Raw genomic sequence first — 69,533 nt, 5'->3', positions numbered from 1 at the left:
TTCTGAGTACCTAAAGTGTAAAAATTCTACTCTTTTATTTGCTCTTTTAGTCTTACATTGTAATCACATGTGTGAACCTATTGATCACCACACCGATATCCTACATCAAAAACCTCAGTTCCCATGTACTTCTTACTTACACAACAGTCAATATATGAGATCTTGCTAACCATAAATTTTGTTCCCAATTTAATGTTATCCTTTTGGATTTCTCACCATATGTGTTTGGCCGTGTTATTGAATGTTTTTCTATAATTTCACCTTGTATGTTCTCTCCCATCTCAATGTCAATCATTCAAAAACTGAGCAAATATTATACCCGCCAGTCAAAGAATCAATCTACCATATATATCTTACTACCCCTCAAGCTTACTGCCTTATCATCCTTGATTCAGAAACTGTTATTTGTTCCCCACATTCAAATCTTGCTACAAACCGCTAAGAAACATTTCCAGAATATGCACATATCACACACAAGACATTGCGATAACTTTAATTCATGTACTCATTATCACCCATGTTGACTATTGCAATTCCTGCCTTACTGGTCTTTCCTTAGACAGAAATTCACCTCTACAATCAATTTTAAATTCAGCAACTAAACTGATTTCCATTATAAAATGTTCTTCTACTGTTGTTCTTCTCTGTCAGTCCCTACATTGGTTGCTTGTATGTTACCAAATCTAATTTAAAATGCTACTACTAACATACTAGGCCATAAACAAAACTGTACCAACGTGGATTTCTTCAGAGTCTCAAAATCTCAACCAACTCAACTACTCCCATTTTTACAAGATCAGCATCTCTCACCAACACATTATTTGCTCCCATTCCCAGTTACAGGCTGCTCCCACTTTGCCAAGACTTTTCTCTAGCCTCCGAATCTTCGCACTTTCTCCTGAAACCTCTCCTCTTCCAGCAAGCTTATCTAATTTCCAAACTACTTTATTAACTGCCCTAATCTTCTCTACCCGATTACCACCCCTATAGACAGTTTACAAAAAATTTACATGTATTCTCTGTCATTACTCAAACGATCCTCTGACCACCAAACTGGATCACATAGATCCACAAAGCACTTTTTCCCATTGTAATCTGGCTGGAGCAAAATGCAATAAGTGGCACCTCATGCAACACACTCCTATTGTACTATAGACTATAAGCTTGCACGCTGGACCGTCTTACCTCTTTGTTTGTCTGTGAAATCCTGGTCTCATTTTATTACTGTGTTTATTACATTTATACACAATTGTTAAAGTGCTATGGAATATGCTTGCGCTAAATAAATAAATGTTAATAAGCAAATGAACAAATAATTTTGATTGCTAAATTTTAGCTTTCTAGTCAAATCAACGTAATTTAAATTCTGCTTGAAATTGTTTATCATCATCATTGTTTATTTATAAGTTGTCACAAAACTCATCAGCGCCGGACAGTGAGTATCGCAAATCATGCAGAGGAACAGATCAAGGACATACATGGTTAATGGAGACGGTGCAGGGTAGAGAGGGTTCTGCTCATGACAGTTTATAATCTGCAATATAATTTAATAATAACCTCTTCACGTCATTTATATCTGTGATACTAACTTTATCACCTAGTGTAGATCACATACTAATCCTTATTGCTTTAATCCCTTAATGACTGTCAAATGTAGTTTTATGTTCTATTGTCTTTATTATCTCACCCCATGTGTCAATCAAAGACCCTCTGCCCTCCGGTTCCAATTACCTATTGCTTTGTTCCAGGCTATCACTAGCTCTGTTGTCAGTTGTAGAGTTATTTATTTACTGTATGTTATATCATGTGTCTTATTGTTTTCCCTCTGTATGGCTCTGCAGAACATATGTAGTGCCCTATAAATAAATATTAATAATAAAAATAACTTTGTGCTAGGCCTTAATGCCATAGTACATAGATCTACATCCTGGATGCCCAGTCCTACTGCTCTCCTCCTAGAATCAAGCCCAACTGTCACAGACATGCTCTGTATTTAATAATATGTCTGTGTGCACGCACTCAATTAACTCAACACAGCGATTCCCATGGCAGAAGAGGATCATCTGTTCTGGGTTGCAAGAGAAAATGTGCACCATCATCATCATGGCATGACAGCTAGCAATGATGAGGTGCATGGGAGACTCGCATTTAAACCCCTGTTAAAATACAATGGGGTATATTTACTAAATTGCGGGTTTGAAAAAGTGGAGATGTTGCCTCTAGCTGTCATTTTGTAGAAGGTACTAAATAAATGAAAGCTAGAATCTGATTGGTTGCTATAGGCAGCAGCCCCACTTTTTCAAACCCGCAACTTAGTAAATCTAGCCCAATGAATTTAAAAGTGAGTTAAAATAACAAATAAACAAACTAAAATAAACACTCAAAATACAAACTAAAAAACAAAAATACAGTTGAAATGCTTTCAACTCACAGTCAAACACATGAGAATATGTTAATTAATAAATGTTACATTCCCATTCTGAAGTTTTCTCCTCCATATCATCTAGAACTTCTGTTTTCTAATAATCAAGTAGAAATAATTAACAGCACTTATAGTTTGCTTATTGACATTAATTGTTAATCTATCAATGTTAAAATGTATATCTAATAAGCTTTCTTCTACTTCCCTCAAACAACACAGAAAAACAACCAGACTTTGGTCACTGTGTTTATCCTGTTGGGATTTCAGAATACACAAAATATAAGGATTTTACTCTTCATTCTCTTCCTTGTGATTTACTGTCTGACCATATGTGGGAACCTCCTGATCATCACACTTGTGTCCTACAACAAGGACCTCCACTCTCCTATGTACTTCTTCCTCACACAACTCTCTATGAATGACATCATGCTAACCACAGATGTTGTCCCGAACATGCTTTATATTTTACTGAATGAGAAGGGCAAAATTAGTTTTATCGGCTGTATATTTCAATTTTATTTCTTCTGTGCCTCAGAAACATCTGAGTGTCTTCTTCTCACAGTGATGTCTTATGACAGATATTTGGCCATCTGCAATCCCTTGCGTTATGCTTCTATAATGAACAGTGTGTATTGCATGAAATTGGCGATCATCTCTTGGATGTTGAGCTTTTCCATTATATTGATCGACACTATAACAACATCAATGCTACAATTTTGTGGACCAAACATTATAGACCATTTCTTCTGTGATCTTGTTCCGCTGATGGAAATTTCTTGCTCAGATACAAACATTGTTCGATTAGAAGTTGCTGTACTAAGTGCTCCTGTGGTTATCGTTCCATGTACAATAATCATAGTATCTTATATTAATATCCTATTTACAGTCTTAAGGACGCCATCTAATACTGTCAGACAGAAAGCCTTCTCCACCTGTAGCTCCCATCTGACTGTGGTGTCCATATTTTTGGGGACTCTGTTTGGTGTTTATGTTCTACCAACAAAAGGACAATCATTGAATATAAGTAAAATCGTAGCACTCATATACACAGTGGTAACCCCTTTGATAAATCCCATTATATACAGCTTCAGGAATAAGGATATCAAAAAAGCTTTGCATAAAACAATACATAAAATATATATTCTGTGGCAATCTCATTCTACAGAAAACATGTTCTTTGGTTGAATCTATGCAGACTTATTGATAACTGTTGTCATGACTATATCCTAATCAATGAACGAAATGGAAGTGCCAATGTCTCAGAAATCTTTATTATTAAACCACATTATAGGAAATCATAAATATATCAAACAATATAAAAATAAAAAAATAAAAAAATTATTAATATATAACCAAATTGCAATCATCTGTTAATATTACAATATAATTAAAAATCTCAGAATATCAATATATCCCAAAAAACTATGCATACAATTTTTTCCAATATAACACATATCCAGTGCATCAAAAAAACAACACAATATCTTCAGATATGGAGAAAATAAACTCCAATCAAATTGGCGTATAGTTCTATTGCTAGATAGACTAAACCAGCACAATGATTATGTTCAAAAATAAGAATAACTTCCAGTCACTTTAGGATATATTTTGTTGCTAGGTAGAATAGTAATAGTAGGTAGGTAGGTAGAATAGTAAAAATAAATATATTCAATATGCATGTTGTCACAGACTCAAAAGCCTTAATTAATCACTCGTTTAGGAATTCCTTAGCAGTTAGATTTTATTCAGTCCCTTTTGATGGAAAGTGTTATCAACAGGTCCTGAATTGACGCCATAGGCGTATTTAGATGTTTTGTTTCAGTCTCCTGTATTCAGGATACGCCCCACTATTGAAGTCTTTACCACTCAATTCTAAAAGTGGATAACATAAAAGAATCTAAATGAACTAAATATATATGCCAATATCTAGTTTAACTTACTCATATTAGTAATGAGTTCCACTGTTAGCATAATTCTCAAATCAGTATCGGTATTGAGACTATAAATAGGAGCAGAATGCTCGTACTTTTGGTGTGTTTTTCTGCTCCATCCACTGCTGAGCAGTTTAGCAGTTGTAAAACATTGCTGTGAAGGTTTCTAACACTGAAATGTGCACATATAGTGTGAAAATGTTACTTATCTTTTATCTTTTAATTTTCTTTTTTTTCTTTTTTCTTTTTTCTTTTTTTTCTATATTTTATCTTATCTTTTATTTTACATATCTATACATATCTTTGCATCAAAGACTGAAAATAAGTAAAATTTTCACACCAAAAGTACGAGCATTCTGCTCCTATTTATAGTCTCAATACCGAGACTGATTTGAGAATTATGCTAACAGTGGAACTCATTACTAATATGAGTAAGTGAAACTAGATATTAGCATATATATTTAGTCCATTTAGATTCTTTTATGTTATCCACTTTTACAATAGAGTGGTAAAGACTTCAATAGTGGGGCGTATCCTGAATACAGGAGACTGAAACAAAACATCTGAATACGCCTATGGAGTCAATTCAGGACTTGTTGATAGCACTTTCCATCAAAAGGGACTGATTAAAATCTAACTATTAAGGAATTCCTAATCGAGTGATGATTAAGGCTTTTGAGTCTGTGACAACATGCATATTGAATATATATTTTTTTGCTCATTACTTTTCTACTTTTCTACCTAGCAACAAAATATATACTAATGTGACTGGAAGTTATTCTTATTTTTGAACATAATCATTGTGCTGGTTATTCTATGTAGCAATAGATCTATATGCATCTTTTTGATGCACTGGATATGTGTTATATTGTAAAAAGATTTATGCATAGTTTTTTGGGATATGTTGATATTCTGAGATTTTTAATTATATTGCAATATTAACAGGTGGTTTCAATTTGGTTATATATTAATACATTTTTCATTTTTTTATTTTTAGATTATTTATGATTTTCTATAATGTGGTTTAATAATAAAGATTTCTGACACATTGCCACTTCCATTTCTTTCATTGTTCTTCCTATATGAGACATATCAGTAGAATGTCTATTGGAAGTTGCTAATAGAGTCAGAATATTATATTAAATACGATTTTATAATATTGTTTGGATTAGTACCATATAGTGCCCCTATATTTTTGTTTATACATGTCCTAATCAAAATACCTCGCTACCTCTTGTCTCCTGATCTCCCCCCCCCCACCCCCTGCACTCTTGGTATCTGACTGCCTTTCTGCCATCTCCTCTAGGATGTCCTCATGTTTTCTCAAAATTAACATAGCCAAAACTGAACTCATTGTCTTCACTTCTTTTAGTCCTTCTTCGGCTTTCTGTCACTTTACTTTGATTATTTACTCAAAGATGTCATTGTCTCAGAAGAGCATTTATCCTGGTTTTTAATCCACATAGGAGTTCAGAGAGTCCTAAAAAGATTGGCTGAACGCCTAAGACCAGAAAAAATGTTTAGGTGGAATCCAAGTTCAGTATATAATCATTTTTGTAAACAGTAATAATTAAAGCAATACATGTTGGGGCAGCACAGTGGCTCAGTGGTTAGCACTTTGGCCTCACAGCACTGGGGTCATAAGTTCAATTCCCAACCATGGTCTTATATGTGTGGAGTTTGTATGTTCTCCCAATGTTTGCGTGGGATTCCTGCCATACTCCAAAAGACATACCAGTAGGTTAATTGACTGCTTTTAAATTGACCTTGATCTCTTTGTGTGTGTGTGTATATATTAGGGAATTTCGATTGTAAGCTGCAATGGTGCAGGGACTGATGTGAGTGAGTTCTCTTTACAGCGCTGCAGAATTAGTGGTGCTATATAAATAAATGATGATGGTTATGAAGATGTCTGTAACAAATGCCATTTATCAATTATATATATGTCCCCTAAGGAACCTTTGAGGATGAGATATGTTTCCTGGAATGTTCATGTGCAGAAAATCATACCATGTTTGGTAGAATAAAGTCATATCTTTGCATTGTTCCAGTACAGAGATAGATATATTTTTGGACACAGTAATAGAACTATTTGCAAGGGGGCAATAAAGTGATTGAAAAACCTTTTACTGTACCAACACAGCTGTTTCAGTGATGTCACAGAGGAGTGAGGTTTGTGGGTAATAAAAGTTCAACAACACTCTACAGTAGGTTGGAAATGTTTATTTTTCAGGGGTCATTCTGTTACTGAGAAATTATATAAATCTCCTAGCCTTCCAGCAGATATCAGATCATGAGAAATAACTCATGAGTGTAGAATTTGTTTCTCTGTTTTTGTTTCCTCTTAAATTTGAATCAAGTTTGCATTTATATGTCTGTATGTCAATTTGTATTTAATAAACAACTTTTTGTTGCCATAATACACCCTTGAGGTGGCTGAAATTGCATTCTGTTTAAGGTTCAATAATATTGAAACATTATAAATTTCAGAATTGAGACAGGAGAGATAAAGGAACAATGGAAATGACAGACCAGGTTCGGTCTAAGCTTGTATTCTACTCATTATGTCATGTTGTCATGTACCTTGGAAGAAATAAAGTCTCCAAAAAAACAGATACATTTGTGTTGTTCGGTCTACATTACATTGCTACCAAGGAGGTGAAAAATAAGGTCCAGTTTTCCAACACAGGTGGGTCTTGTCATGACAACTGTAATAATATACAATTAGGAAAAGGAATATCATCAAACCTCCTCCAATTGCGTAAATCTTTCTTTCACCTATATAGTATTAATAACAAGTTAGGAGGGGTGCACCCAGGGCCATCTTTTCCATTGGGTACGATGGGCAGCTGCCCGGGGGCCCCACGGGCAAGGGGGCCCCATAGGCACGGCTCTTAATGAGAATAAATAATCCTGCAAAAGAAAAAAACCTGCAAAAAAAACCTACAAGGGTCACTGAGCAAGTACATCTATCTATCTCTATCTCTATATATCTATATCTATATCTATATCTGTACCTGTATACATCTATATATCTATATCTATATCTAAGGGCCCCAGTGCACTGCTTTGACCGGGGGCCCATAATGTTGTTAAGATGGCACTGGGTGCACCCAGTCATAGAGTTTAAGTAACCTTTATTATCATTAAGAAGAAAAAAGAAATGACCAAATGGGGCACTCATTAATCGATGTACATATTATATAATCATAATATTGATAGGTAATAACGGCATCTGAATAATTTAGGGGCAAATCAGAACTTTATATGCCCTATATAGATTTAATCCTGAGGATCAATTATCATATAGCATAAAGGCAATCCTATCTCACTCCTTTGGTATCTTTATCTATGGCATCATTAAAGAGAGTTGTGCTATGATAGGATACATTCATGTGTGGATAGCTATTTAATACCTATACTACTGAGAATTTATTTCTATAATCCCACAATCAGATTATTATAAGGCTGCTGCAATCTTTGCCATCCTTAATATGCTTGAGGGCTAATTGGAATCTATAGAATCTACTGCTGGATCTTATCCATGAGATCACACTGCAAAGGGGTCATTTCATTCTAATAACAGAGGCATTACAATATGTAAAGAATAGGGTCTGGAGTTTAGAATTATCAAATAAGGTGGATCTATTATAGAGTGTATCCAAACATATTTCAAGATATAAGAGTAGCCCCGCGGCTAGACAACTTATTGTTGTCCATTTTAACAGTAATTTTGTTTACATCAATGTACGTTTCAATCATCATCTTTTAATATTTCGCTATTAGACAATTGTTTTAACTTGACATTAATAAAGATTTATTGTATTTACACCTTACCTATCAATATAATGATTATATAATATGTACATCCATTAATGAGTGCCCCATTTGGTCATTTCTTTTTTTCTTCTTGATGATAATAACTGTAATAATATATCAGAAGTTGCAAATTGTGTTTTAATCCTACTATGAGCTAATTTTAGACAATCAGGTGGCCCCTACTCCTCTAAGGCGTAGACACCAATTATGAAGCCAAGTATGTGATGCTGTAAATGCAGTGGAGCCTTTAAATAGCTCTGTGCCTCACTGTAGTAATCGCTTTTCTCATACAAAGAGGCTTTTGAAATAGAACATGGCAGAAGAGAGGAGGGCGGCAGTAGGCACAGGTGGTGGCCCACCGGTTTGTGTGGAGTTCACATCACATGAGGAAGAACTGCGTCAATTCCTCCATAAACTATAATAATCTGTTTATTTTCGACAACAACAGGAACATAAAGTGAAAAACAAATGGCATTAGATATTTGACTTCTAAATACAAATGACATTATTGCATATAATTTTTATAGCTAGAAAATAGAATACATGTGCTACTAAATATATTCAAAGAGTAGGGAGCAAGTTCCAAAATAACTTTTTACAATAGTGAAATACAGTAAACTGGCATCTGACAGGTAATGCCTGGATCTGAATCTAATCCTGGAATCCAGGCTGGGAAAAGTAAAATGTTGTTGGATTTTTCTGTATAAATGTAGGAAAGGGGAAGGGACCAGGGAAGGGAATGGGGGTGGTAAGGGAAGACAATATATATGTCCATCTAGGGTGGAGTGATCTACACCGCTACCACCCCAAAGGGTAAAAGAGACAATATTTTGCGAGAAAGAAGAAAAGAGAAAAATATGTCAAGAAGTGAGGAAGTGGCTCATCTAGTACCAGGTAATGGAGTGTGATAAAATGTGTACCATGAATCCCATGTCTTGTGAAAGTTTAAAACCTTGTCCTTTTAAAGGCTTGTGATGTACTCCATCGACACTTTATACAATACCCGAGAGATTACCGCCTGGATGCATGGAGGGGATGAGGATTTCCAATCTGCAAGCGGGTAGCTGCACAGAAGTGTTGTACAAGTTTGTCCCTATGTTTATCAATAGTTTTCACCAGAGAGCAAAGCAGCATGACCTGGGGGTCAAGGATTATGTCACTGTCCAGGATCTGAGTAAGTAGCGCAGTCACCTGTTGCCACAAAGTTGAGATGTGAGGACATTGCCACCAAATATGGTAAAAACTCCTCACTCCTCCGCATTTTCTGACTTAGAGTTATTGATTTTATAATTTGAGACTGAGCCATATTCCGCCAGCTTTTTAAGCAAGTTGGGAAGTGAGATTATGGGGTTGGAGAGCGTTAACAAGACATCATCCGCAAATAAGGACAGTTTAAAAAGGCGAGGTCCTATTTGAATCCCCAGAATATCTGGATTCCGGCGAATTGCAGCCACTAGTGGTTCTACACAAAGGACGTAGATTAGAGGCGATAGAGGGCATCCCTGTCTTCTACCGTTTCTTAAGGGAAAGACAGTAACCCATTGATTAGTACAGATGAAGAGGGGCGATGCTAGAGAGTTTGAATAGCAGTGAGGAAGGCTCCTTGGAAGCCATAGTGACTAAGTGTAGGAAACATGAAGGACCACGAAAGCCTGTCAAAGGCCTTCTCTGCATCTAGAGCTAGGACGACCGAGGAATTTTTTTTTTGTTAATGTTTGCGATGATGGCTTTAGTTCTCCTTGTGTTGTCCAGGGCTTGTCTGTTGGGAACAAAGCCTACCTGTTTGGGAAATATTAAAGATGTTAGGTGGGAGTTTAGATGAGTAGCTAATACCTTGGCAAATTTTATATCCGCATTGAGAAGTGAGATTGGACGATAATTGATGCAACACGTCGGGTCCTTGTTTGGTTTTGGAATTACAACTATAGCAGAATTTGTGGTTTCGTTATGGAATGTCCCTCCCTGCATTATCTTGGCTGCTCAGCTTACAGAGAACAGTGGTCGGGTGTATTTAATGGAGCAAATGTATATCTTTAATTTTCAGACAATTTTATTTCTTAATGCAACAGTGGAGACAAGGCAAATAATACATCAACATTTTTGTTTTTAATGAAGTTACTGCTGAAGCAACTGTTGTCTTAGCTGAAGCAACTGCAGGCAGCAGGCAGTTTGTATGACTGCAGGAGATAGGGGTCGCCCCACAGTACAAATAAAAGTGCCGCTGGCATCGTAGAGTGGCAAATGGTGCTGACCTGCTCGATGCGGATCCCCTGGGGCATCAACTCACGCACATAGATCTCCCTCATCACCTCGCTCAAGATGACCGCCCCCGTGCTGGAAGACCCTTCCACCGGAGAAGCTCAGCCAGCCTCTCTAATAGGTAACAGTTTGAGGGGTTTGTTTTCTTCACCAGAAACTGTCCGAGGGGTGAAAATTGCTGCAGGTGAGGTGTTTTATGTAGTGGGTATATCAGTATTTTCATCAACGAACATAAGGGAGAAGTCCGTGGATATAGCTGTGAATTTCTGCTCGATGAGGATAAGCATAAGAGCTCTAGCAATTCACAGCAATGATGTGAAGTGCCGTGTGTAATTAGGGGAAGGGGGAACCCCAAATATTCATATAAAAAAAAACAGGTTTCTCTGTGGAGCTCCACACAAATAAGTCCACAACGAAAGGCATCCAAGCCACGCCCCCTGTACTTGATTTTTTAAGCAAACATTTGAAAACTTGACTGTATACATGAAGAAAGTTTTCTTCACTGTAGACACAGAGTTTTTTTTTTTTATGTTTGCCTTTAACAGTCATCACAAAGAAGAATTCCCCCCCTTCAATCAGGGATGCTGCCCCAGAAGAGCAAGCTGGTAAATATAACCTGTTGGTAGAAAATGTCATGGTTATAATGTGTATAAGTAGTCTGATTTTTAAATTTGTTTTTTTTAAAAAAGCTGCATTTCCACATACAAAAACCACACATAATGGTTCAATATTTCACACCACTCCACCTTCTTTCAGTTATGTTTTGTAACTGAAAAACAATAATACAATTGCTGGTGGTATTTGTCAATGTGTGACATCCTAGAGCTATTGGATTCTTGGTTTTACTCATTTATTGCTCTGTACTGTTTTCCACTATACGGTCAACTGTTTGTATTTGTTTGTATACTGCAAGGCACTGCAGAAACCTTATGGTGCCTTATAAATAAAGTATATTAATAACATGCTTCCCAGCTCAGGGGTTTGTCTCCTTCAGTTGTCTTTCAGATTGTGGTGACTCTGAAACTAATTTTGTTCACAAGTTTAACAGACTAGAGGATTCAGATCTGGATGGTTGGGCACTCCTTTGTGTTCTGGGCATCCCGACACAATATGGCAAGTAATTGTTCCACCTTTTTCAGCCCCGTGGAGGTTCACTGGTTCGGTAAGAGTGGTCTATGCTGGCGGGGTAGTATTTCTTCCCCCATTATGAGTTAAGCAGCTGAATCGTTGTTCAGGCCATGTGTTCCAGTGTCTTTGAGTGTTTAGTGATCAACCACTCTCTAATTATGATGGTGCATTTCTTTACAGGGGATGGATTCCACCTCACTGAGAAGGGTTAATGGATTTTCATGGATCAGAGTTATTGGAGGGTTGGGGGATTAAGTTTTTTTGGTGGTGGACTGCTTGTCCGTTAAGTGAATGGTGCAGGAACCCTAATGTAGCTGGTGAGAGACAAGACTCTACACCAAGCTCAAGAAGGTTCTTTTAATGGGTCCAAATTTTCCATGGTGGAAATCCCTCCCTACAGGGCTAGTTCTAATGAGCTTGGTTCAGGATTGACCAGGGTGAAAACATGGGTTGATGATGGGCAGGAATTAGGATTATCCCCATGTGTGGCTCTTCCCTGGTGAACTTGTGCTTCTAAGTCTTTTAGGGCTAGATTTACTAAGCTGCGGGTTTGAAAAAGTGGGGATGTTGCCTATAGCAACAAATCAGATTCTAGCTATCATTTTGTAGAAGGTACTAAATAAATGAAAACTAGAATCTGATTGGTTGCTATAGGCAACATCCCCACTTTTTCAAACCCGCAGCTTAGTAAATCTAGCCCTTAGAGTCCCGGGGATAACATTAATAACTTCTTGCCTGATAAGACTAGCTGCAAATAGTTTCACTATATTTCTGGACTGCTGTGGCGGCTGAGTTCAATATATATGATATATACATATATATGTAATATATATACATACATATACATGTATATATGTATATATATATATATATATATATATATATATATATATATATTAATATATGTATATATATATATATATATATATATATATATATATATATATATATTTATATATATACATATATATATATGTATCCAATGGCTCATAAATTGTTTGGTCAGAGAATGTCCTTACACATAATCAGATAGTGGTCACCCTTTGATTGCATTCTCCACCAGACCAGATCACCATCTGATAGATTCCATTTGGATATTGACCAAGATTGGTGATCCTTTGTGTGTCACTACTTGCGGTGATAACTCAAAACTGATCTGATTCATCATCTGAATCTCAAAACACTCCAAATGTTAACACACTTAATATGTTGACACACTTCCACCTGTTAAAAAATCAGTTAATTGATGTAAAGAATGTTTTTAACCATACATTCTTTCATTAGTGAATAGTGCATTTTGCATTGAATAGTGTTGGAGGGTCTATTTAGGAAGAAGATAAGATTAAATTTTATTCTTAAATGCAGATTCCATTAGATTATTATATACAGTCCACAAACAACCTTTCACAATAGATTTTTCCTAAATTTAATTTCTTGGCTGCTCAGCTTACAGAGGACAGTGGTTGGGTGTACATAATGGAGCAAATGTATATCTTTAATTTTCAGACATTTTTATTTCTTAATGCAATAGTGGAGACAAGGTAAATACTACATTAACATTTTTGTTTTTAATGAAGATACTGGTTCTCCTGATATTGGCTAATAATTTCTCATACTCTCAATGGACTAATTTTTTCACACACTGGGACAAAAATCAAAGAACTCTCCAAAGATCTAATTGTTTTTCATTAATCTATGTAATGTGGTATATATGAAGGTGGTCACTTCAATGCTTCATAATATACCATAATATAAGTGCATAAAAATAAATGTGAAATTAGAATTTATCTTTGAACCCTGTTACCCATGTACTTCTTTGTGTTCACCTAACAGCAAGAAAGAGAGCAATACCAAGGTTCCAAGAGAGTAGAAATGAGCGACGATTTTCATCACCAGATAGTTCCTGATGTAAGTACTATTTAACTAATTTCCAATCAATAACATAAAATGCAATCTCTGGAATTAATCTTTGTGGCAATATAGAGTATCCTGATAGTGATTTGCTGTGATGAGGAAACATTATAATTCATGAGATCAAAGTAAAATCTTTGAAGGAAACGAGCCATGTGACTAGGGGAAACACTGTTTTGATGCAGCATAAACATTATTGTATACTTTGATTTTTACTTTTCTTTTTTGGTTAGTTGTTTTTTTACAACCACCTATTTCTCCCAGTAACAGTTTTTTTAGAAGGGAGGTGTTAGAGGATACATTTTTAATTTGGAGATCACAGTCATATCTCTAATTTCCCAGTTCACATCTCCTTTTCAACTCAACTTTTTGAAAACATAGTTTTGTACATTGTTTACTTAGGGGCATTCAAAATATCTAGTGCTGGGTGAATATAAGAAATGATCGAAGGTGTAGCCAAAATTCGAGAGACTTGGAAAAATCATTTCGCTGAGGTACAATGTTCTAGAGATACAATTCTTGAGTTATTCTTTTGTTTCTCCATTCTCCGAAGCAACATTCTGCTCTGAAATTGTAAATGTGGAAAATTTATAGTATGGAAGAGAATTCATTCTGCTCTGTGTTGTGAATGGGGAACAATAAGTCAGAAGACCAGGCAGAATAAAAATGATGTGGGAATTTCGGGTGCACCAAAGATGATGTGGGGAATTTTACACTGAACGTGAGAAATGTGTAAAATGTCCGCAGTCAATGCACAATAAGGTGAATATTTTGCAGAGCAATTTTGAAAATGTTGCTCATGTCTAATGAATATATGTTTAGACTATTTTAGAAAGATAAACTTTTTTAACTAAATAAAAGATATCATCTTAGCAATGATGATCAAGATCCCCACTGCTCCCATGGCCAACCAAATCTAGTTATTCAAATACAAAATGTTGGCAATTTCCATAGGATTTCATATCTATTTAAGAAAATAATATTAATCTGCATTAATCTAAATTAATCTTCCTTTCTTCGCTGACGGGGAATGGAGTGGTTCAATATCGACAGCAATAATATAGAAAAAACATCACGATACTAAATGAATGATATATATGCTTATTATACTTTATTAAGTGTTCTGTATTAATCTTTCTCTGCCTAACTGACTTCTACCTAAAGTTTGAGTTTTTATGAGGAAGGAAATGGGCATCAGAAAGGGAAGGTGGCAAGAATAGTCCTGGCCAAAACACTGGTACTGAAACATGTATATGTAACATTCTCTGAGTATATCAAAGAAGCATCCAACCTTCTTTTAGGTACATAAATGGACCTTCTACCCTCATTACTAAGGGAAATTAGCAGATGTCATGACAGGAGTATAGGGAAAATACAATTGCTCTTGTAGTCTAATTTAGTCATGCATTGTATGATACAAGATGGACAAGGAAACTTCTGGTCATCACCTTGCTTTGGTAACTCAACTGTAACCAAATTGAAGTACCAGACAGTCTATCCAAAAGCAAGTGCCTCTGGCTCCTGCATTGAAAGTGCGTTGTGAGTCAAAGAGGAGACAATGTAGAAATCAGGTGTCAGCATCAGATACCTATGTGTTGAAAGTGCAATTTTTTAAGTCTGCAAAAGTACAGGAAAAGCTTCAGTATAACAGTAACTTTTTAAAAATATTTTATATATTTTTTTATTCATTTTGAGGACATTTTGTAGAAATGGTGAATAATGATGTCATTCATTTCTAAAAATGTAACAATCAAAAATGTATTATGAACATGTGTGTATTACAGATTATATATATATTCTGATATATAATTTATTACAGGTCATAAAGATATTTCAAGTCATCTCAGAGTTTCGTGCCCAGTCTAAAACATTTTCTCACTTTTTATGGACTTCTACCATATTGCTCTGAGTGGTTAAATTTGAAATTAGCTTCTGCTGTTAGAGTTTGTGCATCTCCAGATGCTCAGTTACATCTCTGTTACTGTCTTACTTGCTGTTATTAGCATATAACTTGATATTAATTGACTTTTAGTTAAATGTATTTAACTTTCCTCAGTAAGAACAGTGAAATAACCTTACTATGATCACTGAGTTTAACTTCAATTGATTTCTGAGTACTCAAACTGTAAGAATTCTACTCTTTTCTTTGCTCTTTCAGTCTTAAATTGTAATCAACAGGTGTGAACCTATTGATCACCACACTGGTGTCCTACATGAAGATCCTCAATACCCCCATGTACTTCTTTCTCACTCAACAGTCTATGTATAAGATCTTGTTAACCATAGGTTTGGTTCCCAATTTAATGTTATTCTCTTGGATCTCTCACTATTTGTGTTTCTCCATGTTATTTAATGTCTTTCTATTATTTTATCTTGGACGTTCTCTCGATATCTCAATCTTAACCACTAAACACACAAGCAAATATTATCCCCACCAGCCAAAGAATCTATCTGCCTGATATATCTTACTACCCCTCAAGCTTACTGCCTTCTCATCCTTGATTCAGAACTGTCGTATGTTCCTTACCTTCAAATCCTGTTACAAACAGTTAAGAAACATTACCAGAATATGCACATATCTCACACAAGACATTACCATAACTTTAATTCATGTACTCATTATCACCCATATTGACTATTATTGGCAATTCCTGCCTTAGTGGTCTTTCATTGAACAGAAATTCACCTCTACAATCAATAAATTCAGCAGCTAAACTAATTTTCATTGTAAAATGTTCTTCTACTGTTGTTCTTCTCTACCAGTCCCTACATTGATTGCTTGTAATTTACCAAATCCAATATAAAATGCTTCTACTAACATACTAGACCACAAACAAAACTGTACCAACATGGAACTCTTCAGAGTTTAAAAATCTCTACCAACTTGACTCCTCCCATCTTCACAAGATCAGCATCTCTCACCAACACATTATTTGCTCCCATTTCCAGTTACAGGCTGCTCCCACTTTGCCAAGACTTGTCTCTAGCCTCTGAATCTTCACACTTTCACCTGAAAACTCTCCTCTTCCAGCAAGCTTATCTAATTTCCAAACTACTCCATTAACTGCCATAGTCTTCTCTATCCGATTACCACCCCTTTACACAGTTCACCAAAAATTTACATGTATTCTCTATTGTTACTCAAACAATTCTCTGACCATAAAACTGGATCACATAGATCCACAAAGCACTTTTCCCATTGTAATATGGCTGGACCAAAATACAATAACTTCATGCATCAAACTCCTATTGTAGTATAGACTATAAGCTTGCACGCTGGACCATCTTGCCTCTTTGTTTGTCTGTTAAATCCTGGTCTCCTTTTATTATTGTGTTTATTACATTTATACACAATTGTTAAAGTGCTATGGAATATGCCTGTGCTAAATAAATAATTGATAATAAGCAAATGAACAAATAATTTTGATTCATAAATTTTAGCTTTCTAGTCAAATCAATGTAATATAAATTCTGCAGGAAATTGTTTATCATCATCATTGTTTATTTCTAAGTTGACACAAAACTCATCAGCGCCGGACAGTGGGTGTTGTAAATCATGCAGAGGAACAGAACAAGGACATACAAGGTTTATGGAGACGGTGCAGGGTAGAGAGGGTTCTGCTCATGAGAGCTTATAATGTGCAACATAATTTAATAATAACCACTTCATATCACTTATATCTTCGATAATACCCTTATCACCTAGTGTAATTCATATTCTAATCCCTATTGCTTTAATCCCTTAATGACTGCCAAATGTAGATTTATGTTCTATTGTCTTTATTATCTCACCCCATGTGTCAATCATTTGCTCCTTTCACTTTAGATTGTAAGCTCTAGTGAGCAAGATGCTCTGCCCTCCGGTTCCCGTTACCTATAACTTTGTTGCAGGCTATCAGTAGCTCTGTTGTGAGTTGTAGAGTTATTTGTTTACTGTATTGTACTGTTATACTGTTATATCATGTGTCTTGTTGTTTTCCCTCTGTATGGTACTGCAGAACATATGTGGTGCCCTATAAAGAAATATTACTAATAATAATAATAATAATAATAACTTTGTGCTAGGCCTTAATGCCACAGTACATAGATCTACATTCTGGATGCCCAGTCCTACTGCTCTCCTCCTAGACTCAAGCCCAACTGTCACAGACATCCTCTGCATTTAATAACATTCCTTTAAGTACCCACTCAATTAACTGGACACAATGATTCCCATGGCAGAAGAGGAATATCCACACTACGTTGCAAGAGAATATGTGCACCATCATCATCATGGCATGGCAGCTGGCAATGCTAAGGTGCATGGGAGACTTGCATCTAAAACCCTGTTAAAATACAAAGAATCTAAAAGTGAGTTAAATTAACAAAGAAACAAATTAAAATAAATAATCAAAATATCATCATCATCATCATCATCAACATCTATTTATATAGCACCAGCAAATTCTGTAGCGCTTTACAATTGGGAACAAACATTGATAAGACAATACTGGGTAATACATACAGACAGAGAGGTAAGAGAACCCTGCTCGCAAGCTTACAATCTATAGGACAATGGGAGTTTGAAACACATGGGCATGTGCTACATCATATTGCAGAATGGACCAGCTAGAATGCAAAGGTAAAAGTAATGAGTGGGCTGTGTTTATGGCAATCATGGTCAGAGGGTTGTTGTCTTGAGTAAGCTGTGTAGAGGGTGGTAATAGGGTGATCTAGAGAGATTGAGATTGTGGTTGAGGAATATCATAAGCTTGTCTGAAGAGGTGGGTTTTCAGAGAACGCTTAAAGGTTTGAAGACTAGAGGAAAGTCTTAATGTGCGAGGGAGGGAATTCCACAAAGTGGGTGCAGCCCGGAAAAAGTCCTGTAACTGAGAATGGGAGGATGTGATGAGAGTGGAAGAGAGACGTAAATCTTGTGCACAACGGAGGTGTCGAGTTGGGAGATATTTTGAGACAAGTGAGGAAATGTATGTCGGTGCAATTTTGTTGACGGCCCTATATATTAGTAGAAGAATTTTATATTGGATTCGTTGAAATACAGGCAGAGAAAGTAGAGACTGACAGAGTGGCTCAGCAGAGGAAGAACGGTTTGCAAGGAAAATCAATATAGCCGTTGCGTGCAAAAAAGATTGTATGGGTTCAAGTCTGACTTTGGGAAGACCAGTAAGGAGGGAATTGCAATAGTCGATGCTGGAGATGAAAAGTGCATGAATTAATGTTTTTGCAGTGTCTTGTGTAAGATATGTGTGTATTCTGGAAATGTTCTTCAGGTGTATGTAACATGATTTAGATAAAGAGTTGATGTGGGGAATAAATTTGTATAAGGAGAGAGTGGTCAACAGTGTCAAATGCTGCAGAGAGATCCAGGAGAAATAGAAGAGAGTAATGGTTATTACTTTTTGCTGTGACCAAATCATTGACAACCATGGTCAGCGCAGTCTCTGTGAAGTGTTGAGAGTGAAAGCCTGACTGAATAGGATCCAATAGGTTGTTTGTTGTGAAAAAGTGTGTGAGGCGAGTGTAGAAAATTCTCTCGAGAAGCTTGGAGGGGCATGGGAGCTAAGAGATGGGGCAGTAATTTGTGAGAAAGTTAGGGTCAGAATTTTGTTTTTTTAAAATGGGAGTAGATTTTAGTTAGAGGGGGAATGAGCACAGGAGACAGGGACCTACCAATTTGTGAGGGAATGGGATCAAGAGGACAGGAGGTAGAGTAGGAAGATGAAAAGAGAGTAGAAACATCCTCTTCATTTGTGTGATCAAATGAAGAGAGACTGTCAGAGGGTGCTACAAAGGAATTGAGCTGATTGCTTGTCGAGGGAGATGATACAATTTGAAGTCTGATCTTATCTATTTTGTCCATGAAATAGGAACCAAGATCTTGGGCACTGATGGTAGTTGGAGGATTTGGAGCTGGAGGATTCAAAAGAGATTTAAATGTGTTAAAGAGGCATTTGGGGTTAGAAGCTTGAGCATAGATGAGAGGTTTGTTTAGCAATGTCCAGAGCATTTCTATAGGAGTGGTAGATATCAGTATATGTGATAAAATCATTAGAGGTACAAGATTTACACAGTAACGTTCGCTTTGCGAGAAAGTTCTTGTAGAGTTCGTGTTGCTTCAGTGTGCCACAGTTGGCAAAAAAGTCTACGCGAAGTATGTAGTGTCACTGGAGCCACTTGATCCAGAGCAGTTGCTAGGGTTTGGTGAAAATGGGGTACTGCCTAATCAGGAGAGGAGAACGTAGAAATTGGGGAGAGAAGGTGTTGGAGAGAAGTGGAAAACTGTTGAAGATCAATAGAGTTGATATTCCTGCGGTTGTGAGGATGCTTGGAAGAGTTTGACATTAGGGAGGGTAAAGAACTGGGGGTGAGCGAGTAACTAATAAGGTGATGATTCGAGAGGGGGAAAGGAGTGTTAAGGAAATCAGAAACTGAGCATAGTCTAGAAAAAACAAGATCAAGACAGTGGCCATCCTGATAAGTAGCGGATTCAATCCACTGGGAGAGGTCAAGTGAGGATGTTAGAGAGAATATCTTGGAAGCAGCATTGGAACGTGGATTAGAAATAGGGATGATGAAATCACCCATGATGATGGTGGGGATGTCAGTAGATAAGAAGGGAGGGAGCCATGCAGAGAAGTGTTCAAAAATTGTTGGTGTGGACCAGGGGGGCGATAGATGACAGCAACACGCATAGAGAACGGGTTAAAAATTCTAACAGCATGTACTTCAAAATATGTGGACGTGAGTGATGGGACATTTGGTAGAACTGTGAATGTGCACTGTGGGGAGAGAAGTAGTCCAACCCCCCCTCCTTGTCTGCCTCCTGGTCTGGGGGTATGGGTGAAATGGAGACCACCATGTGAAAGGGCTGCAGGTGAGGCAGTGTCTGATTGCATGAGCCATGTTTCTCTTATTGCTAGAATGCTGAGGTTGGTTGAGAGGAAGAGATCATGTACGTAGGTAAGTTTGTTAAAAACAGAGCGTGCATTCCAAAGGGCACATTTAAAGGACTTTGGGAGAGAGGGGAGACATTTGATGCATTTAAGGTTTGCTGGATTTCTGTAGTGTTTGTTACGAGCCACGGCGATGCCCAGCCGCCGCGACTCTCCTACCTCCGTCCCGGCCGTCGCTATAACGACCGGGACGTCACTTCCGGGGGCTCGCCGGCTGCTGCCATAGCAATGGCCAGATGCTCGTCTATCCAGCGCCGCGTCCCGGCATTACAGGGCAGCCGGGCACGTGCGCAACAACAGGGCAAGTCTGCAAGCTGATTAATTCCATCAGGAACAGCCTGTGGGCAATTTTGAGTACTGGGTTCTCATTGGTCTGGTTCAGTATTTAAGGCAGGGAGGGCTTAGCCTCCCTGCCGGTTATAGCTTCCAGTTCCTGTGTTGCTGCCTGCTGTTGTACTCCTGTACCTTTGGTGATAACCTTTTGGATTGATTTCTGCCGTGTATGACCTCTGCCTGTTTCCTGGATTTGCCTGTTTGCCTGTGCCTTTGACCTACTGGCCTGTACCACCGTTTCTGCTGAATTGCCCGTGACCTCGACCCTTGGCTTGTTTCTGGACTATTCTTCCTAGTAAGTGACCCCTGACCTCGGCCTGACCTTTGAAACTGTTGCCTGCCATTACCTCAGCTCCTGGGTTCCCCGCAGCTGATACACGCCACACGACCCTCTGTAGTCTGCAGCCAAGTCTGTCCCCACCACTAGGGGCTCCAGTGAACACCTGACTATAAGAGTAGACTCCGGGTGGTGTTGTATTGGTTGGAGGGGTTCCTGACATTATAACCGGCCTAAAAATCTTTGGAGAATTCGCTTCAATGGAAGAAAACGGAGCAAACCTTTTTCCAGCTCAAGTTCTGGCAAGTCAGATCCAGTCCGTCTCACACGTGGTCCAGAACCTGGTTCAACGCCTGTCTGTTCAGGAAGAGGCCACCAGAGCCGCTCAAGCTCAAGCCCAGCTAGAACCATCAGTTCCTGCTATGGAACCCAAGCTGAATTTGCCGGATCGATTTTCTGGGGACAGGAATCTCTTCCGTAACTTCAAGGAGAGCTGTACATTGTTCTTCCGTCTTCGACCCCGTTCCTCCGGCTCTGAACAGCAAAGAGTGGGTATTGTGATTTCCTTGCTTCAGGGGGACCCACAGTCCTGGGCCTTCAGCTTGCCTTCTGACAGTCCTTCTCTGAGGTCCGTGGAATCCTTTTTTGAAGCCCTAGGACTTCTGTATGATGACCCGGATCGGGTAGCGTCTGCTGAGGGTCACCTCAGATCCCTAAAACAAGGCCGACGTTCTGCAGAGGAATACGCTGCTGAATTCCGGCGCTGGTCCACTGATAGCGAGTGGAATGACCCGGCCTTACGCAGCCAATTCCGTCTGGGGTTATCGGAGCAAATAAAGGATTCCCTGGTACAGTATCCGTCACCTGCTTCCCTGGAGGGACTCATGCAGCTTACAATCAAAATTGACAGGCGCCTCAAGGAAGTAAGAACCGAGAGGGAAACATCCATTCCCAATACGTTCCTTTCTGCGCCTCCTCCTACCATGGAAGCTGCGGAACCGATGCAGTTAGGTGCCTAACGCCTCTCTCAGGAAGAGAGATCTAGGAGACGCACCTTAGGTCTCTGCCTATATTGTGGTACTAAAGGTCATCTCCTGCGCTCTTGCCCCAACAAGTCGGGAAAAGATCAGGCCTAGAGAAGGTGGAAGAGATTCATCTAGGTCTGCAGTTCATTTCTTCCAAAAACGCATTACTAGTTCCCGCTAATCTTTCCTATGGATCACACGCTTCTGATACCTCAGCCTTTATTGATAGCGGTGCCGCAGGCAACTTTTTGGATACAAGTTTTGCCAAGTCCATTGGAATTCCATTCATCAAAATGGATTCCGCTATTACTGTCTGCGGTCTGGACGGGGGCCCTTTACCGGGTGGCAGGATAGCCTTCACGACTCCGCCCCTACGTCTTACAGTTGGGTCTCTTCACTCTGAAACCTTGTCTCTTCTCCTCATTGATTGTCCTTCTGTTCCGCTAATTCTCGGTCATCCATGGCTTCGCCTCCATAATCCTGTGATCGACTGGAATCTGGGAGAAATTACTCGTTGGAGTACTCACTGTTCCCAAAGTTGTTTGACCATGTCTCTGCGGCTTCTGCAGTCGCACCCGGATCAACTGCCCTCTGCGTATAGCGAATCCCAGGATGTGTTTTCCAAGAAGGCAGCTGATTCGCTACCTCCACATATAGACTTCGATTGTGCCATTGATCTGCTTCCAGGTTCCAAATTGCCCAAGGGAAGGTTGTACTCTCTTTCTGGCCCGGAGACTAAGGCTATGCAAGATTACGTGGAGGAAAACTTGCAAAGAGGTTTCATCAGACCTTCAAAGTCTCCTGCAGGAGCGGGATGTTTTTTAGTTTCCAAAAAGGATGGTAGTCTACGCCTGTGCATTGATTATCGTGGACTGAACAAGATCACCATCAAAAATACTTATCCGCTTCCGCTGATCTCTGTCCTGTTTGACCAATTGAGAGACGCTGCGATATACACCAAGATAGATCTACGTGGCGCCTATAATCTTATACGCATCCGAGAGGGCGATGAGTGGAAAACGGCCTTCAACACTCAATCAGGCCATTATGAATATTTGGTCATGCCCTTCGGTCTGTGTAATGCGCCTGCTGTTTTCCAGGACCTTATTAACGAAGTACTCCGTGAGTTCCTGGGCCAGTTTGTAGTGGTGTATCTGGACGACATTCTGATTTATTCAAAGTCTCTTTCTCAACACCGTGATCATGTCAAACAGGTTTTGCTTAAACTCAGAAAACATCATCTCTTCGCCAAGCTTAAAAAATGTGAGTTTGATGTCGGAAAAGTGTCATTTCTTGGATATGTAATTTCTTCTGATGGATTCTCTATGGACTCTAGTAAAGTCCAAGCCATCCTGGACTGGGTACGTCCTACGAATCTGAAAGCAATCCAAAGATTTCTGGGCTTTGCAAACTACTATCGGAGATTCATTCGGGCTTTCTCAGATCTCGTGGCTCCCATCACTGCCCTTACCCGCAAAGGGGCGGATCCTTGTAATTGGTCACCAGCGGCCATTGCAGCATTTGAAACTCTTAAAACAGCGTTCACTACTGCTCCGGTCCTCAAGCACCCTAATCCACAGTTGCCATTTATTCTGGAAGTTGATGCCTCGGAAGTAGGCGCTGGTGCCCTCTTATCCCAGAGGGACCCCGGGGATCGTAAGGTGCATCCATGTGCCTTCTTCTCACGCAAGTTTTCGTCTGCCAAAATCAAATATGATGTGGGTAACCGGGAACTTCTGGCAATCAAGTGGGCATTCGAGGAGTGGCGTCACTGGCTTGAGGGTACAGTCCATACTATTTCAGTCCTTACTGATCACAAAAACCTATTGTACATTGAATCCGCCAAACGGTTAAATTCTAGACAAGCTCGGTGGGCTTTATTCTTTACCCGCTTCAACTTTATTCTAACCTACAGACCTGGTTCTAAGAATACCAAGGCAGATGCATTGTCCAGGAGCTTTCTACCTAATCAATTACCCACTGGTGAACCATGATCTATCATTCCGGCTTCTATCATTCACGCTGGGTTGACTCAGGATCTAGGAAACACCATACGTCAGTTTCAAAAAATTGCCCCTTCCGAAACACCTCCAGGACGTCTTTTTGTTCCAGTGCATCTTCGAAGAGCGGTTCTCGCTGAGGCCCATGAGAACAAATCAGCAGGGCATCCGGGTATCTCCAGGACCCTTGAAATACTTGCACGTTCTGTATGGTGGCCTTCCTTGTCCTCGGATGTGGAGAGTTTTGTCCGCACTTGGGAAGATTGCGCAAAAAACAAAACTTCCAGAACTTCCAGAACTTCTCGTCAGGTCCACTTATGCCCCTGTCTCCGCCTATGAGACCCTGGACACATCTGTCCATGGATTTTATCGTGGATCTGCCATATTCTTCAGGAAACAACACAATTTGGGTAATAGTGGATCGTTTTAGCAAAATGTCCCATTTTGTTCAATTAACCAAACTCCCCAGCGCTCAGGATCTGGCTGTGCTGTTCGTGAAACATGTTTTCCGTCTTCATGGTTTACCCATTGATATTGTTTCCGACCGGGGTTCCCAATTTATCGCCCAATTCTGGAGGTCTTTCTGCAGTCTCCTGGGAATTAACATAAGTCTCTCTTCAGCCTATCATCCTCAATCTAATGGGCAGACTGAGAGAGTAAACCAGTCCTTGGAGCAATATTTACGTCTCTACATCACAGAATTTCAAGACAATTGGTCTTCATTGCTTTCGTGGGCTGAGTTTGCGTACAATAATGCATCTCACTATTCCACCCAAGTCTCTCCATTTTTCTGTAATTTTGGCTTACATCCAAGGTCCAATTCATTATTATTATTATTATTATTAATATTTATTTATAAGGCGCCACAAGGCGTCCGCAGCGCCGTACAGAGACAAACAAAATTACAATACAATGGGAGACAGCACAGTACAGTAAACACAGCAACTCAGTTAGTTCAATGCATAGCTAGAGAGGGCGGGGAAGGGGAGGGAGGATCCGAAAACGACGGGGCCCAAGAAGGAGGGCGCGGAAGACAGGGAGACCCCCAGGGGGGAGGAGGGAGCGAGAGTGGACGTGGGGTGGAGGACCCTCGAGGAGGAGGGCTAAGTAGCTGGAGAGCAGAGTTAGAAGTGGTGGAAACAGGAGGAGAGATGGCCCTGCTCAGAGGAGCGTACAATCTAAGGGGAGGGGTGGACAGACAGAGAGACGCAGGGGAGAGAGGGAGAGTAGGGGGACAGAGGCAGAAGATAAGGTAGGAAGTTAAGTGGGAGACAGAAAGGCTTTAAGAAAAAGGTGGATTTTTAGGGCCCGTTTGAAACTGGACAGATTAGGGGAAGTATTATTAACATCACTCAACTATTCTGGTCTTCCAGAGATCCGTTCCACAGCTTCATACCTTAAATCTGTTTGGAAGAAGTTGCATTCTGCATTAACTCGGGCTTCTTTCCAGTCTAAAAAATTTGCAGACCATCACCGGAAGGACTGTTCATTTAAGGTGGGACAAAAAGTCTGGTTGTCCACACGCAATATCAAGCTCAAACAGCTATGTAAAAAACTAGGACCTAGATTTATTGGGCCATTCCTGATCATCAAACAAGTCAATCCTGTCGCCTTCAGGCTAAAGCTTCCTCAATCACTTAGGATACCGAATACCTTCCACTGTTCTCTCCTGAAGCCGGCTATCCCTGCACGTAAGTCTAAGCTTTGTTACTTACGCAGATCTCAGTCTGTCATCCCAGAGAGCCACAGGGAACTCTTGGTGGAGAAGATTCTGGACTCCAAAAAGGTCCAGGGGCAAATCCATTTCTTAGTCCAGTGGAAAAATCGTGGGCCGGAGGAAAGATCTTGGATTCCGTGGAGACGCCTACATGCCCGCAAACTCATTGAGGATTTCTTCAAACAATTCCCTGGCAAACCTGGATGTCGGGGTGCTTTGACCCCTCCTCAATGGGGGGGTACTGTTACGAGCCGCGGCGATGCCCAGCCGCCGCGACTCTCCTACCTCTGTCCCGGCCGTCGCTATATCTACCGGTACGTCACTTCCGGGGGCTCGCCGGCCGCTGCCATAGCAACGGCCAGACACTCTTCTATCCAGCGCCGCGTCCCGGCATTACAGGGCAGCCGGGGGCGTGCACAACAACAGGGCAAGTCTGCAGGCTGATTAATTCCATCAGGAACAGCCTGTGGGCAATTTTGAGTACTGGGTTCTCATTGGTCTGGTTCAGTATTTAAGGCAGGGAGGGCTTAGCCTCCCTGCCGGTTATAACTTCCAGTTCCTGTGTTGCTGCCTGCTGTTGTACTCCTGTACCTTTGGTGATAACCTTTTGGATTGATTTCTGCCGTGTATGACCTCTGCCTGTTTCCTGGATTTGCCTGTTTGCCTGTGCCCTTGACCTACTGGCCTATACCACCATTTCTGCTGAATTGCCCGTGACCTCGACCCTTGTCTTGTTTCTGGACTATTCTTCCTAGTAAGTGACCCCTGACCTCGGCCTGACCTTTGGAACTGTTGCCTGCCATTACCTCTGCTCCTGGGTTCCCCGCAGCTGATACACGCCACACGACCCTCTGTAGTCTGCAGCCAAGTCTGTCCCCACCACTAGGGGCTCCAGTGAACACCTGACTATAAGAGTAGACTCTGGGTGGTGTTGTATTGGTTGGAGGGGTTCCTGACAGTGTTCAGATATATGCGTGTGGGAGAATTGAGGGGGACCTGAATTAGGTGATATATCACCAGCTAATAGAAGCAGGGAGGAAGAAAGGTAGGAAAGATGATTGTAAGATGTGTGTCTTTTTAGTTTCTGGCGGCAGGATGAGGCTGTTAAAATTATTGAATTTAAATAGGAAAACAGTTCATGAGTGTTAAGTAGAGGTGAGTGAAGTAATGAAGGGGCAATGTGGACAGAGGTGTGTGTTGCAGGATGGGTGAGGGATGATATATTTCTAAAGATTATGCCATGAATAGAGAAAAAGAAAAATATTTTGACAAGCATTGGGATTTATGAGTTAAATAGCAAAAATGAGGGAATTAAAGGAATTACCTAATTGCAATGTCCTGTGTAAAGAGATAGGTAGTGCAGAGCTAGGCTGCAGCAAATGTAGTGTGTTTCTGGATGTCTGGATAGTATAGAGTAATGATGTGGGGAGCCATGTGGGGGAGTGTTGAATGAAGAGTAATAAAGAGAAGGTGATTGAGTAGCTGAGCTTTTGCAGAGTCATGAAAGAGGAGAGTGGTTGAAAGACAATATAATTTCCTCCTACTTGTGATCGCAGACAAAGCTTAAAGTAGAATTGAAAGTACAATGCTGAGGTAGGGGACTGAAATAACTGTAGCGTGGGCAGTGAGTGATTGAGCAAGTAGTACAGCAGGCTGATTAAACAGAGTGGATTTTGAAGTGAAAACAAACTGACAGATAAAATAAACTTCATGATATAAGAAGAATATAAAGTCCAAAACAGTCCTCATGTTGCATGTAGCTTGTAGCCAGGGAGAGTTGAATGCATCAGAGGTAGAATATGGAGTTTCAGGTGAGTAATGACTGTTGTCCTTGTGTAGCTGTGATAATAGGCAGATTGTTCTTTTCCTGTTTCCTACTGTTTAACTCTGGTACAACTCCGAATCATGCGATTTAATTTTTTTACACTTGGAACTAACACACTTAGAACTAGACACACTAAATATGTAGCCATCACTGGCTTGCAGCCATTCTACATATTCTACAAAGATAAACTAAAAAAAAACAAAAATACAGTTGAATGCCTTCAACTCATAGTCAAACACACAAGAATATGTTAATTAATAAATGTTACATTCCCATTACAAAGATTTGTCCTCCATATCGTCTAGAACTTGTGTTTTCTAATATTCAAGTACAATTACTTAAAAGCACTTGCTTTTTGCCATAATTGTTAAATTATCTATAGTAAAAATGTATATTTAAAAAGCTTTTTTCTGCTTCCCTCAATCAACACAGAGCGACAACCAGACTTCGGTCACTGGATTTATCCTCTTGGGATTTCAGGGTACCCAAAATATAAGGATTTTACTCTTCATTCTCTTCCTTGTGATTTACTGTGTGACCATATGTGGGAACCTCCTGATCATCACACTGGTGTCCTACAACAAGAACCTCCATTCTCCTATGTACTTCTTCCTCACACAACTCTCTATGTCTGACATCATGTTAACCACAGATGTTGTCCCGAACTTGCTTTATATATTACTGAATGATAAGGGCAAAATTAGTTTTATCGGCTGCATCAGTCAATTTTATTTCTTCTGTGCCTCAGAAACATCTGAGTGTCTTCTTCTCACAGTGATGTCTTATGACAGATACTTGGCCATCTGCAACCCCTTGCGTTATGCTTCTATAATGAACAGTGCATATTGCATAAAATTGGCGATCATCTCTTGGATGTTGAGTTTTTCCATTATATTGATTGACAATATAACAATATCAATGCTACAATTTTGTGGACCAAACATTATTGACCATTTCTTCTGTGATATTGTTCCCCTATTGGAAATTTCTTGCTCAGATACAAACATTGTTCAAATAGAAGTTTTTGTACTAAGTGCTCCTGTGCTTATCTTTCCATGTACAATAATCATAGTATCTTATATTAATATCCTATTCACAATCTTAAAGAAGCCATCTAATACTGTCAGACAGAAAGCCTTCTCCACCTGTAGCTCCCATCTGACTGTGGTGTCCATATTTTTGGGGACTCTGTTTGGTGTTTATGTTCTACCAACAAAAGGACAATCATTGAATATAAGTAAAATCGTATCACTCATATACACAGTGGTAACCCCTTTGATAAATCCCATTATATACAGCCTCAGGAATAAGGATATCAAAAAAGCTTTGCATACAACAATACATAAAATATATATTCTGTGGCAATCTCGTTCTATAGAAAGCATGTTCTTTGGTTGAATCTACACATTTTTATGTATAACTGTTGTCATGAGTATGGCCTAATTTGAAAAATTATGAATCAATTTCTTAATGTTATAATGATCTATCTTAAAAGCTGAAATTATTTTACTCAAACTGGTCTCTAGCAAATCACTGAGTGCTGGCAAGCCAGGGATTAACATTTGTTGATGGAAGAGGCAGAGATTCAGAGGCCTGGTTTCTGTCACTTTACCTTGATTATTTACACAGAGATGTCATTGTCTCAGAAGGGCATCTATCCTTGTTTTTAATCCATATAGGAGTTCAGAGAGCCCTAGAAAGATTGGCTGAACACCTAAGACCAGAAAGAATGTTTAGGTGGATTCCAAGTTAAGTATATAATCATTTTTATAAACAGGAATGATTAAAGCAGGGCAGCACAGTGGCTTAGTGGTTAGCTCTGGGGTCATAAGTTCAATTCCCAACCATTGTCTTTCCTGTGTGGAGTTTGTATGTTCTCCCTGTGTTTCCGTGGGATTCCTGCCATACTCCATAAGACATACCAGTAGGTTAATTGGCTGCTTTTAAATTGACCTTGGTCTGTGTGTATGTTAGGGAATTTAGACTGTAAGCTCCAATGGGGGCAGGGACTGATGTGAGTGAGTTCTCTGTACAGTGCTGCAGAAATAGTGGCGCTATATAAATAGATGATGATGATGATGATAGTTATGAAGACCTCTGTAGCAAATACCATTTTTCAATTATATATATGTCCCCTAAGGAACCTTTGAGGATGAGATATGTTTCCTGGAATGTTCATGGGCAGAAAATCATACCATGTTTGGTAGAATAAATTCATATTTTTGCTTTGTTCCAGTACAGAGATATGATATATTTTTGGACACAGTAATAGAACTGTTTGCAAGGGGGCAATAAATTGATTGAAAAACCTTTTACCGTACCAACACAGCTGTTTCAGTGATGTCACAGAGTAGGCTGGTTTTTGGGTAATAAAGAAAAAAAGTCCAACAACACTCTACAGTAGGTTGGAAATTTTTATTTTTCAGGGGTCATACTGCTTAAATAACTTAAATAAATCTCCTAGACTTCCAACAGATATCAGATTATGAGAAATAACTCATGAGTGTAGAATTTGTTTCTCCGTTTTTTGTTTCTGCTTAAATTTATGTCAATTTTGCATTTATATGTCTGCATGTCAATTTGTATTCAATAAGCAACTTTTTTTGACATAACACACCCTTGAGGTGGTTGAAAATGCATTCTGTTTACGGTTCAATAATATTAAAACTGTATGAATTTCAGACAGGAGAGGAAGGAACAATGGAAATGACAAACCAGTTTTAGAATCAGTCTAAGCTTGTATTCTACTCTGTATGCCATGTTGTCATGTACCTTGGAAGAAATAAAGTCTCCAAAAAAAACAGATACATTTGTGTTGTTCGGTCTACATTACATTGCTACCTAGGAGGGGAAAAATAAAGTCCAGTTTTCCAACACAGGTGGGTCTTGTCATGACAACTGTAATAATATATTAGAAGTTGTGAAATGTCTAAGAAACTCCCCAGTTTCTGCACCAAATGACCTTTCAAAACTACCTTTATTACAGAAGTGTGGTGATATTTATGTTGTTGGAATTAATTGTAACTTTGTCCTGTACTCTTAACGCATAGCCCAGAAACGTGTTATTATCTCATATGCCAATTTTCATTAAGTTTAAGATGGACAGTATGGAAATTATAGACTTTTAGGAGTAAATTTACTAAGAATCGTGTTTGGAACCTCCGCGCATCGCCACTATTTTTCAGTGGCTTCAACCTATAAACCGCCTAAACCACCGGACGATCGTTGTGATGCACTGCGGTTATAAGCATTTACTATTTGGTGGTATAGCGTTTCAATTTTAAACCGCCGTCGATGTTTGGCAGCTTGTAAGCTTTCAGCTTTTAAGATTGTATTATAAGCGCAAATTTTAAATACCAACCTTTCGTTTTCTTTTTTTGGCTATTTACCCTACCAGGAGATTTTACATCACAAGCACTTTATAAGCCTGGGAACTTCCTCATTACTTCTGATAGGGTTGTGAGGAGCTAGGAGTTTGTCTGTGCTATTTTGGAAGAATTTTCTAGAATTTTGTCAGCTTGGTGTCTGAATATTCTTGTGTTTATTTTGCTGTTCTGTTGGTTTATTACCTTTTGTCTTTTGTTATTGTCAATTGCTTTTGGCAATTGTCTAGAACTTTGTGTGTATGTATTGTGTGTGTGAGTGTGGTGTGAGTGGCTGTAATGCTAGTCTGCTTAGTAATTTGTGTTTGTCTGTGCTTTCCTGTTAATTGTTTATTGTATATTGTTTGGAGCAATGGAAAGAGATAAGAGGGGGCAGAGGCCGGTGGGAAGGAGAGGGAGATTGAGCAGGAGGGGGCAGATGAAGCAAAGGAAGAGTTATAGGAGGCAGGAGAGGGGAGGAGGAGGACCAAGACTGGGAGAAATATCAGTTTTGCAAATGATGAAAATTGAGTCTTAATCCTACTATGAGCTCATTTTAGACAGTCAGGTGGCCCCTACTCCTCTAAGGCGTATATGCCGATTATTGTGGGCAGCACGGTGGCTTAGTGGTTAACACTTCTGCCTTACAGCAGTGGGGTCATGAGTTCAATTCCCAACCATGGCCATATCTGTGTGGAGTTTGCATGTTCTCAGTCTGTTTGGTGTGTTTCCTCCGGGTGCTCTGGTTTCCTCCCACTCTCCAAAAACTTACTGGTAGGTTAATTGGCTGCTAACAAATATAGCCTAGTCTGCATGTCTGTATGTGTGTGTGTGTTAGGGAATTTAGACTGTAATCCACAATGTGGCAGGGACTGATGTGAGTGAGTTCTCTGTACAGCGCTGTGGAATCAGTGGTGCTATATAAATAAATGGTGATGATGATGATGAGGCCAAGTATGTGATGCTGTAAATGCAGTGGAGCCTTTAAATAGGTCTGTGCCTCACTGTAGTAAGTGCTTTTCTCATATCAATGCTTTTGAAATAAAAAATGGCAGAAGAGAGGAGGGCAGCAGAAGCCACAGGTGGTGGCCCACCTGTTTGTGTGGAGTTCACATCACATGAGGAAGAACTGCTTCAATTCCTCTGTAAACTATTGAAGGAGTGAATGTGCAGGACACTGATGCCCGCTCAACACAAGAGGAATGTGGTGAGTGTCTTGCATTTTAAAAAAAGACTTCACAATGTAAATGTAATGTACCATATATTTTTGGGTTTTTTTACACCAACATTTGAAAAACTTGACTGTATACATGAAGAAAGTTTCATTACTGCAGACACAGAGTTTCTTTTTTTTTTTTTTTTTTTTTTATGTTTGCCTTTAACAAAGTCCCCACAAAGAAGAATTCCTCCTCTTTCCTTCAGGGATGCTGCCCCAGAAGAGCAAGCTGGTGAGTGTAACCTGTTGGTACAAAATGGTGGTTATAATGTATATAAGTAGTCTACTTAAAAATATAGTTGTGCATTATAGATGGCTGCCCAACAAAAATCACTCATAATAGTTTAATATTTAACACCACTCCACCCTCTTTCAGTTATGTTTTGTAACTGAAAGATAATAATACAATTGCTGGTTGTATTTGTCAATGTGTGACATCCTGGAGCTTTTGCATTGTTGGTCAACTGTTTGTAGTTGTTTGTATTCTGCAAGGCGCTGCGGAAACCTTATGGTGCCTTATAAATAAAGGATATTAATAACATGCTTCCCAGCTTAGGGGTTTGTCTCCTTCAGTTGTCTTTCAGGTTGTGGTGACTCTGAAAAAAATGTTGTTCACAAGTTTAACAGACCAAAGGATTTAGATCTGGATGGTTGGGCACTCCTTTGTGTTCCTGGCTTCCAGGCACAATATGGCAAGTAATTGTTCCACCTTTTACTGCCCCGTGGAATTTTAATGGTTTGGTAAGAGGGGTCTATTTTGGCTGGTCTTTATGACTTTGTTGATTTTAGATATAGGGAAGTGGGGGCCTCTTGACATGCTCATTATGCATTTAGGAGTCAACAATTTGGGTAAGGGGAAGTCTTCAGAACTTAATAGTGAGCATTAGAAAAGATCTTCGTTTGCTAAAGTCTAGATGGCCGGTCATTAGGTTATGCTGGTCAAATGTGATCCCACATCTACGCTGGTGGGGTAGCATTTCTTCCCCCATTATGATTTAAGCAGCTGAATCGTTGTTCAGACCATGTGTTCCAGTGTCTTTGGGTGTTTAATGATTAATCACTCTCATTATGGTGGTGCATTTCTTTACAGGTGATGGAGTCCACCTCACTGAGTATGGTTAATGGATGTTCATGGATCAGACTTATTGGAGGGTTGGGGGATTAGGTTTTTTGATGGTGGGCTGCTTGTCCATTAAGTGACCACAGGGTTGGAAGGAATGCATTGCGATCAGCGAATAATACACACGGCACTACCGCTGATTGGCCGCAGGTCACTGCCCCCTTCAAAGGAGAGGGGACTCTTAGTCCTTTTTTGTGGGGGACTCCTAGATCTGATTTGTTTGGGCATGTCTTTGTGCGTCTAGAATGAGTGTAGTCGTTGTGATGCCAGATTTAGCGCTGGCCATTTAGTAAGGGATTATTATTATTATTTTTATTATTATTATTTATTTACATGGCATCACAAGTTTTCCGCAGCACTGTACAAAAAACATAATAAAAAAACAGCAGTAGTTCATCCAGGGTACAACAGTACAGAGCAAAACGAGTAAAACCAAGACTCCAAAAGCTCTAAGCAAAGCAAGTACAGTGACGTTGGAAAGAAAGAATTGGTATTGAGACCGAAGGGAAGAGGGCCTGCTCATAAGAGCTTATATACTAAAGGGAGGTGAAACAGACATCAGGCACAAGAGGAGTCAGTGGAGGGGATCAAGCACGAGAGCAATGCGAATAGGGAAGTGGGAGGTGAGGAGAACAAGGATAAAGAAGATTAGGTGTATGGCTCACAGGCTTTGAGGAACAGATATGTTTTGAAGGTGCACAAATTAGGGGATAGATGGATGAAGCTATGTAGGTGGGGGGAAGAATGGTGGGGGGGCAGAATGGGAGAAATCTTCTAGCTTGGGCTCATCATCATCATCATCATTTATTTATATAGCGCCAACATATTAGCGCTTATGGGATGAGGTGATCAGTGGCGAGGTCATTGGATAATTGCAGGGAACGGGTGGGAGTGTGAATGGAGATGAGGTTAGAGATATAAGGGGAAATATAATGGGAGAGAGGCCTTGTAGGTTACGTTGAGGAGTTTAAAGAGGATTTTGTAGGACAAAGGGAGCCAGTGTGAGGCAATGCAGAGAGGGGAGGCAAAGGAGAAGCAGCATGATAGAAAGATAAGTCTCGCAGTCGCATTTAGCATAGAGTGAAGGGACAAGATGGGAGTGGGGGAGGCTGGTGAGGATAAGGTTACAGTTACATCAAGACAGGAAACGATAAGTGCATGGATAATGGTTTTGGTGGTATCCTGAGAAAGGATGGGACAGAAGCGGGCAATATTCCGTGCTTGGAAATGACAGGATTGAGCAAAAGATAGAATGTGGGTGGAAAAGCAGAGGGATGAGTCGAGGGTGATACCCAGGTAGTGGAGTTAAGAACAGGAAAGATGGTGGTGTTATTAACTGTGATGGAGAGATCAAGGTGTTGCAAAGCTTTAGATAAAGGGTGTTCAGTTTTACCAATGAGTTTTATTGAGAAAATGTAAAGATATCCAGGAGGAGATGGCAGAAAGGCAGTGAGAAAAATGAAAGAGGAGGGGAGGGGGAAAGGTCAGGGGAAGAAATGTATAGTTGATTGTCATCGGCGTAGAAGTAGTACTGGAGACCAAAGGAAGAGATGAGATTGCCCAGGGCGGTAGTGTACAGTGAGAAAAAAAGAGGGCTGAGTAGAGAGCCCTGAAGGACTAAACACAAGAAGGGCAGAGGGGTGTGTGGATGAGTCAGAAGTGGAAACAGAAAAGGAGTGGATGGCAAGGTATGAGATGAACCATTTAAGGGCAGTGCCAGAGAGGCCAAGAGAAAGAAGGGTCTGCAGAAGGAGAGGGTGGTCCATGTTGTCAAAGTCCACAGAAAGGTCCAAGAGAATGGGCAGGGAGAAGTAACCCCTGGATTTGGCCAGGAGGCAGACATTAGTAACTTTGGCCAGGACGGTTTCAGTGGAGTGGAGGGGGTGTAATACAGATAGGAGAGGGTTGAGGAATGAGTTAACAGAAAGGTGACTGGTGAGGCAGTTGCAGACAATCAAGTAGTTTGGAGGCAAAGGGAAGAAGTGATATGAAGCGGTAATTAGCAAGAAAGCTTGTGTAAAAGTTGTGTTTCTTAAGAATGTGGGAGATAAGGGCGTGTTTGAATGAAAAGGGGCAATGCCAGTGGAGAGTGATAGATTGAAGAGGTGTGCAAGGTGGGAGTAGGCAGTGGTGAAAGGGAACGAAGGAGGTGAGAAGGGATGGGATCCAGTTGGCAGGTAGATGAGGAAGGGGAAAGAATGAGAGAGTGGACTATGTAGGGTGGAATAAGCACCAGAGTTGGTGATTGGAGGAAGGCAGAGTGATAACTGTGGCTTGAGGATGAGACGAGGAGATGTCAAGTCTCAATTTTATTGGAGCAAAAGGAGGCGTAGTCAGTGGAAGAGAGGGAGAGCTGGATGGGGGAGGAGAGAGTTAAACATAGCAAAGAGGCTGTGAGGAATGGATGACTGAGAGGAAATGAGGGACTTAAAGAAAGACTGTTTGGCAAGGAAGTGGGTGGAACTGTAGGTGGAGAGAAGCAACTTAAAGTGAAGGAAAGCGGCCAGGATGATAGATTTCCTTCAGTAGCGTTCAGCAGCATAAGTGCACTTTTGAATGAAGTGGGTGAATTTGGAGTGCCAAGGTTGGGGAATTAAGCGGTGACAGCAGACAGAAGAAGCAGGGTCGACAGCATCCAAGGCAGAGGTAAAGGAATGCTTGTAGAGAGAGGTTTCCTGGTCAGGGCAAACCAGGGTGAAAAGAGGGGAGAGGAAAGTTTTGAGAGAGGAGGAGAAGGAAGAAAGCTCTAGAGCATCAGGAATGCGCCTAATGAGGGTAGTTTTAGGTGGGGTGGTGCAGGGAAAGAGGACATGAGAAAGGAGATGGTGGTCAGAGAGTGGGGAGGAAGAGTTAGAGAAGTCAGAGAGAGCACATAAGTGAGAGAAGACGAGGTCAAGGGAGTGACCAAGACAGTGGGTGAGGGATAAGGTCCAATGAGTGAGGCCTAAGGAGGAAAAATGGGCAAGAAATCTGCTGGAGGCAGAGTCAGTGTGTTTATACATATGTTAAAATCACCTAGTATGATGGATGGGAGGTCAGAGGAAGATAGTGAGGAAGCCAGCTGCACAGTTGTCAAGAAAAAAAGGAAGTGGGGCCAGAGGGGTGGTAAGTGACTAAGACACGTTGGTGGATGGGGGAGAAGAGAAGGATAGAGTGGACTTCAAGTGAGGAGAAAGGGAGGGAAGGCACAGTGGGAATGACCCAAAATGTACAGTTAGGTGATAGAAGGAGAAACACTCCACCTCCTGGATGGTCATCTGGTCTGGTGGAATGGGTGAAGGAGAGGTACCATGGAAGAGAGCGGTCGGGGAAGCAGTGTCAGTAGAAGAGAGCCAGGTTTCGGTAATAGCAAGAAGGTTGAGAGAGTTGGAAATGAAGAGGTTTTGGATAGAGGGCAGATTGTTAAGGATGAATCTGGAGTTCCAGAGGGCACATGAGAAGGAGAGGGAGGGAAGTGGGGAGATAAGGATAAGATTGGCAGGGTTACTGGAGCGTGGGGGAGGGTTGAAGTTGGGGTAGAGAAGGGGCTAGAGGACAGGATGGACACAGAACAGGAACAAAGAGCCATGGTGAGAGACCAGGAGATGAGGAGAGGTGAGAAAAGAAACAGGGGCAAAAGAGCAGGAACGGTGGTCAAAGTGTAGAGACAGAGATGGACAGCAACAACAGGCAATCAGTAGAGAAACAGACTAAGGGCTAGATTTACTAAGCTGCGGGTTTGAAAAAGTGGGGATGTTGCCTATAGCAACCAATCAGATTCTAGCTGTCATTCTGTAATAAGTACTAAATAAATGAAAGCTAGAATCTGATTGGTTGCTATAGGCAACAGCCCCACTTTTTCAAACCAGCTTAGTAAATCTAGCCTAATGAATCTAAAAGTGAGTTAAAATAACAAATAAACAAACTAAAATAAACACTCAAAATACAAACTAGAAAACAAAAATACAGTTAAAAATGCCTTCAACTCACAGTCAAACACATGAGAATATGTTAATTAATAAATGTTACATTCCCATTGCGAAGTTTTGTCCTCCATATCATCTAGAACTTCTGTTTTCTAATAATCAAGTAGAAATAATTAACAGCACTTATATTTTGCTTATTGACATTAATTGTTAATTTATCAACGTTAAAATGTATATCTAATAAGCTTCCTTCTACTTCTCTCAATCAACACAGAAAAACAACCAGACTTCGGTCACTGTGTTTATCCTGTTGGGATTTCAGAATACACAAAATATAAGGATTTTACTCTTCATTCTCTTCCTTGTTATTTACTGTGTGACCATATGTGGGAACCTCCTGATCATCACACTGGTGTCCTACAACAAGAACCTCCATTCTCCTATGCACTTCTTCCTCACACAACTCTCTATGAATGACATCATGTTAACCACAGATGTTGTCCCGAACATGCTTTATATATTACTGAATGAGAAGGGCAAAATTAGTTTTATCGGCTGCATCAGTCAATTTTATTTCTTTTGTGCCTCAGATACATCTGAGTGTCTTCTTCTCACAGTGATGTCTTATGACAGATACTTGGCTATCTGCAACCCCTTGCATTATGCTTCTATAATGAACAGTGTGTATTGCAAGAAATTGGCGATCATCTCTTGGATGTTGAGCTTTTCCATTATATTGATTGACACTATAACAACATCAATGCTACAATTTTGTGGACCAAACATTATTGACCATTTCTTCTGTGATCTTGTTCCACTGATGGAAATTTCTTGCTCAGATACAAGCATTGTTCGATTAGAAGTTGCTGTACTAAGTGCTCCTGTGGTTATCGTTCCGTGTACAATAATCATAGTATCTTATATTAATATCCTATTTACAGTCTTAAGGACTCCATCTTATACTGTCAGACAGAAAGCCTTCTCCACCTGTAGCTCCCATCTGACTGTGGTGTCCATATTTTTGGGGACTCTGTTTGGTGTTTATGTTCTACCAACAAAAGGACAATCATTGAATATAAGTAAAATCTTATCACTCATATACACAGTGGTAACTCCTTTGATAAATCCCATTATATACAGCCTCAGGAATAAGGATATCAAAAAAGCTTTGCATAAAACAATACATAAAATATATATTCTGTGGCAATCTCGTTCTACAGAAAACATGTTCTTTGGTTGAATCTATGCAGACTTATTGATAACTGTTGTCATGACTATATCCTAATCAATGAAAGAAATGGAAGTGCCAATGTCTCAGAAATCTTTATTATTAAACCACATTATAGCAAATCATAAATATATCAAACAATATAAAAATCCCAAAAAACTATGCATACATTTTTTTCCAATATAACACATATCCAGTGCATCAAAAAAACAACACAATATCTTCAGATATGGAGAAAATAAACTCCAATCAAATTGGCATATAGTTCTGTTGCTAGATAGACTAAACCAGCACAATGATTATGTTCAAAAATAAGAATAACTTCCAGTCACATTCCTGACCAGACTTCGGGTCCGTTCTATGAAGTTGGCACCTCGGTTCATTGGACATTTCCCGATTATTCAAGTTATTAACCCTGTTACCTTTAAACTCCGGCTCCCCTCTAACCTCAAGGTCCAAAATACCTTCCACATCTCCTTACTCAAACCTTTAGTACTTAAAAAATTCTCACACATTTCTCCTGTCCCTCATGCTATTCCACTGGGGATGAATATGAGGTCAGCCAAATCTTGGCCGAACGCAAACTTCGCGGGGACGTTCTCAGTATCTAGTTCATTGTAAGGGCTTCGGACCCGAAGAGAGGTCGTGGGTCTTTTAAGAGGATTTACATGCCCCACGATTATTGTCTGCCTTCTTGAAGAAACAGCAGTTGTCCTGTGGTTCGCTCAATAAAGAGGGGGGTATTGTCAGACGCCGTCCCCGTGCCTCCCCGCTGGCCGGAGACAGACGTCTTTCTCACACAGAGGGCTCCGTTGCTAGGCAACAGAGGCGCTCCTTCCGGTGCTTGACGCGCGCCTGCGTGCCCGTTGCCATGGCAGCGGGATGCGCTGCGCGACTTCCTGTCGGCGGTCAGCGTGTCTGACTGCTGCCTTCTGGCCACCAATGAGCGCCCTCCTATCCTTATATAAGGATGGCTCTGGCACCATTACGGTGCCAGAGCAACTAGTTCATTCTAGCCTCCAGCGTTATATATATTTCTATATCCTTATTATTGTTCCAGTGTACCGACCCGGCTCTCCCTGACCTTGCTTTTGGATTCTCCCTTGGTGCTGCATTATTCTCTCCGGTTTGACCTTTGGCCTGTTGACTATCCTCTGCTTCCTGATTTTGTACCGTATCTGCCCGCACGTTTCCTGGTTTCAGCCTGTATGACCACGATTACCTCCGCCATCTCGCAGCTAGCTCCCTGGGAGGGCCGCGACCTGCACGTCATTTTCCGCGAAGACCAAACTTCCTTGCGGGGGGTCCATGGTGAAGACCGGTGGTGTGTTAGACTCCGTCCCTCCTTGTGTAGCAGTGCCAATACCCGCAGGTGCCGCAATCTTCCTCGTGACAGAGTGAATGTGCAGGATACTGATGCCCTTCCAATACAAGAGGAATCTGTTGAGTGTCTTGCATTTAAAAAAAAAAAAACTTTACAATGTAAATGTAATTTAGCATATTTTTTTAATTGTTTTTTTTTAATCTGTTTATTTTTGACAACAACAGGAACATAAAGTGAAAAATAAATGGCATTAGATATTTGACTTCTAAATAAAAATTATATTATTGCATATAATTTTTATAGTTAGAAAATAGAGTTTATACATGTGCTACTAAATATATTCGAAGAGTAGGAAGCATGTTCCAAAATAACTTATAAAATAGTGAAATACAGTAAACTGGCGTCTGACAGGTAATGCCTGGATCTCAATCTAATCATGGAATCCAGCCGGGGAAAAGTAAAATGTTGTTGGATTTTTCTGCATAAATGTTGGAAAGGGGAAGAGACCAGGGAAGGGAAAGGGAGTGGTAAGGGAAGACAAGATATATGTCCATCTAGGGTGGAGTGATCTGCACCGCTACCACCCCAGAACGTAAAAGAGACAATACTTTGCGAGAGAAAAGAAAAGAGAAAAATACTTAAATGTCAAGAAGTGAGGAAGTGGCTCATCTAGTACCAGGTAATGGAGTGTGATAAAATTTGTACCATGAATTCCATGTCTTGTGAAACTTTAAAACCTTATCCTTTAAAAGGCTTGTGAAGTACTCCATTCCATACCCAGGAGATCACCATCTGGATGCCTGGAGGGGATGAGGATTTCCAATCTGCAGCAATATGTAAGCAGGTAGCTGCACAGACGTGTTGTACAAGTTTGTCCATATGTTTATCAATAGTTTTCACAGGAGAGCAAAGCAGTATGACATAGGGAGGTCGAGTATTATGTCACTGTCCAGGATCTGAGTAAGTAGCGCAGTCACCTGTCACCACTAAGTTGAGATGTGAGGGCACTGCCACCAAATATGTTAAAAAGTCCCCACTCCCCCGCATTCTCTCCAGCAAAGATCGGACGTGCCTGGATAAAGTCTGTGTAATTGTGTGGAAACCAGCTACCAACGTGTGGAAACTTTGAATGCGTTTTCCCTGATTGAGGTGTTAATTGATAGCTTAGATATCCTGAGTATTAGCTTAGACCAACCCTCCTTGTCCAAAGTCTTCTGAATGTCACGCTCCCATGTTGTCTCAAATGGTTCCAAGGTCTCAGTGGATGGTGATAATATATCATGGCATATGAGGGACACCAATCCTTGGAAACCCATTCGGTGCATGCAAAATTTCTCAAAGGAGGTAGGTTTCCACAATTTAGAGGATTTACACTGGGCCTGCATTAACCCTCTGATTTAATTGTAGGAGAAATGCAAGGAAGATGGGAGGCCCGCTCTTTCACTAAGATCAGAAAATGTGCGTGGAGCATATTCCCCCGATATGTGTTCGAATTAGGTTATACCAGCCCTCTGCCAGGGTGTTATATACGAGATTGAATTCCCTGGAGGGAATGCCGGATGGTGCCAAAGTGGAGTAAGAGGTGAAGGGAATGTAGCGATGTCCGTCTTCTTCCTGTTAAGTTTGTCCCATATGTTTATATGTTTAGCGTTACTTGTATAGTGGGTTGAGAATATAGTAAGGCTGGACTCTGGGTACGTGGGAGCCAAGGAAGGTATTGTAGAATGTGGTTGGGTGTTAATGCATTCTCTAAGTCTACCCATCTCTTTTTTCCTGGGGTCTTATGGCAGGAGATAATGTGGCTGAGGTTGACTACCTGGTAGTAATGTTCAAAAATTGGTAGCCTGTACCTTCCAGATATAGCCGGTTTGGCTAAGCAGGAGCGCCAAAGTCAAGGTTTTTTACCATGCCACATGAATTTTCCACATATTTGTTGTAGGGAGGACAGGAAAGTCTTCGGAACTGAGATCGGGAGTGTTTGAAATAGGTATAAAACTTGGGGAGGACATTCATTTTTATCACTTTTATTCTATCAAACCACGAGATGTAGAGGTGATCCCATTTGATTAAGTCCCTTTTGATTGTGTCTAAAAGTGGGATATAGTTAGTTTGGAAAAGTGTGTTGTATTCCTTGGTGATAAGTATCCCTAGGTAACGTAGAGATGTGGCGCGCCATTGAAATGTGAATTTAGTCTTGAGTATCGAGATTATTGCATCCGATCCCTGGAGGGCAAGGGCCTCCGACTTAGAGTTATTGATTTTATAATTTGAGACTGAGCCATTTTCCTCCAGCTCCTTAAGCAAGTTGGGAAGTGAGATTATGGGGTTGGAGAGCGTTAGCAAGACATCATCCCAAATAAGGACAGTTTCAATCAGGGATGCTGCCCCAGAAGAGCAAGCTGGTGAGTATAACCTGTTGGTAGAAAATGTCATGGTTATAATGTGTATAAATAGTCTGATTTCTAAATTTGTTTTTTTAAAAAAAGCTGCATTTCCACATAGGAAAAAATATCTATTCAAAAATATATTTGTGCATTATAGATGGCTGCCCTACAAAAACCCCACATAATGGTTCAATATTTCACCCCACTCCACCCTCTTTCAGTTATGTTTTGTAACTGAAAAATAATAATACAATTGCTGGTGGTATTTGTCAATGTGTGACATCCTAGAGCTATTGGATTCTTGGTTTTACTCATTTATTGCTCTGTACTGTTTTCCACTATACGGTCAACTGTTTGTATTTGTTTGTATTCTGCAAGGCACTGCAGAAACCTTATGGTGCCTTATAAATAAAGTATATTAATAACATTCTTCCCAGCTTAGGGGTTTGTCTCCTTCAGTTGTCTTTCAGATTGTGGTGACTCTGAAACTAATTTTGTTCACAAGTTTAACAGACTAGAGGATTCAGATCTGGATGGTTGGGCACTCCTTTGTGTTCTGGGCGTCCTGACATAATATGGCAAGTAATTGTTCCACCTTTTTCGGCCCCGTGTGTCACGACTGATAGTGGGTGTATGACTGGTAGTGGGTACCTGCTGTTGTTGGCGCAACTCAGAGGAAGGCGCGGAGTCTAACGTGCCCCTGGTATTCACCAGGAACCCCCGCAAGGAAGTATGGACTCCGCTGCAGGGACACGCAGGTCGCGGTCCTTCCTAGAGTCCACAGCGAGATACAAGGGGGTGTCAGACAGGCCGGTTCAGCAACGTTCAGGTAGAGGAGGTACAAAGGGAAATCCAGAAGAATGGTGAGGCAAGCCAGGTCGGTAACTTTCAGGGAGTGCAGTACAAAGGCAGAATCCAGATAGGGGTGGTCAAACGGTCCGGGTCAAAAGGGTCACAAGCAGCATGAGGAATGTCAGGAACAAATACAGCAACTGGTACACACAAACGCTGGAGACAGGAAGACCTGATACTCTGGCACTGATTAGAGGGCAGGAAGAGGTTTAAATAGTGTGGTGATCCAATCAGCATCAGCGCTGCAGCGCTGTCATACCTGCCGCCGGGAATCCTACATAGCGTCCCGTTGCCTAGCAACGGGGCGCGTCATACAGCAAGGGGTCAGATGGCAGGGGGAATCCGGAATTGATGCATCTGGTTGCATAGCTACCAGACGCGCGGTCAGGCAGTCAGGCGGCCGTGCGGACGGCGCCTGACAGTATACCCTCCTCTTCTTCCTCCTGTTTGAAGGAACTTTTTGAGAATTCTAGGAGCGTGAAGGTCCTGCTTGTCCACCCATGATCTCTCCTCTGGGCCAAATCCTTTCCAATGGACAAGAAATTGCTGTTTGCCACGAAGAATGCGAGAGGCCAAGATCCGATTGACTTCGAATTCAGTTCCAGAAGAGGTTTGTATTGGTGGGGGACGACAGGGAGGTCGATAGAATTTATTGAGTACCACTGGTCGTAGTAATGAGACATGAAAAGTATTATGACATCTCAGAGAAGGAGGAAGTTTCAATTTAAAGCATACAGGATTAATGACTTGCATGATGGTGTACGGGCCAATAAATCGAGGAGCCATCTTCATAGAAGGAACCTTTAGTCTTAGGTCCCGGGTGGATAGCCATACTTGGTCTCCCACCTTTAAGAGAGGAGTGGCCCTCCGATGACGATCTGCAAAGATTTTGTGATGCTGAGTAGCCTTGAGTAAAGCCATCTTAGTCTTAGCCCAAATGAGAGAAAACTCCCGATAAAGAGTATCTACGGCTGGAACCGGTGAAGAGGACACTGGAAAAGGATCCGGAAACACAGGATGACTTCCATATACAATAAAGAAAGGGGAGAATCCGGTAGACTCATGAATGTGTTGATTATGGGAGAACTCCGCCCAAGGAAGGAATTGAGACCATTTATTCTGGTTGTCGGAGGTAAAACAGCGGAGGAATGTCTCGAGATCTTGATTGATTCGCTCCGTCTGTCCGTTGGTTTGCGGATGGTATCCCGAAGAGAATTTCAATTCTATGTTCAATCTCTTACAAAAGGTTCTCCAGAAATGGGATGTGAATTGGACTCCACGGTCCGAAATGATCTCCTTCGGGCAACCATGTAGTCTGAATATCTCTTTGATGAAGATATCTGCCAGACGACTGGCCGTGGGCAGTCCAGTTAGAGGAATAAAATGTGCCATCTTCGAAAATCGATCAATAACCACCCAGATAGTGGTAAACCCTGCACTGAGGGGTAGGTCCGTGATAAAATCCATGGCCATACTTTCCCAAGGAGCATCGGGGATAGGGAGTGGACGAAGAAGGCCTGCCGGAACTCTTCTACAAGTTTTGTGTTGAGCACAAGTGGTACAGGAAGCAATAAATTTATCAACATCGGCACGTACATTAGGCCACCAGAAGCGTCGGCAAAGCAGCGATGTTGTCTTCTTTATTCCAGCATGGCCGGCAATGCGGGATGAATGAGCCCACTGCAGGGTCTTGAGCCGGAGATGGGGTTCCACGAATGACCGGCCTGGAGGAGGAGAGGACGTTCTGGTCCTAGTAAGGGCTACGATATTAGAAGGATCAATAATATGCTGAGGAACCAACGGTCTTAAACGATCGGAATCGTCAAATGAGCGAGATAATGCATCGGCACGTCCGTTCTTGGCTCCCGGGCAGAATGTGAGCTTCATGTTAAATCGAGCGAAGAAGGATGCCCAGCGGGCTTGCCGAGGATTAAGGCAACGAGCCTCTTGAATGGACACTAGGTTCCGATGGTCGGTAAACACAGTAACAGGAAATATAGCCCCCTCCAACAGATGTCGCCATTCCTCCAGAGCCGCCTTGATGGCCAGTAACTCCTTGTCCCCTATTCCATAATTACATTCACTTGGAAGAAATCGTCTGGAGAAAAACCCACACGGGTTGTGTGAGCCAGCCGGAGACTCTTGAAAAAGCACCGCCCCAATGCCTACAGAGGATGCATCTACCTCTAAGAAGAAAGGTCGTTCTTGATCTGGCTGGGACAGAACTGGGGCTGAAGAAAATGCTTTCTTTAACGTTATGAAGGCAGACATGGCTTCCGAGGACCAAACCCTGGGGTTGGCAGTCTTCCTGGTTAAAGCTGTAATGGGGGCTATAATGGTGGAGAATCCCTGAATAAATTGGCGATAATAGTTTGCAAAGCCGATGAACCTTTGAATAGCTTTAAGGCCTTGTGGCTGAGGCCAGTCCAGAATAGCTGACACCTTGGTGGGATCCATACAAAAACCTTGACCCGACACAATGAAACCAAGAAAAGGTACCTGGCTAATCTCAAACACACATTTCTCCAGCTTGCAGTAGAGGTGATGTTTCCGGAGTCTACGTAAGACCTCCTTTACTTGTTCCCGATGAGTCTTCAGATCTTTAGAAAATATTAATATATCGTCTAAATACACTACCACAGAAGTGTACAACAGGTCATGGAAGATATCGTTAACAAAGATTTGGAAGATGGCTGGGGCGTTGCAGAGGCCGAAGGGCATCACCAGGTACTCGAAATGTCCATCTCTGGTGTTAAAGGCCGTTTTCCATTCGTCTCCTTCTTTGATGCGAATCAAATTATAGGCCCCACGGAGATCTAGTTTGGAAAAGATTTGAGATCCACTGAGTTTGTCAAAGAGGTCGGAGATGAGGGGTAGTGGATATCGATTTTTGACAGTGATGCGGTTGAGAGGACGATAATCAATACAAGGCCGAAGAGACCCATCCTTCTTCTTAACAAAAAAAAACCCTGCACCCGCTGGGGAAGTGGATTTGCGGATAAATCCCCGTTTCAGGTTTTCTGAAATATATTGAGACATGGCTGACGTCTCTGGACGAGATAAAGGGTAGGTCCTCCCTTTGGGGATGGGTTGGTCAGGAGATAAAACAATAGCACAATCCCAGGGACGATGAGGAGGCAAGATCTCCGCTTCCACTTTACTGAATACATCTTGGAATTCTATATAGGCCTCAGGAAGGTGGGTTAGCTCGGAATGAGCCATTACTTGACATTTTGGAGGCAAGACTCTAGACAGACATTCAAAGCGACATCCTGAACCCCACGACATAACTTGAGTGTGGTCCCAATCCATCTGAGGAGAATGTTTTCTCAGCCACGGTAGCCCCAAGATGAGGGGATTAATGGACCTCGGCAACACCAAAAGTTGGATCATTTCGCTATGAAGTACTCCTACCATTAACCGAACAGGAGACGTCACGGAGGAGATGGAGCCGTGAGTGACACGACTTCCGTCGACTGCCGTCAGAGATAACGGTTGGGGCAATGGTTTTAGAGGTATTTGGAGCTGCGAAGCTAGATCTGCCGAAATGAAGTTCCCGGAGGAGCCGGAGTCCACAAAGGCCGTGGTGGAAAAGGTACCCTTGGGGGTGCTCAGGATGACAGCCATCTGAAATTCTGGGGAATTTTCTTTAGAATAGGGAGCAACTGTGGATTCTCCTAAAACGGCCTCCCCGCCACCGTTTAGGAGGAAGAGTTTCCCGGTTTCTTGGGACAAACTCTTAGCAGGTGTCCCGGATCTCCACAATACAGACACAGGCGTTGTTTGAAGCGTCTCTCCCTCTCTTCAAGGGATAATTTAGAGCGTCCTACTTGCATTGGCTCGTCCACTGGCAGGATGGGATTTTGGAACTGGGGTGCTAGCCGTGGTATGAACCGTTTGCCAGGAGAGCGTTCTTGCGTGCGCTCTTGGTAGCGCAAATCCACCTTGATGCACATGGAGATGAGAGAATCTAACTCAGCCGGGAGTTCTCTGGAAATTAGCTCATCCTTAATCCGGTCCACCAGACCTTGCCAAAAGGTTGCCACCAGTGCTTCGTTATTCCATTTTAACTCGGAAGCCAGGGTTCGAAATTGAACTGCGTATTGCCCCACGGACAGGTCACCTTGGCGGAGGTTTAACAAGCTGGTAGCTGCAGAAGCAACTCTTCCGGGATCATCGAAGACTTTCCTGAAAGCTTCAATGAAAGAGTTGGAGTTATTAAGAAGTGGACCCCATTGTTCCCATAAAGGTGAGGCCCAGGCAAGGGCTTGACCACTGAGGAGGGAGATGAGAAAGGCTACTTTGGTGCGTTCTGAAGAAAAGGCCCCTGGGTTGCACTCAAATTGAATGGCACATTGGTTCAGAAAGCCCTTGCACTTCTTGGGATCACCGTCAAACTTTTCGGGTGTCGGGATGCGTACACCGGAGGCCGCTGTAGAGACCGTAACCACACTGGATTCTGTGGATGCCGCAGAGGTTATGGCTGGTGTAGCGGGTGCAGCATTCTGAAATGTATCGAAGCGGGAAGCAATCCCTTGGACACATTGTAGAAGATGCGCTTGGGCTGCTTCTTGTTGCTCCACTCGTTGAGCCAAATGCAGGAGTAGGTCACGAGCAGACGGTTCACCAGACCCCTCCATTGTCATGGCCAGAGTATACTGTCACGACTGATAGTGGGTGTATGACTGGTAGTGGGTACCTGCTGTTGTTGGCGCAACTCAGAGGAAGGCAGCGGAGTCTAACGTGCCCCTGGTATTCACCAGGAACCCCCGCAAGGAAGTATGGACTCCGCTGCAGGGACACGCAGGTCGCGGTCCTTCCTAGAGTCCACAGCGAGATACAAGGGGGTGTCAGACAGGCCGGTTCAGCAACGTTCAGGTAGAGGAGGTACAAAGGGAAATCCAGAAGAATGGTGAGGCAAGCCGGGTCGGTAACTTTCAGGGAGTGCAGTACAAAGGCAGAATCCAGATAGGGGTGGTCAAACGGTCCGGGTCAAAAGGGTCACAAGCAGCACGAGGAATGTCAGGAACAAATACAGCAACTGGTACACACAAACGCTGGAGACAGGAAGACCTGATACTCTGGCACTGATTAGAGGGCAGGAAGAGGTTTAAATAGTGTGGTGATCCAATCAGCATCAGCACTGCAGCGCTGTCATACCTGCCACCGGGAATCCTACATAGCGTCCCGTTGCCTAGCAACGGGGCGCGTCATACAGCAAGGGGTCAGATGGCAGGGGGAATCCGGAAGTGATGCGTCTGGTTGCATAGCAACCAGACGCGCGGTCAGGCAGTCAGGCGGCCGTGCGGACGGTGCCTGACACCGTGAAGGTTCACTGGTTCGGTAAGAGTGGTCTATGCTGGCCGATCTTTATGCCATTGTTGATTCTAGATATAGGAAAGTGGGGGCCTCTTGACATATTCATTATGCACTTAGGAGGCAACAATTTGGGTAAGGGGAAGTCTTCAGAACTTAATAGTGAGCATTAGAAAAGATCTTCGTTTGCTAAAGTCTAGATGGCCAGTCATTAGGTTATGCTGGTCTTATGTGATCCCACATCTACGCTGGCAGGGTAGCATTTCTTCCCCCATTATGAGTTAAGCAGCTGAATCATTGTTCAGGCCATGTGTTCCAGTGTCTTTGGGTGTTTAGTGATCAACCACTCTCTAATTATGATGGTGCATTTATTTACAGGGAATGGATTCCATCTCACTGAGAAGGGTTAATGGATTTTCATGGATCAGAGTTATTGGAGGGTTGGGGGATTAAGTTTTTTGGTGGTGGACTGTTTGTCTGTTAAGTGAATGGTGCAGGAACCACAATGTAGCTGGTGAAAGACAAGACTCTACACCAAGCTCAAGAAGGTTCTTTTAATGGGTCCAAATTTTCCATGGTGAAAATCCACCCTACAGGGCTAGTTCTAATCAGCTTGGTTCAGGATCAGGGCCTGATTAGCCAACAGGCTGACCAGGCTGCAGCCTGGGGCGCTGGGTCGGGGGGGGGGGGGGGGTGGGGGGCACAGCGCTGGTGAAGTAAAAAAATAATTTCCTTTTTTCTTTTTTTTTGTGGCCGATTCAACCCGTAAACTGCCCCCCCTCCCCCCCCCCAAAATTCCTACCTTATGGGGTCCGCTTCTGTGTATGGAGTCTACCTATGACTCCATACACAGTCAGTGACAGGCTGAGCATCAATAAGCAGGCGGCAGCTGACTGCTTCTGCTTAGCTGTCAGTGCAGGCGCGGTGCGCTGTTTAGTGTGGTCACGTGAGATGTTAACAGACAGATCGCGCCCGCACTGCTAGAAGGAAGGAGCACCGGAGCGTCGCACGGGACAGAAGAGGACCAGTCCAGCAATCCTAAAGGTTAGTTAAAGTCAAAAGCAGGCTGCGGGGGCATCATTATTATTAATTCTCAAAAGGGGAGGGGATAGGCTGCGGTGGCATTGTTATTATTAACTGTATATTGGGGGGAAGATCATGACTCAGGTGGGGGCAGGCTGCAGGGCATCGTTATTATTGTCTATGTGGGGGGGGGATCATGACTCAGGGAAGGGAAATAGGTTGCAGGGGCATCATTATTATTTTATGTCTATGAGGGGGGATCATGACTCATGTTGGGGTGGAAAATAGACTACAGGGGCAACAATATTATTAATTGTCTAGGAGGGGGGATCATGACTCAGGGAGGGGGAATAGGTTGCAGGGGCATCATTATTATTAATTGTCTATTGGGGGGAAGATCATGACTCGGGGGGGGGGGCAGGCTGCAGGGCATTGTTATTATTAGCTATGTGGGTGAGGGGATCATGAATCAGGTGGAAGGGGGAATAGGCTCCAGGGGCATCATTATTATTAATTGTCTATGTGGGGGGTGGGATCATGACTCAGGGAGGGGGAATAGATTGCAGGGGCATCATTATTATTGTCTATTCGGGGGGGATCATGACTCGAGGTGGGGGAATAGGCTGCGGGGGCATCATTATTATTTTATGTCTATGAGGGGGGGAATCATGGTTCATGTTTGGGTGGAAAATAGACTGCAGGGGCAACAATATTATTAATTGTCTAGGAGGGGGGATCATGACTCAGGGGTGGGGGGGTAGGCTGCAGGGGACATCAAAATTATTAATTGGCTAAGGGGGGTTAATAAGCTGACTGTCAGGGGTTGGTAGATGTCAGTATATGACCGTAAATAATTTTTCGTATATTTTATTGCCTATATGTGCCTGTACTAGGGGGTAGTTTTATTTTGTCATAATGGAGTGTTGTGTTTGAATCATTCAGGGTTAGTTAACATTTTGCATTATAGTAAAATTTTTGCACATTTTCAATTCAGGACCCCAAGGTTCCAGAAGGCAACTGACAACAACGCTTCAAGAACAAGCAAGGGCAAACATCAGGTAGTCTACGCTGCAAGATCAGGTAAGAGAGAACAGCACAATTTGTCTATCTTTGAATGTGTAATTTTACTGTAGTGACATTTTAATGTGTTTACAGAGGTTCATTAAGGTAAGTAAAAAAAATGAGTAAGTTTTCTCCTGGACAAAGCCATGTTCCAATGCAAGGGAAGCATATTAGTTTATTATTTTGCACATAAGTTAAAATTGGCTGTTTTTTCATGTAGCACACAAATACGTGTTAGCTTTATGTTTACACAGTACTTTAAAGTTGACCTACCCTAACTATAAATCTGTCCCCACAATTTAACTTACATCCCGCTCCAATGCAACATGGTTTTGGCAAAGTTACAATTTTTTTTGGATTTCCTTTCCTCAATGAATCAGGGCCTGTGTGTTTTTATGTATTAATTAATATTTTACAATTTTGTGCATATATATATATATATATATATATATATATATATATATATATATATGTATAAAACACACACATGTATGTACACGCACACACAGTGGTGAAGTGGGCTGATAGGCTGTGGTATTCCATACCTCCACTTCTACTGCCTTAAGTGTAAAACTGTTCTAAGTTTCCACTTTGAACACTGTGTATAAACATAGAAATATAGGTATGGGTTGGGGCGGGAGGTGCGCGCGCAGGAAGGGGGGGGCGTCAACCGATGTGTTAGCCTGGGGTGGCTGGAACCCTTAATCAGGCCCTGTTCAGGATTGACCAGGGTGAAAACATGGGTTGATGATGGGCAGGGATTAGGATTTACCCCATGTGTGGCTCTCCCCTGCTGAACTTCTAAGTCTCTTAGAGTCCTGGGGATAACATTAATAACTTTTTGCCTGATAAGACTAGCTGCAAATAGTTTCACTATATTTCTGGACTGCTGGGGCGGCTGTTTTGAATATATATGATATATACATATATATGTAATATATATACACACATATACATGTGTGTATATATATATATATATATATATATATATATATATATATATGTATCCAATGGCTCATAAATTGTTTGGTCAGAGAATGTCCATAAACATAATCAGATAGTGGTCACAATTTGATTGCATTCTCCACCAGACCAGATCAACATCTAATAGATTCCAATTAGATATTAACCAAGATTGGTGATCTTTTGTGTGTCATTACTTGCGGTGATAACTCAAAACTGATCTGATTTATCATCTGAATCACAAAACACTCCAAGGGCTAGATTTACTAAAGGGCGGTTTGCTCAAACCGCCGCTTTTCGGCTAGTTTTCTAGCAGTTTTGAAACCGCCGGATTTACTAAAGCCCAAACAGCCGTCAAAACGGCCAGAAATGACATTTTTCAAAACCACCACTTTACAAACCGCCATCCCGATTTTAACAATGATGAATATATAAACAGCCAGATTTACTAAGCTGGGGTTTTCAAAACCGCCGCAGAAGAGCCATCCAAATGGCCAAAATTAAAGAGGTGGTTGCAATAGGCGAGATTGATCAAACAGCTGCTGTTTGAGCTATTTTGCAATTCAGAACATATGAGAAAGCACCATTGATATTTTAATCATTTCGAAAATCATTTTCTTTTTTTATAAAGGGACAAAATAAATGTAATATTAATTTATGAGAGAAATTTTTTTTCATATTTTTTTTAAAGGCACACTATTATAGCATTATATTATGTAGAAAATGTGAAAATATAATATTATTAACTGATTGTTAATGGTGGACATAATTATTTATGTTGCACAATTTGTCATGACATATTGTCCAAATAATATATTAATTAAGTAATTTTATCCCCTTAATTTAATGAAAATTTTTTATTCCCTCATAAGTTAATATTTAATTCATTTTGCCCCTTAATCAATAAATAATGATTGCCAACATAATTTAAATGACAATGCTGATTTCTCTAATGTTCTGAATGGCAAAATAGTTCAAACTGCATATTTAAGCTATCAAGCCATTCTAAAGCAGGTATTACAACTATCCTGTTCTGTCTTTTGGATGGCGGATTTGATGGCGGTTTCATCCAAACCGCCGGCAGTTTAGCTTTTTCAAATCGCCATACATCGCCAGTCATTTTAAATTGAATCCTCAAGGCGCCCTATAGTAAATGCGGCGGTTTGAACCACTAAACCACCGGCGAAGGGTGGCGATTTCACCGCCACCAAACACGATTCTTAGTAAATCTAGCCCCAAATGTTAACACACTTAACATGTTGACACACTTCCACCTGTTAAAAAATCAGTTAATTGATGAGAAGGATGTTTTTAATCTTACATTATTTCATTAATGAATAGTGCATTTTGCATTGAATAGTGTTGGAGGGTCTATTTAGGAAGAAGATAAGATTCAATTTTATTCTTAAATGCAGATTCCATTAGATTATTATATACAGTCCACAAACAACCTTTCACAATAGATTTTTCCTAAATTTAATTTCTTGGCTGCTCAGCTTACAGAGGACAGTGGTTGGGTGTACATAATGGAGCAAATGTATATATTTAATTTTCAGACATTTTTATTTCTTAATGCAATAGTGGAGACAAGGTAAATACTACATTAACATTTTTTTTTAATGAAGTTACTGGTTCTCCTCATATTGGCTAATAATTTCTCATACTCTCAATGGTCTAATTTTTTCATACACTGGGACAAAAATCAAAGAACTCTCCAAAGATCTAATTGTTTTTCATTAATCTATGTAATGTGGTATATATGAAGGTGGTCACTTCAATGCTTCATAATATACCATAATATAAGTGCATAAAAATAAATGTGAAATTAGAATTTATCTTTGAACCCTGTTACCCATGTACTTCTTTGTGTTCACCTAACAGCAAGAAAGAGAGCAATACCAAGGTTCCAAGAGAGTAGAAATGAGCGACGATTTTCATCACCAGATAGTTCCTGATGTAAGTACTATTTAACTAATTTCCAATCAATAACATAAAATGCAATCTCTGGAATTAATCTTTGTGGCAATATAGAGTATCCTGATAGTGATTTGCTGTGATGAGGAAACATTATAATTCATGAGATCAAAGTAAAATCTTTGAAGGAAACGAGCCATGTGACTAGGGGAAACACTGTTTTGATGCAGCATAAACATTATTGTATACTTTGATTTTTACTTTTCTTTTTTGGTTAGTTGTTTTTTTACAACCACCTATTTCTCCCAGTAACAGTTTTTTAAACAGAGGTGTTAGAGGATAGATTTTAATTTGGAGATCACAGTCATATTTCTTATTTCCCAGTTCACATCTCCTTTTCAACTCAACTTTTTTAAAACATTGTTTTGTACATTGTTTAGTTAGGGGCATCCAAAAAATCTAGTGCTGGGTGAAAATAAGAAATGATCGAAGGTGTAGCCAAATTTCGAGAGACTTAGAACAAATCATTTCGCCGAGGTACAATGTTCTAGAGATACAATTCTTGAGTTATTATTTTGTTTCTCCATTCTGTGAAGCGCCATTCTGCTCTGAAATTGTAATTGTGGAAAATTTAAAATGCAATAAGTAGCACTTAACTTCATGCAACACACTCCTGTTGTACTGTAGACTGTAAGCTTACAAGCTGGGTCCTCTTTCCTTGTTGTTTGTCTGTTAAATTATTTTATTACTGCATTTCTTACATTTATACAGAATTGTTAAAGTGCTATGGAATATGTTGGCGTTAAATAAATAAATGTTAATAAACAAATGAATAAATAATTTAGATTCCTAAATGTTAGCTTTCTAGTCAAATCAATGTAATGCAAATTCTGCTTCTAATTGTTTATCATCATCATTGTTTATTTCTAAGTTGACACAAAACTCATCAGCACCGGACAGTGAGTATCACAAATCCTGCAGAGGAACAGAACAAGGACATACAAGGTTAAAGGAGAAAGGGTAAAGAGGGTTCTGCTCATGAGAGCTTATAATGTGCAACATAATTTAATAATAACCTCTTCATGTCACTTATATCTTTGATACTACCCTTATCACCTAGTGTAATTCATATTTTAATCCCTATTTCTTTAATCCCGTAATGACTGCCAGATGTAGATTTATGTTCTATTGTCTTTATTATCTCACCCAATGTTTCAATCATGTGTCTGCTCCTTTCACTTTAGATTGTAAGCTCTAGTGAGCAAGACCCTCTGCCCTCCGGTTCCCATTGCTTATAACTTTGTCCCAGGCTATCAGTAGCTCTGTTGTGAGTTGTAGAGTTATTTGTTTACTGTATTTTACTGTTATACTGTTATTTCATGTGTCTTGCTGTTTTGTAGCACCCTATAAAGAAATATTATTAATAATAAAAATAATAATAATAATAATAATAATAACTTTGTGCTAGGCCTTAATGCCAAAGTACAAAGATCTACATTCTGGATGCCCAGTACTACTGCTCTCCTCCTAGACTCAAGCCCAACTGTCACAGACAACCTCTGCATTTAATAAAATTCCTTTATGTACCCACTCAATTAACTCAACACAATGATCCCCATGGCAGAAGAGGAATATCCACACTAGGTTGCAAGAGAATATGTGCACCATCATCATAATGGCATGGTAGCTAGCAATGCTGAGGTTCCTGGGAGACTTGCATCTAAACAACTATTGAAATACAAAGAATCTAAAAGTGAGTTAAATTAAAAATAAACAAATTAAAATAAATAATCAAAATATAAACTAAAAAACAAAAATACAGTTGAATGCCTTCAACTCACAGTCAAACACATGAGAATATGTTAATTAATAAATGTTACATTCCCATTACGAAGTTTTGTCCTCCATATCATCTAGAACTTCTGTTTTCTAATAATCAAGTAGAATTACTTAAAAGCACTTATATTTTGCTTATTGCCATAATTGTTAATTTATCAACATTAAAATGTATATTTAATAAGCTTTCTTCTACTTCCTTCAATTAACACAGGGGAACAACCAGACTTCGGTCACTGCGTTTATCCTCTTGGGATTTCAGGGCACCCAAAATATAAGGATTTTACTCTTCATACTCTTCCTTGTGATTTACTGTGTGACCATATGTGGGAACCTCCTGATCATCACACTGGTGTCCTACAACAAGAACCTCCATTCTCCTATGTACTTCTTCCTCACACAACTCTCTATGTCTGACATCATGTTAACCACAGATGTTGTCCCGAACTTGCTTTATATATTACTGAATGAGAAGGGCAAAATTAGTTTTATCGGCTGCATCACTCAATTTTATTTCTTCTGTGCCTCAGAGACGTCTGAGTGTCTTCTTCTCACTGTCATGTCTTATGACAGATACTTGGCCATCTGCAACCCCTTGCGTTATGCTTCTATAATGAACAGTGCATATTGCCTGAAATTGGCGATCATCTCTTGGATGTTGAGCTTTTCCATTATATTGATTGACAATATAACAATATCAATGCTACAATTTTGTGGACCAAACATTATTGACCATTTCTTCTGTGATATTGTTCCCCTATTGGAAATTTCTTGTTCAGATACAAACATTGTTGAAATAGAAGTTGTTGTACTAAGTGCTCCTGTGATTATCATTCCGTGTACAATAATCATAGTATCTTATATTAATATCATATTTACAATCTTAAGGACTCCATCTAATACTGTCAGACAGAAAGCCTTCTCCACCTGTAGCTCCCATCTGACTGTGGTGTCCATATTTTTGGGGACTCTGTTTGGTGTTTATGTTCTACCAACAAAAGGACAATCATTGAATATAAGTAAAATCGTATCACTCATATACACAGTGGTAACCCCTTTAATAAATCCCATTATATACAGCCTCAGGAATAAGGATATCAAAAAAGCTTTACATAAAACAATACATAAAATATATATTCTGTGGCAAGCTCGTTCTATAGAAAGCATGTTCTTTGGTTGAATCTACACATTTTTATGTATAACTGTTGTCATGAGTATGGCCTAATCCAGATAATTATGAATCAATTTGTTAATGTTATAATGATCTATCCTAAAAGCTGAAATTATTTTACTTAAAGTGGTTTCTAGCAAATCGCTGAGTGCTGGTAGGCAAGGGGTTACCATGTGTTGATGGAGGAAGCAGAGATTCAGAGGCCTTTACCTTGATTATTTACTCAGATATGTCATTGTCTCAGAAGGGCATTTATCCTGGTTTTTAATCCACATATTAGTTCAGAGAGCCCTAAAAAGATTGGCTGAACGCCTAAGGCTAGAAAGAATGTTTAGGTGGAATCCATGTTCAGTATATAATCATTTTTGTAAGCAGGAAAGATTAAAGCAATACATGTTGGGGCAGCACAGTGGCTCAGTGGTTAGCACTTTAGCCTCTCAGCACAGTGGTCATAAATTCAATTCCCAACCATGTGTGGAGTTTGTATGTTCTCCCAATGTTTGCGTGGGGTTCCTGCCATACTCCAAAAGACATACCAGTAGGTTAATTGACTGCTTTTAAATTGACCTTGATCTCTTTGTGTGTGTGTGTGTCTATGTTAGGGAATTTACACTGTAAGCTGTAATGGTGATGTTACTGATGTGAGTGAGTTCTCTTTACAGTGCTGCAGAATTAGTGGCTGTGACTGGATCAATTATAAATAACTTATGATATTAATGTATTGAAGGGAAATAGCGCAGGGCACATATTTATACTTGTTTTTTTGTATTGTATATATTCTGAGATAGGAAATCGTTATTTCTGAGACCAGGGTAGAAACTGGTATTTCCTGTTCTAACCTTACTATAGTATATGCCTTATTTCTGATGGATATATCTGATACATTAGGCCTTTGTGGACGGAGGTCTTGTGTGTATTGGGATGTATTTAGTATGGAAGTGTCATTGTTTAGGATTTGTAAGGTTGCTAGTGGAAACCTCCAATTAGACATATGTGCAAGGAAGTCTGATAGCAGGAATGGCTAATGAAGTTTTGTGATGAAGTCTCATGCCTGCTCTGGCCAAAGGCCCAGCAGGGCTTTGTTACTGAGTGGTCTTTTGCCCAGAATTAATTTCATAGATAAGTGTAAATTTTGTTAGCCTTGAAATACATGTAAATCCATGTTTGTGTAAATAGAGTATATCCTGATGCTAAAAATAGCATGTGTCTAAAAGGTATAAATGCACTGACTTGTACACTGAAATGTGTTCTTCTGAGTTCAACATCTGACTTGATCACTGATACCTCTAATCAGTGATAGCAAATAAACATCTTGCCTTAAAGACCTGCTTGGAACCGTCTTCAATATCGTTGTATTCCTGTGATCTACAGATTAGACCCTAAACCTAGTCCGTTCTCCGGCTGTCTCTGAGGTTTTGGACCCAAGCATTTCCAGTACCACCGCTCTGCCTGCTACCCAGCAGCCCTGGTTTATGTGATAGGCCAGGGGGGGTCCATTCACAGCAACCCAGATCCATAGTAAGAGGTTTGGAGTAACCAGCCCAGGTACACCAGCAATGAGACACAATAGCAGTGTCAGTGACCCAGAAGAAACCCGGTTCTGGATGCCGATATAGGAGTCCAGTGGTGGCAGCATTATAAGCCCCTCCTACTGCGGCAAGAGGGCGCATTTGGGATAACGAAAGCGAACGGTGGCAAAGTAAGCCCAGCAAAAACAGACAGGGTGGCATAGACGGTCCATCCTGTCACAGTGGCGCTATATAAATAGCTGATGATGGTTATTAAGACATCTAGCATAAAGTCATATCTTTGCTATGTTCCAGTACAGAGATATGATATATTTTTGAACACAGTAATTGAAATGTTTGCAAGAGAGTCACAGAGGAGGGTGGTTTTTCAGTAATAAAGAAAAAAGTTCAGCAAAACTCTACAGTAGGTGGGAAATTTTTATTTTTCAGGGGTCATTCTGCTACTGAGAAATTATATAAATCTCCTAGTCATCCACCAGATATCAGATTATGAGAAATAACTCATGAGTGTAGAATTTGTTTCTCTGCTTTCTTTCTGCTTAAATTTAAGTATATTTTGCATTTATATGTCTGTATGTTAAATTGTATTCTATAAGCAACTTTTTTGCCATAATACACCCTTGAGGTGGTTGAAATTGCATTTTGTTTAAGGTTCAATAATATTGAAACTGTCTAAATTTCAGAATTGAGACAGGAGAGGTAAAGGAACAATGGAAATGACAAACCAGTTTTAGAATCAGTCTAAGCTTGTATTCTACTCTGTATGCCATGTTGTCATGTACCTTGGAAGAAATAAAGTCTCCAAAAAAACAGATACATTTGTATTGTTCGGTCTACATTCCATTGCTACCTAGGAGGTGAAAAATAAGGTCCAGTTTTCCAACACAGGTGGGTCTTGTCATTACAACTGTAATAATATATCAGAAGTGAAATGGCTGAGAAACTCAGAAACCTTTCAAAATGACCTTTATTACAGAAGTGTGGTGATATTTATGTTGTTGGAATTAAATGTAACTTTGTCCTGAACTCTTATTGCACAGCCCAGAAATGTGTTATTATTATTATTATTATTAATAATATCATTTATTTGTTGGGATCCACAAGGTTTCCGCAGCACCGTACACAATACAAACAGTAGTACAAAACAGGGTGACAAAGTACAGAACAATAAACACAAAGTGCCAATGGTTCAGGAACTCCAGGGAGACACGTGGAGTAAAGACAGAGAAGAAGAACTGGTATGAAGACAGGAGAGGAGGGGGGGTCCTGCTCAAAGAGCTTACATCCTAAGGGAGGGTGACACAAAAACAAGCATGAAAGGGAGCCAGTGAAGCAGGGGGAGAGAAGAGAGGGGCCAGGGGAGAGAGGGAGAATGAGAAGAGTGGATGAGGGGTTAGGTGAATGGTTGGTAGGCTTTAAGGAACAGGTGGGTTATAAGTGCCCAGTTGAAGGAGCACAGGTTGGTAGAGAGATGGATGGAGCGAGGGAGGTTGCTCCAGTGCAGGGGGGCAGCTCGGGAGAAGTCCTAGATTCTAGAGTGGGAAGAGGTGATCAGAGTGGAGGAGAGGCGACGGTCATTGGCCGAGTGCAGGGAGAGGGCCGGAGTGTGAATGGTGAGGAGGTTAGAGATATAGGCGGCAGTAGACTGGGAGAGAGCTTTGTAAGTGGTGGTGAGGAGTTTGAAAAGGATCCTGTAGGGGAAGGGGAGCCAGTGTAGGGCGTGGTAGAGAGGGGAGGTTGAGGTGGAGCGGCGTGAGAGAAAGATGAGTCAATTAGCCGCATTGAGAACAGAGCAGAGGGGGGCGAGATGGGAGAGGGGGAGGCCAGTGAGGAGAAGGTTGCAGTAGTCGAGGCGGGAGATGATGAGTGAGTGGATGATTGTTTTTGTGGCATCTTGAGAGAGAAAGGGCCGGATGCGGGCGATGTTGCGCAGTTGGAAGTGACAGGCTTGGGCAAGGGATTGGACATGGGGGGCAAAGGAGAGAGAGGAGTCAAGGGTGACACCCAGGCATCGGAGTTGGGTGACAGAGGAGATGGTAGTGTTATTGACAACGATTGAGAGGTTGTGGTGGGAGGGGAGTCTGGGGGGAGGGAAGACAATGAGTTCAGTTTTAGAGATATTGATTTTGAGAAAGCGCGAAGACATCCAGGGGGAGATGACAGAGAGGCAGTCAGGTACACGAGAGAGGAGGGTGGAAGACAGATCAGGAGAAGAGATGTAGCATTGTATATTATCTCATATATCAATTTTCATTAAGTGTAAGATGGATATTATGGAAATTATAGACGTTTGGAATGACCTTCCTTGTTCCATCCGCCTCTCTCCTACTCTGTGCTCCTTCAAACGTGCACTGAAAACCCACCTCTTCCTTAAAGCCTACCAACCATCCATATAACCCCTTCACCTCCACTCGCTCTCTCCTTTGCCTCATCTGGCTCCCCTTGACTCTTTCTGTTTTCCCTCCCTTAGGATGTAAGCTCACATGAGCAGGGCCCTCTTCCCTCCTGTCTCCCTACCTGTTCTTCTGCTGCATGTTTATTGCTTTAACCTGCCTGGAGTTTCTGAAGTACTGGTATTTTTGTTTATTGTTTTGTGCTGTTTCACCCTGAATAGTGTACTGTTTGTAAGGTGTACGGCGCTGCGGAAATCTTGTGGCACCTAACAAATAAAGGATAATAATAATAATAGTTTAAGAGTAAATTTACGAAGAATCGTATTTGGAACTGCCGCGCATCGCCACTATTTTCCAGTGGTTTGAACCTATAAACCACCGAAACCACCGGAAGATCGTGGCGATGCTCTGCGGTTCTAAGCATTTACTATTTGGTGGTATAGCATTTCAATGTTAAACCGCCGTTGATGTATTGCAGTTTGTAAGCTTTCAGCTTTTAAGTTTGTGTTATAAGCGCAAATTTCAAATAGCAACCTTTAATTTTCTTTTTTGCTTTTTTCCCTACCAGGAGATTTTACATCACAAGCACTATATAAGCCTGGGAACCTCTTCATTACTTCTGATAGGGTTGTGAGGAGCTAAGAGCTTGTGTGTGCTATTTTGGAGGAATGTTTTTGAAAATTTTTAGTTTGGTTTCTGAGTATTCTTGTGTTTATTTTTCTGTTCTGTTGGTTTACTACCTTTTGTCTTTTGTTATTGTCAATTGCTTTGGCAGTCTAGTCCTTTGTGTGTATGTATTGTGTGTGTGTTTGTGTGTGGTGTGAGTGGCTGTAATGTGGTATGAGTGGCTGCTTAGTAATTTGTGTTTGTCTGTACTTTCCTGTTAATTGTTTATTGTATATTGTTTGGAGCAATGGAGAGAGATAAGAGGGGGCAGAGGCCGGTGGGAAGGAGAGGGAGATGGAGCAGGAGGGGACAGATGAAGCACAGGGAGTGTTATAGGAGGCAGGAGAGGGGAGGAGGACCAATGCTGGGAAAAATATCAGTTTCTCAAATGATGAAAATTGTGTTTTAATCCTACTATGAGCTCATTTTAAACAGTCAGGTGGCCTGTACTCCTCTAAGGCGTAGACGACAATTAAGAGGTCAAGTATGTGATGCTGTAAATGCAGTGGAGCCTTTAAATAGGTATGTGCCTCACTGTAGTAAGTGCTTTTCTCATATAAAGACGCTTTTGAAATAGAACATGGCAGAAAAGAGGAGGGCAGCAGCAGCCACAGGTGGTGGCCCACCTGTTTGTGTGGAGTTTGCATCACATGAGGAAGTACTGCGTCAATTCATCCATAAACTATTGAAGGAGTGAATGTGCAGGACACTGAGGGCCGTCCAATACAAAAGGAATCTGGTGAGTGTCTTGCATTTAAAAAAAAACTTCACAATGTAAATGTCATGTACCATATTTTTTTTATTGCATTTTTACACCAATATTTGAAAAACTTGATTGTATACATAAAGTTTCATCACTGCAGTCACAGAGTATCCTTTTTTTCCCCAACTTAGGGGTTTGTCTTCTTCAGTTATCTTTCAGGTTGTGGTGGCTCTGAAAATAATTTTGATCACAAGTTTAACAGACCAGAGGATTTAGATCTGGATGATTGTGCACTCCTTTGTGTTCTGGGCATCCAGACACAATATAGCAAGTAATTGTTCCACCTTTTACTACCCCGTGGAGGTTCACTGGATCGGTAAGAGGGGTCTATGTTGGCCGGTCTTTATGCCTTTGTTCATTCTAGATATATGAAAGAGGGGGCCTCTTGACAGGCTCATTATGCAGTTAGGAGGCAATAATTTGGGTAAGGGAAAGTCTGTAGACTTAATAGTGAGCATTAGAGAAGATCTTCGGTTGCTGAAGTCTAGTCATTAGGTTATGCTGGTCTTATGTGATCCCGCATCTACGCTGGATGGGTAGCGTTTTTTCCCCCATTATGAGTTAAGCAGCTGAATCATTGTTCAGGCCATGTGTTCCAGTGTCTTTGGGTATTTAGTGATCAATCACTCTCATTATGTTGGTGCATTTCTTTACAAGGGATGGAGTCCACCTCACTGAGAAGGGTTAATGGATGTTCACGGATCAGAGTTATTGGAGGGTTGGGGGATTAAGTTTTTTTTCCGTTAAGTGACCACAGGTTTGGTAGGAATGCATTGCGATCAGCGAATAGTACACACAGCACTACCGCTGATTGGCCGCAGGTCACTGCCCCTTCAAGGGAGAGGTGACTCTTAGTCCTTTTTTGTGGGGGACTCCTTGATCTGCTTTGTTTGGGAGGGAAAGAGGACAGGGTTAAGGAAAGGAGATGGTGGTCAGAGAGTGGGGAGGGAGAGCTAGAGAAGTCAGAGAGAGCACATATGTGAGAGAAGAAGAAGTCAATGGAGTGACCAGGGCAGTGGGTGAGGGATAAGGTTCAATGAGTGAGGCTAAAGGAGAAAAAAAGGGCAAGAAGTCTGCTGGAGGCACAGTCAGCATGGTTATCGATACGTATGTTAAAATCACCTAATATGATGGAAGGGAGGTCAGAGGTAGGGAGTGCGAAAGCCAGGCTGCCAAGTTGTCAAGAAAAAGGGAAGTCGGGCCAAAGGGGTGGTAAGTGACTAAGAAATGTTGGTGGATGGGAGAGAAGAGAAGGATAGAGTGCACTTCAAAGGAGGAGAAAGGGAGGGAAGGACAGCAACAACAGGCAATCAATAGAGAAACAGACTAAGAAATAAACTAAATAAGGACAAAGTAAATAAGCAGACAATAAAATTAGGTTATGCTATAGTGAGTACAATGCCACGCAGAGAGGAAAATGCATGAAATAGAATGCATGAAATACAAATGGTGAGTGACCATTGGTACTGGATAGAGAGTAACCACATGAGCAGATTTACTCAGGCAGTGGTGAAGGGTGATGAGCAGAAGCACAGCTGAGTCCCTGTGAGTCCCGGGAGGGGAGTACAGTTAAGTCCAAGAGTTTAGGTGAGCACAGGTAAGTTCAAGGAGGTGAGTCCAGAATTCAGGTGTCTGAGGAACTTACCTGCTACATGCTCCTGATCACAGCACTCTCTTCTTTACTTCCTGCTTGGTGCTGTGATCATATAACTCTGGGTGGAGAGTTTGAAACTCCCTGCACTATAGAAGATCCACTATGATATACTGTCTGTGTCAGAGCAACAGGTTGCTAACCCCTTTTTCTGGCTCTTGCTGTGCTTTCTGGTTCTCAGCTCCTAGTGAATTTCTCCTGGCTTGTCTGACTTTGCTTCCTGGATTAATCCTGTGTTGTTTTCTTCAGTGTGTATCCAGCCCGGCTTGTTGACCGAGACCGTCATATGGAGCTGGGGTAGATAAGGGTGACCAGAGGCAGTATCAGGATCAGGAAGGATCAGGAACCAGAAGTTGCAGGTGGCATTAGGCAACAGGGAAATCAAGATGTCAGGCCGGGAGACACTAGGCCCGAATCAGCTAGCTGGAGAGTAGGCCAGATCCGCGTCCTGGATTGGTGGCATATGTTGGGACTGGACCAGGCAGCAAAATACCAGGCGGTATGAGGAAGCAAGGCATTAGGCCTCAGACAGTAGGGTTGCACATGACGGTGGGACCAGAGGTAAGTAAACCGCCCAGAGAATTGGCCTAAGCCAGTGTTTTGATCAGGTGATCAATGTATGAGAATAATGCACCCATGAGCGTAGCAGAAGAATACAGGATCGGGGAGCAATGCAGGCATCTCCAGAGGAAATTGTGGGGCCCAGATGGAAAGCCAGCTGGGCTCCAACGGAGAGCTCACAGGGCACGCCTGCCCTGTACAGGAATTAGAAGAAGAAAAAAAGGTGGAGGAATTCTTGGACTATAGGATGCAGAGTCATTTGGCCATCCACTTGTTTGGTTCAGTATTTAGTTACTTTAGCTGTCTCGTATTTTGCTTTCTCCACCACCAATTTATTCTAAATAAACTGTGGCCTATTTCTCACCAAATTTACATATGTATCTGAGTGGTTATTTATGTTTTACAGTATTAAGTTTTAACTTGTTGGAAGTATTACTATACAGTGGAAATAGTCATCAACAATATGCAGTTGATGGAGCTCAAAGTCTGAAAGGAGCCTGTAGCCATATGAACACACCTCAATAATTTTTGCAGCCCAGAGACTGCATGGGACCATGTATCTGGCCGTAATTCTACTCTCATCTGCTCATAAAGATTCAGGAGATCGGTGCCACTCAGGCAAAACATCTGCATCACCTCCTGATCAGACAGGAAGTCGAGGTTCAAACAGACCCTGAAAGAACATGTTCTGTGGAGCCTCTACAGAACCTGGTGCTGGCACTTCTGCTCCTCTTCTTCCCTCTTTACTGCTTCATGTATTGCAATAACAGCATATATGCTATAACATGTATGCATTGCATTACCCATATCTGCCATCTTAACCACCCACGTACAGGATTGGGGCCCTTTTTGTAGTCATCACCATTAATTTTAGGCCAATAAAAACTGCATTTACTAAAGTCACCTGTAACAACCATCTCTTTGTTTTGGTGGTTTTGATGGCCTTTTTGCAGCGCTTTATAAAACTGGAGCTTCATACATTTGACGGTTTGTATGTAGTCAAAGTGAAATGTTAATAAATAATATTAAGTGATAATAAATGCTTCGCTGGATCAAGGGTCTGGCTGGATTCAATAAATTTGAAGGTAAGGTTCATGTTCAAAAGAGCTTGAAACTTTAGCATCATACCACACTTTTTCAATCTTAAGATAGTTTAAGAAATGTTTACCTTTAAATCTGGGTGGTAATATGTTGTATCTAAACAATACTTGCTATACGTAAACACACATAACAGAGATATATAACATTTATGCACATGCGCAAATACAATAAAATGTCAACAGCGCGCAAAAATCTTGTATTTTATCATAAATTAACATTAATAATTTAACAGTAGAAAAATTGTAAAAATAAATATTTTAAAGTATTTTTTTTCCATTATTTACATAAAAATGATCACTTCAGTGCATACTGTACTTGCAATACATTTAAATAAAACAAAAAGACAGTTGATGTCAACACTTATCCTTAACACAGTACATATGTGTGCATCTAGCAAAATGCAGGTATTAGTTCACATTTTTATCAAAACATTTAAGCAGGCATCCCAGCCTCAGCACCTCATTGTACACTGACCTGTATGCTCTGAACCCCACTTAAATGCAGTTAAAATTAGAGATGGGCGGGCTCGGTTCCCCGAGATCCGAACCTATCCGAACTTTGCCTATCCGAGTATTGAGCCCAGCATGCTCGGTACTCTCCCGCCAGTTCGGAATCGAAATCGAGGCAAAACGTCATTGTGACGTAGTCGGATCTCGGAGCTCGGTTCTCGCGATATTTGATAAGCATAAATACACGCCTCCACAGCAATCCATCGCCATTTGACAGAGGGAGAGAGCAGGGTTAGGTCACAGGCTGTATTAGAGCAGGGACAGAGCAATAATTGTACACCATATTCTTTGTATTATTATTTCATTTCTAATCTATTCAATTCTATTATTAATTCCAATTCTATTAACAATTGTTAGAGCATGAAGAGAGGAGGATAGAGGAGGCTTTTTTTTTTTTCAAAATTTTGCACTACAAGTGCTTTGGGGTGTCCCATATTCCCCAGTGTGAAACACTAATTTTTCTGGCTGTCAAAAGTGATATTTGTCAGCAGTATCTATACAATTTTTTACACTACAAGTGCTTTGGGCTCATTAAAATGGATTCAAAGCAGTCCACATATGAGCAGAATCAGCAAGCAGGTGCTGGCACCAGTCCTGATGATAGTGTTCCCAGTACGTTAGCTGGTAAAGCCTATGTAAATGTATATAGTCTTAAATCAGGGAAAAAAACACACACCCAAAAATTTTTTATCGTGTTGAAGTGAAAAAGGAGTGTAACTGAGGAAAAGTTAACTGCCGATAAAAAAAATAAATTGCCAACATGCCATTCTACACATGCAGTGGCAAAGAAAGATTGAGGCCTTCACCTTTCTCTATTAGTGGCAGATCAAAAAATGTTACTGAGCCTTCTTCTTGTACGGTCACTCATGACCAAGCAAGACCAAGTAGTTTGGAGTTAAAAGTGGTGCACAACTACTGTTACGCGGGAAAGCCGAGCTGCAAGAAAACAGTAAGGCATTAGAGGATAATGTATGCTCTGAAGCAGAAATGACACCAATCCCTCTGGAGAGTCCATCCACCAGTGGTATGTCTAATAATGAACATTCTGTTTGTGTACCCATAAAGAAGGGCCCTTTCAGCAGTTTTGCTGATATGTGCCTGAACAGCCTGAGTGTAGCCGGTGATACACAAATTGAGATTAGGGAGAAGATGTCTCCTGGAATGAGGAAGACACGCTGACCCCACTGCTCTGGGCATCAAGGAGGGAGTCAGTCAGGAGTGGAGGGTCCAGCATTTCTCCAAACCTGCTAAATGATCTATTTCCGGCACTAGGGATGAATGCCAAAGAGTCTGAGAGAGCCTGTGCAATAAAAGTAGTCAATATGATGCTGAGCCAGATAGAACACAGATGGGCCCCTGTCTGGGATACAGGGACGTACCCAATATAGATAAGGTGACAGCGGACATAGAGACTCATTTGCATGTTGTGAGGATTTGCTGGGGAAGACATATGATTGACCCGGTACTTTATCCATGTGTGTAAGATGCCACCTTCAGAAAAGGCCTAAAAACCCCAGAGCCAGCACACCCCAGCAGCACCTTACAACTCACTGAGATGACCAGCACCAGGGCTTCCTGAGCCTCATGTTGTTTCTGAGGTGGTCAACCAGGCAACATGCAATGAGATTGCCCCAGGAGCCATGGTTCATTATCAGGTGCTTGGAATGAGCTGACCAGACTGGCCAGTTGGGACATATGCAAACTTATTGGTGGCGGATATGAAGTTGATTGGACGAGGGTCAACATTGCCATAGCCATGGAACAGATTAAGACATCCCTATGGCCACAGTATACCTGGATTTGAGACATGATATAGGACAAGTGGAGCAGAGAAACTGATGTACTACCTACTGATCTCCTCAGTAACAGTCCGGGGAAGAGACTCACCAGTCACTTTGTCAATGCTGTTAGATGCAACCAAATCTGGGCTACCCACAGTGGCCCTGCCAGAGCTTCACTATCAAGACCAGTCATCCCTGATGTATCACCAGCCATTACCCCTGAACTGCCACAAGGCTGAGTTTAGGGAGACCCAATGGATGGAACAGTCCCTAGCTAGACTCATTAGTGACATATACCAACCAGATGTTCTAAGAAGTAGCGAGCAGATGTGTTGAATAACTAAGATGTGGACTTCTCACAAGCCTGGATACTTGCTAGGCAGCTGATTGTCATCAAAGGGTACAGAGTGCAGCTCCTAGCCCAACAATGTTCCAGTAGCGGGCCATCAAGGTATCTAAAAGAACAATGTCAGGTTACAGCACAGCTTCTTCTGGCTAGGGATTACACAAGAAGTGAAGCTTTTACAGTGTGTGCCATCATCTTGATGGACCATCTTGCAGTGCACCCTTAAAGTCCATGTCAGCTATCAGCTAACCATTCCATCTAGTGGCTGTTGATAATATACTTCTTGCTTAAGCCCAATAAGGCAGGAAAAAGGTACATCCTATTCTTGGTAGATTATGCCACCCAATACCGCAATGCCATTGCTTTGTTATCTATAGATGCAGATCATATAGTACAGGCACCAATGGACATTTTCATCAGATTAGTATTTCCCCAGGAGGTGATCTGTGACCAAGGGTCCAAAATTCCATGATTACTTGTTGAACACCTTGCAGGAGAAATTTAGGATTAGACCCATACCTGGTGTCTACTGCCCAGCCCTTCCTAAAACACATTAGACACCCGTCCAGTTAACTACTTCCCTGCCCTCTTTGTGTGCATCTCAAAATATACCTCACCCTCTTTCCTCCTCCATTATTCATCTCACTCACTCTTGTTTCAAATGCAACTATCTGATTTATAGATCCTTTTATACTGACACATCCCAATTTATCTGTCCCTTTTCCTCTAAAATGCAACCTCTCACGAACTGGGCCCTGTTTCTACCTCCTGTCCTCCGCTTTTCATTAACAAGGCCTTCTGTTTTGCCCCTCCCCCCTGTGCTATCTGCTCCTGGACTACACGCCTGCCTTGTTTTTGTTACTAAATCAATGGCTCTGACCCAGTTTACTGTGCCCATGTTGTGATTTGTATTTATATTTGTTTATTGTATTTCCTGTAATGCTACGCACTGTTTTGTTGTATGTCCTCTGTACGGCGCTGAGGACTCTTTGTGGTGTCCTATAAATAATGCATAATAATAATACAAATAATGATAATGATAATAATAATAATAATAATAGCCTGGCTGGGGACTGCACGTTATGGGGTATATTTGCTAAACTGCAGGTTTGAAAAAGTGGAGATGTTGTCTATAGCAACCAACCAGATTCTAGTTATCATTTATTTAGTACATTCTACAAAATGACAGCTAGAATCAGTTTTTTTGAATTTGAATACAAGTATAAGTAAGCTCTGGTTACACGGCACTTGCCATATGCAGACAGACTCAACAAAGAATAAAAAAAGTATATTGTCTTTTAATTGTAAGCATATGTTATGGCGTGCATATGCATCCATCATTGTGACTTTGTTTCCTTAATGAATCAGGCCCAATGCAACGAGCCTGGATCTTAGTACTGCCAGATACTTCTTACCAAGGAGGCACAAAAGTGGTCTGCATTCATTATTCTATTTGGAATATTTTAGCTTGCTGCTAGGTTTTTTCAGAATGAAGATCACCCCGGCACCTTTCAGCTGGTGGTGGATCACCTATGGATGAATGTTAGTATTTTGCCCAGGGTTACTATTATGCTATAGCCATTTCCAATGAGACATGGGAAGAGCATCTCTGGCATGTCATGAGGGTACCCAAGATCATTAGCAAGGCAGGTCTGGTAATCTGCTGTAAGAAGTGCCAAATGGGAATTGCAATGATGCTGTTCTTGGGGCATCATGTTGGAGGATGCAAAATTCATTGAGGGCTTGACAAAGTCAAGGATTTGTTGTCCTACCCTTGGTCCTTCAACCAGAAGCAGGTCAGGGCCTTTATAGGAATTATTGGTTATTTTCAGACGTTTGAGCCACAGTTTGGCACCTTTTGCTATGTTCATGATGGATCTGACATCCTAGAAACACACAAGCAGATGCTATGAATGCCAGAGTATAAGCTGACATTCAGTCAGTTAAATACTAGATC

The 69,533-nt window shown here is 41.1% G+C and overlaps 3 protein-coding genes and 1 long non-coding RNA gene across 4 annotated transcripts in view; 3 read left to right on the top strand and 1 right to left on the bottom strand.

Moving 5' to 3' along the window:
• Positions 1 to 3,607, top strand: part of LOC142150466 (olfactory receptor 5G9-like) — a 12,470-nt gene extending 8,863 nt beyond the window's left edge. Inside the window, exon 2 of the mRNA XM_075205660.1 lies at positions 2,613 to 3,607. Coding sequence (XP_075061761.1) covers positions 2,613 to 3,607 — 995 coding nt within the window. The remainder of the gene's footprint in view (positions 1 to 2,612) is intronic.
• Positions 3,608 to 13,153: 9,546 nt separating this feature from the next.
• LOC142149686 (uncharacterized) lies at positions 13,154 to 29,289 on the bottom strand. The gene is made up of 3 exons (XR_012690870.1): positions 29,213 to 29,289; positions 17,659 to 17,795; positions 13,154 to 14,035 (listed from the first exon to the last, which is right to left on the bottom strand). It is a non-coding gene; the product is annotated as an uncharacterized LOC142149686 (long non-coding RNA).
• A 7,548-nt stretch (positions 29,290 to 36,837) lies between these two features.
• Positions 36,838 to 38,443, top strand: LOC142150465 (olfactory receptor 10A7-like). The gene is made up of 2 exons (XM_075205659.1): positions 36,838 to 36,892; positions 37,449 to 38,443. The coding sequence occupies exons 1-2, from the start codon at positions 36,838 to 36,840 to the stop codon at positions 38,441 to 38,443; spliced, it is 1,050 nt and encodes a 349-aa protein (XP_075061760.1).
• A 16,506-nt stretch (positions 38,444 to 54,949) lies between these two features.
• Positions 54,950 to 56,285, top strand: LOC142150464 (olfactory receptor 10A7-like). Its single transcript, XM_075205657.1, has 2 exons — positions 54,950 to 55,022; positions 55,291 to 56,285. Exons 1-2 carry the CDS (start codon positions 54,950 to 54,952, stop codon positions 56,283 to 56,285), a joined length of 1,068 nt encoding a protein of 355 aa, XP_075061758.1.
• Positions 56,286 to 69,533: the final 13,248 nt, after the last annotated feature.

Source organism: Mixophyes fleayi, chromosome 4 (assembly GCF_038048845.1).
Source record: "Mixophyes fleayi isolate aMixFle1 chromosome 4, aMixFle1.hap1, whole genome shotgun sequence".
Taxonomy (NCBI): Eukaryota; Metazoa; Chordata; class Amphibia; order Anura; family Limnodynastidae; genus Mixophyes; species Mixophyes fleayi.
This window is presented reverse-complemented; position numbering and strand designations above follow the sequence as displayed.

Excerpts from the sequence above, each read along its gene's own strand:
- LOC142150465 (XM_075205659.1), top strand. The coding sequence starts at position 36,838 with ATGGACACAGAACAGGAACAAAGAGCCATGGTGAGAGACCAGGAGATG. Across the intron at positions 36,893-37,448 it reads AGACCAGGAGATGAGGAGAG|CTTCCTTCTACTTCTCTCAA; the intron begins GTGAGAAAAGAA and ends ATATCTAATAAG.
- LOC142150464 (XM_075205657.1), top strand. The coding sequence starts at position 54,950 with ATGGTAGCTAGCAATGCTGAGGTTCCTGGGAGACTTGCATCTAAACAA. Across the intron at positions 55,023-55,290 it reads GAAATACAAAGAATCTAAAA|CTTTCTTCTACTTCCTTCAA; the intron begins GTGAGTTAAATT and ends ATATTTAATAAG.